Source organism: Malus sylvestris, chromosome 10, assembly GCF_916048215.2.
Source record: "Malus sylvestris chromosome 10, drMalSylv7.2, whole genome shotgun sequence".
NCBI classification, from domain to species: Eukaryota; Viridiplantae; Streptophyta; class Magnoliopsida; order Rosales; family Rosaceae; genus Malus; species Malus sylvestris.
In genome coordinates, this window is record NC_062269.1 from 28,206,029 (window position 1) to 28,278,117 (window position 72,089).

The 72,089-nt window shown below is 38.8% G+C and overlaps 4 protein-coding genes, 1 long non-coding RNA gene and 1 pseudogene across 7 annotated transcripts in view; 1 reads left to right on the forward strand and 5 right to left on the reverse strand.

Moving 5' to 3' along the window:
- Window positions 1-4,296: 4,296 nt before the first annotated feature.
- Window positions 4,297-6,333, reverse strand: LOC126585173 (F-box/kelch-repeat protein At3g24760-like; annotated as a pseudogene).
- Window positions 6,334-15,222: 8,889 nt separating this feature from the next.
- On the reverse strand, window positions 15,223-17,480 carry LOC126584409 (uncharacterized). The gene is made up of 5 exons (XM_050248803.1): window positions 17,475-17,480; window positions 17,236-17,320; window positions 16,501-16,994; window positions 15,810-16,068; window positions 15,223-15,693 (listed from the first exon to the last, which is right to left on the reverse strand). The coding sequence occupies exons 1-5, from the start codon at window positions 17,478-17,480 to the stop codon at window positions 15,674-15,676; spliced, it is 864 nt and encodes a 287-aa protein (XP_050104760.1). The 3' UTR covers window positions 15,223-15,673.
- A 3,117-nt stretch (window positions 17,481-20,597) lies between these two features.
- LOC126586250 (uncharacterized) lies at window positions 20,598-24,125 on the reverse strand. 3 transcript variants are annotated; one of them, XM_050251036.1, is made up of 4 exons: window positions 23,938-24,124; window positions 22,903-23,147; window positions 21,136-22,340; window positions 20,598-21,034 (listed from the first exon to the last, which is right to left on the reverse strand). In XM_050251036.1, exon 3 carries the CDS (start codon window positions 22,328-22,330, stop codon window positions 21,155-21,157), a length of 1,176 nt encoding a protein of 391 aa, XP_050106993.1. In that variant the 5' UTR covers window positions 22,331-22,340; window positions 22,903-23,147; window positions 23,938-24,124; the 3' UTR covers window positions 20,598-21,034; window positions 21,136-21,154. The 3 variants fall into 3 exon arrangements, with proteins under 3 accessions (XP_050106993.1, XP_050106992.1, XP_050106991.1); XM_050251035.1 differs by having other exon boundaries at window positions 20,598-21,025; window positions 21,136-23,147; window positions 23,938-24,125; XM_050251034.1 differs by having other exon boundaries at window positions 21,136-23,147.
- A 43,417-nt stretch (window positions 24,126-67,542) lies between these two features.
- LOC126584410 (uncharacterized protein At1g65760-like) lies at window positions 67,543-68,013 on the reverse strand. Its single transcript, XM_050248804.1, has one exon. It carries the CDS (start codon window positions 68,011-68,013, stop codon window positions 67,543-67,545), a length of 471 nt encoding a protein of 156 aa, XP_050104761.1.
- A 1,115-nt stretch (window positions 68,014-69,128) lies between these two features.
- Window positions 69,129-69,777, forward strand: LOC126586886 (uncharacterized). Its single transcript, XR_007610923.1, has 2 exons — window positions 69,129-69,182; window positions 69,301-69,777. It is a non-coding gene; the product is annotated as an uncharacterized LOC126586886 (long non-coding RNA).
- Window positions 69,778-70,320: 543 nt separating this feature from the next.
- Window positions 70,321-72,089, reverse strand: part of LOC126584411 (uncharacterized) — a 2,161-nt gene continuing 392 nt past the window's right edge. The window contains exons 2-6 of the mRNA XM_050248805.1: window positions 72,075-72,089; window positions 71,725-71,780; window positions 71,121-71,219; window positions 70,953-71,033; window positions 70,321-70,851 (exon numbers count right to left, since the gene is read on the reverse strand). The exon at window positions 72,075-72,089 is cut by the window's right edge and continues 81 nt beyond it. Of these exons, the coding sequence (XP_050104762.1) occupies window positions 70,423-70,851; window positions 70,953-71,033; window positions 71,121-71,219; window positions 71,725-71,780; window positions 72,075-72,089 (680 nt within the window). The 3' untranslated portion in view covers window positions 70,321-70,422. The remainder of the gene's footprint in view (window positions 70,852-70,952; window positions 71,034-71,120; window positions 71,220-71,724; window positions 71,781-72,074) is intronic.

A 72,089-nucleotide genomic window follows, 5' to 3' on the forward strand; every position in this document is an offset into this window, starting at 1 on the left:
TGGTTGGCTATAGGTCGCAATCGAACCAATGATGCAGCATGTAAGATGGCATGTCCCTATGCATAAACTGGCAATTTTGTTTTCATAAGCAGAGTACGAGCTATTAACTAAAGTCGCTTGATCAATGTTTCTGCTAAATCATTTTGAGTATGGACATGAGGAACAAGGTGTTTAACATCAATGCCCAATGTCATGCAGTAATCATCAAAGGTTTGAGATATAAATTCACCAGCGTTATCCAGTCAAATTGACTTAATGGGGTAATTTAGGAACTGTGCTTGTAACTTAATTATTTGAGCAAGAAGTCTTGCAAAAGCTATATTTCGAGTAGATAAGAGACAAACACGTGATCATCTGGTAGATGAATCAACCTAAACTATAAAATATCGAAATGGTCCACAAGATGGTTGAATAGGTCCACAAATATCCCCTTGAATTCGTTGAAAAAATGATGAGGATTCAACATCAACCTTTAGTTGTGATGGTCTAATTACCAACTTCCATTGAGAACAAGCCTTGCAAGGGTTATCATTTGAGATAGCAATGTCTCTGCTCAATAATGGATGTCCATTAGAGTTGGTAATGGTCATACGCATTATGGTGGATCCTGGATGACCTAAACGGTCATGCCAAAACATGTAAACTTTTGAATCAATGATCTTCTGGTTCATGACAGTATGTGATTCAATTGTCCTTATGTATGTATAGTACAATCCACTCTACAAACAGCGCAACTTCTCCAATATACGCTTATGGGTATCTTTGGAGGTAATGCATAGATACTCCACATTTTCTGCACTTTTCGTTTCAATGTGGTATCCATTTAAACGTATGTCTTTAAAACTCAACAAATTTCGAGTAGATCAAGTAAGATACAATGCATTTTGTATGGACAATATTGTTCCATTTGGTAACATAATATGGGCTTTCCCTGAGCCTTCAATTACATCTAATTAGCCTGATATTGTTGTTATCTTTACTCTTGTAAGCATCAAGCTTGAGAAATACTTTCGATCACGAAGTATTGTATATGTGGTTGCACTGTCTGAAAGACAAATATCTCCGCAATTTCTCATGTTTTGAGAATAGCCATAGTTTTTATCCATCATTTCTGAGTAAAGGGGATCACGGTTAAAAACAACTTATAACAGAAAATTTAAATGCCACTTTTATTTAATTGAAATGCTGGTTTTAAACTACAAGTTCAAAATAATAAAAGTACATCAAACATAAATGATTCATTCGGACCGATACACTTCATTTCCCCTTTCCACAATGAAGTTCGAGACATATAGGTGGGTTGTGTCCAACTGTCCTGATAAGTCGCACACTAGATCAGGTATATCCATTAGTCTAACTTGGTCGAGGAAATTAGTCTCGACACCCTTCTCCTTGAGGGAGGCTTGATATAGATCCACAAAATGTTTTGGGGTGCGACAAGTATGCGCCTAGTGCCCATCGCCACCACACATATGGTAGGCTCTATCAGAGTTTCTAGGAGCATTGTTCATACGAGCTTTGCCTTTGTGGAGATTTCCATTTTTAAAGCTCAGGCTTGAATTTTACCTTGAAACTTGGTTGTGAGACTAACTACCATGGTTCTTGCCTTTTCTGTTCCACCGACCTCGCTTGTGGCCACGTCCTCATTTATGATTATCGCTACCAGAGAATGTGGCGTTCATTTCAAAGGAAGTAGCATTCACTTCTGGGAATGGTGCAGATTAAGTAAGTTAGGACTTATGATTTTTCATTAGGAGCTCATTGTTTTGTTCAGCTACCAAGAGCACAAATATCAGCTAGTTGTATTCAGTGAAGCCTCGCGCTCTATACTGCTGCTGTAGAAGCATGTTAGAGGCATGAAATGTGCTGAAAGTCTTTTCCAGCATATCTTCCTCAGTAATGCTATCATCACAGAGCTTCATTTGAGAGGTAATTCTGAACAACGCAGAATTGTACTCAGCCACTGACTTGAAATCCTGGATCCTTAGGTGAGTCCACTCATAGCGAGCTCTTGGAAGAATCAACATTGTCTGGTGATTATATCTGTTTCTCAAGGCCTTCCATAGAGCTAACAGATCTTCAACCGTTAAGTATTTACTCTTTAGTCCCTCATCATGATGACGACGAATAAAGATCATGACTTTCACCCGATCTTGAGAGGATGAGCTATTCTCTTCCCTAATGGTATCTCTAAGATTCCGTACTTCCAGATGGATCTTGGCATCCAGTACCTAGGTAAGGTAATTTTTCCCAGTAATGTCTAGGGCAGCAAAATCAAGCTTTGCCAAGTTCGCCATTTTCTTTTCTGAAAGAAAATGAGATGTGTAAGAACTTGCAATAATATGTATTCCTAGAGGAACATTGTGTTAGAACTTCTGGTCCTTACAAATTTTTCATTTTGATCTTCAGGCCAAAAATGATAAGCACTCAAAACTTCAGGCTCGAGATTTTCATGATTAATGAAAAGGGCGATTGCACCGCACCATTCTCATCGAAACAAACATAGGATGGACAATTTTTCCGCACCACTTAAATAGCAGGAAAATTTAAATATGTAAAGCAGGGTGGGCGATTATAGCGCACCACTTAAAATTGCAATGAAATTAAACAGCAGGCAAATTTAAATATGCAAGGTAGGGTGAACGATTATACCGCTCCACCTAAAATTTGCAGTAAAATTAAATCTGTAGCTCAAGATGGGCGATTGTACCGCACCATCTTTGATCGCAGTGAAAATTAAATTTGCAGTTCAAGATGGGCAATTGTACCGCACCATCTTTGATTACAGTAAAATTAACATAAATAAACACTGGGTTAGAAACCAGGAATTGTACCAAACAAGAAATCAAAGATATAAGTAACTATTAAATTTAGAACGAGAAGCATGCATGGTGCTAGCAGTTCATCACGAGGATGCATCACGTAGATGAAGCAGAAGAAGAAGAAAAATAGGAAAACCCTTAAAGGAAGCATTTTTTTTTCTTTCGGTGTAGGGAGATGTGAACTATTTAAGGTTACAGAGTCGTGCTGATAACGTGTTATAAATAGGCAAAAGTTAGAGAGATAACCTTTCTAAGGACAAGAGCGAAGCAGGTGCAAAATATCACACTATAACTTTAGTAGCTATAGCACAAAAAGGATGGCAGATAAAGAGAGGGATACTGATATTATTTCTCTTACTTTCTTTCGCAATGTGTTTGATAACAGACGGAATGCTCTATTTATAGAGTGACTCGTAACTACAACCATCAAAATATAATGATGATACTTTTGAAAGTATCAAACACTATTACTCACTATTACTAAATCTTTACAACTTTGAGTGGGCATTTATTATTCATCTACTAATTCTATAACATGACTTATTTATCAAAGTACCTCCCGAACAGTATTTATCAAAGTACCTCCCGAACAATATTTTAAGTATCACATTATTTTTACTTTTGCTACCGAGTCAGATTGGTGTTCCACGTTGCCTAAGTTTGTCAATTATGTCACTGTATAACTTTTGACTATAGGATATAATTTTAATCATCATATCTCATATTACTGATATCACGTCGATATTATAGAATAATAATTAATATTTAATGGATAAAGTTAATCAATACAAAATGAAAAATTTAGACGACAAATTGATACAATTGTAAATTTAGAAATGCAAAGGATAAAAAGTTACTTTCGTAGAACATTTTTTATGATAAAACAATCATATCTAGTTATTTGGTTAAAATGAATTTTCTATAAGAGTAACTCCACTACTTCCAATTGCAAGGGCAATTGGGTGATTCAATCCCCTTACTCCAACAAAACAGCTTTAGCTCACCCAAATCATATGTTGACATCATGATGACAAAAAAATTTGCAGGTGATGGTGCATCAGCAGGAGACGATGATCAAGGGAGGAGTCTGGCTTCTCTACCGTCGAGAAATCTAGCTTAGAAGACGAAGTGGCTATGCGTTTCGAGAGGGAGAGGGAGAGACAAATGGAGTGAGGGAGGGAGGGACGGACAGAGAGAGAGGAAGAAAATGAGGGAGAGGGAAGATAAAGGAATTAGGATGGAGGAAACGAGAAAGAGAAAATAATAATATTTTTCATTTTTTTCTTCGATATTCAATTCAAGAACTCCTAAAATTTCCCAAATCGCCTTAACAATATTATTAATAGTCAAACTAGGACGTCTGATATGCGTTTCTTTTTTCATTAGTACTACAGTTGAGTGATATTCATCTTTAGTAGGAAGTCTTATGTTCGATTCTCGTAAAAAACAAATTCAACTTGTTATGGCTAGTCTATTGTGAAGTTTAAACAATTTCATCGAAACCAAAACCACCAATTACAAAATGTTTACCAAATACTAGGGTCACATGAGATATTACTACACACAACTACATCAAATTGAAGATCAATACAATAACACGTCGATAACAGTACATATTTTACAAATTCTGAAAAACTACACCGAAGAATACAAGGAACTATGATGTCAATAACCGCACGAGTTGGTAGATAACGCAGAGGACGTTGACAATGCTCCTCCGATTCAATTCCTCCATCTCTTGTATGGAGGTTTCCTGACCAAGTGTTTGATCTTGCATCTTTCTCATGTGCATTGCTGTCAAAACAGATTGCAGACATGAGTAGAAGAAGCAGTAATTGCATATCAAGAACATGTCCAACATGTAATGTCCTGCTATCATCAAAAGTAGCTTCAATTTTTCAGCCAAAAAAGTTGCAACCGGAACTGTGAACGATCCATATCAAGGAGCAGTGTTTTCCGCTTAAAACGGGTAATTAACACTAATCGGTCATGCCTGAACTAGTCACATAAGCTACTGATCTACACTTAATTTGGCATAAAACCCATTGTTAATTCAATCAAGAAACATCACAGTGAATGAAATCGAATCCTACATAACAAAATCAAACCCATCGAAACAACAATTGCAAAATCAAACAATCTTAAGATGATATGAATGAAGAACAAATTAAGAAAATTGATGAATTCATACCATTAAACCGAGGAGGGCAACATTATTCCAACATATGCTGCAAATCGCCAACACCGTCCCCTTCGTCGTGAAGGATATTATGGAGCAAAATCGTCGAAGAAAAGCTGATAACTTTATAAAATTTATTAACAGGGGAAGGCAATTAGGGCATTCTCCTCCAGCTACACTTCCTCGAAGGTTCACCGATGTCATCGGAACCAATCTCGCAAACACAAGCCGGATACTTCTTATGATACTCCTCATTGAACACGTATATAAGATTTCCCAATCCCACACACTTCAAGCTAGCAAACTTGTCTTCCTCATCGTCGTCAAACAATCCATACAACAAGTCCTGCGGCATGATGGCGATCTCACTGAACTCCATTATGGTTTCCTCCATCTTCCACAGGTTGAAGGAGGGCCCGAGAGGGCCGTTGCATATTCCGGCGAGGACGAGGTGGTCGGTGGAGGAAATCAGGAAGGAGAAGACGACACCGGGCGGGTAGAGGGTCTGGACTTCGCTTCACGCACGAGTGCGGAGATAAAAAAAGGCAATGAAGCAGGAGTAGATTCCGAAGACGTAGAACCGGAGCTTGAAGAGGGTGAAGGAGAGCGACTGGGACGAGTTTCCGGAGCGGAAATCGGAGAGGAGAGGAGGGCATAGGAGCCAGGAATCGAAATCGAGGTTGTAAATCTCGACATCCAAACGGTTCTCGATGTCGACCAAATTGCCGATGAATTAGACGCCACCGACGACGACGAAGCTAGGGATGGGGGAGGAGGAGGAGGAGGGGGGAGAATCGACGCCGACGAGAGGGTTGATGCGGGAAAATCGGAAAGGGGAGGTAGAGAGCCAGCGGCACTTGAGAATAGGGGAGAAGGTGAAAATGGGGCCGATGATGAGGAAGAAGTCATCGGTGTCGAATGAGGAGGACTGGGAGGGGAAGGTGGGCGAGGGTAGGCGGAACCAGAGGTTGGAGAGGGGGTCGAAGGCGAACGACTGGTTGAAGTTGGATGATGTATTATGGATGCCGTAGAGGAAGAACCAGGGGTATTTATGGGAGTGTGGGGAGGAGAAGGTGGATGAAGAGATGAAAGAATGCCAGTGCTTGTAGATGGCGGAGGCGCGGATGAGGGTGGGGATGAGGAGGTAGGAGAGGATGAGCTTCATCACGTCAGAGCTGAGGCTGCTGATTTCCGTCATTTGTTGGGTGGATTGGACCAAGTCAAAAAGAATTGAGAGAGGAGGTTGGAGGAGAAAGGAGATGAGGGGACCGAGGGGTAGGTAGTTGCTTGATGGAGTTGAAGTTTAACTTTATCGGAAGATTAACTCACAGATTCTCCGTCTTCCCTTTTTCCCTCCATATTTCTCATCAGCGTCCATTAATACTATTTACTCGTAAAAACAATACAGTAGACTGTAGAGACTTATGACGTCATGCGATGTTTTGTCTTTTTATATTTTTTTGAGGTCAAAATGCGATGTTTCTAGTTTGGTAATGCACTTGTCTGTTTATATTGACTTTAAGTTTCTAATACATTAGTTTTGTATTCAAATATATTATAACACTTACATTTATTCTAACAAAATTCAACAATATATAAGTCATACTTGAGTCATGATCTCTTGATCTAATGCCATGGATCATTAATATTGCAAAAGAGAAATGCTAATGATACTTTCATAAAAATAGGACTCTCCATAGACTCATTGACATGTCATATTTTTTTCACAATGTTTTATAGCGTGGGAACAAAAACTAACATTAAACTGTGAGGTGAAAGAGAATCTATGAAAAAATTTCATTTTAACACACTCTTCTTAGCATTTCTTATTGCAAAAAACTATTCTTGTTTTTAAAGTCTTCCCGAAAATTAAAGAAACATTTTTAGTTTGGGAACCGAACATAACCCGACCCGTTTCAAATGGGCCGATTTGGGACAGGTCCACGTGTCTAATTACTTTTTTTTTTTTTTTGGGTTTTGGAATGGTACTGATCTACTGAGCAGAAGCAGAAGCAAAACCAACCATTTTAAACACTCATTTGCACTACTCAGGACACAGAAAAACAAATCCTACAAACATTTCTGCACTGCATGTGTTTAAACACAACCAAATCAATGTATATACTCCGCATATGTTAACGATTCTTCTATCCCGAAATAAGCAAACCATGAGACCCCAGATCCATAGTTTCTAACAGAACCCATTACTCTTACACACAAAACTACATCAAATCAATCTCACAAATAACCAAATCGACAAATCAAATAAGTTAAATGGTACACTTAGTTGAACCCAACCCTAAAAATTACACGTAAATTAAAGAAAATGGAAAAGGAATTACCTGAATCAACCGGTTTTTTAGGCCTGGCCATGCTTGTTACTTTCACCGATCCTCGAAATACTTATAAAGTCTTCCTATGTGAAAACAGCATCGTTAGATGCCAAGAGCACAGGGCCTTGCCACGATGCTAAGGTCGTCGAAAGAAAGGAGTCGGTGCTTGGACTCGCTCATCCTCCAGATCTAAGGCTTCGACGACGTGGTGGCAGGGCTAAGCAATAATATCAATGAGTTGAGGTGAGTGAGCACTGTGAGGAGGATAAGACGATTGAGAATTGAGTTAAAGGCGATGGAGTCGAGGGACTGAGCGAAAGGGTCTGAGAGTCTGATTCTGGAACTCGGGAGGAATTCACTAGGGTTGAAACCAACGGTTGAGATTGGATGATAAGTTATCATTCAATCTCGGCCGTTCATTATAATTAGAAACGGGGTCGGTCCGGGTACTCGTTTTTCTAAGTATCTAGACTCGGCTCACCCCATAAATGAAAAGGGCCTGGCCCAGCCGCCTCGTTTGTTCTCTAAAATATTAGGAACTGGCCCGTACCCATCCCGAATTGTTATTACCCGCCCCAACCCGCGATTCCTCTACATGTTTGCCCAGTCCTAGTCTCGAGCCTCGATTATTTACCATGTTGTCGAAAAACACGTGGCCTGCTTGAGTTTCAATCCCAACGATCGAGGGATAAGATTCGTTACTAGGCTAAGTGTTTTAGACTCGTGAGGACGAGATGTAACTATTGGTGGCTTTAAATTGGACGGTATTGGTCGGGACGACTATGCACCATGTGTGCACAGTGAGAATGGGAGATAGTGTGTGAGGGAGAAAGTGAAAGAGAGAGAGAGAGAGAGAGTAGAGAGAGAAAATAAGAAAATCGGAGGAAATACCCATTTATATACAAAGACAATTAAGTCATTTCAAGGTGTAGGTAAATCCTATTTCTTTTCGATTGTTGTGCATGACGTGTGCATATTTGAAATATCATATTTCTATCCAAAATTAAGAAATTGTCCTATTTCTAGGTATTTTCCTAAATTAAATACCTTATACTACTAAAATGTGGTAGTTTGTACAGCTTGTTTCATACTTACTCTTTTGGTTTGGATTAGATTGTTTGCGTGAAATTAATTAGTGAATCTAAAAGTTATAACCTACTTAGATGCACGAAATGGAACGTAATTGTTGTTTGAAAAATGGGAAAACCAACTTTTGTTCTTTTGTTTTTGTTTGTTCATGGAAATTGGGAAGGAGACGAAATCTTAGCTATTCCTAGCCTACAGATTTTAGTATTGCACTCAAGAAATCACAAGTACGTGGGACTAAATTACTAAATGAGTAATGGGTCCAATTTTGGTGGTTTGAAAAGCAGATTCGCCTAATTCTTGAGAGATTTTTCATTGTGTTCAAAATATATGATAGTGGGTAGTACATTATATGTTATTATACAATTGAAATAATACTTGAAAAATGAAAATTTTCTTCACTTGTATAATGAGTACTACTCCTCACATTGAAAAACCGGTTATAAAAATGCTTTTACGTAATAAAAAGCACTTTTAATGCTTTTCTAGAAAGCACCTTCATGTTAGTTGTTAGAAAACACTTGAATTTTTAATAAATTTCTTATTGTTGCTTTTAATAAAAACACTTCTACTACGTAAGTATTCTCAAGTATGCTCTAAAATAGATTCAACCGAAGCTCAATTGAAACTCAAGCGAAGTTCAAAGTTAAGTCATTGAGGTTAGTTTAAGTAATCACAATAATTAGAGAACTGAATTAGAATTAAATTGGGTCAAACGTTTGAGATGTTTTCCACAATTTTTTTAGAGAGATAGCGTTAATGAGTTTAATAATTAGTTATTAGAAGGTTGGAGAATATGTGATAAACAAACTAGGGCTAGAGTCCCTAAATATAATTGTTTTCCGTGGATACACTAAAGCGTCATAGGCTATTTTCCACCGACTTAACAAAGAAAAGTGACACATCATTTTCAGGACTTTGAAGCAAGAAAAGTGACATCATATTCAAGACTTTGAAGCAAAGAAAAGTGATAAATTATTTCCCAAAAGTTTGAAGCATACTTGGTTGGTCATTATCCCCATTGGCCCGGGTTTTTTTCTAGAAGCTTGAACTGGTCCAGCAGCAGGAAAATATACACCTAAAAATCTGGAATTTGTTTATAATACACATATTTATTTACAATGTGAGCTCGTTTGAAAATATTTTTAAAATGATCTAAAAAATTTTAAGTTAAATAATTTTTTTAAATTATTTTAACCATTGGATTTAAATTTGGATTGTTAGATTTTTTTTTACCGTTAAATTTGATTATATTCGATCTCAACCGTTGAATTCAATACATATATAAATATAAAACTAAAAAAAGATTTGAATGTGGACCATTAGATCAACCAACGGTCCAATTGATTGTGGCTGCACGATCAGAAAAAGAGCCGTTAGGCTCATAATTCCCAGCAGACAAGTGGGAGATAGCCCCACATAGATGGGCCAGGAAGCCTGAGTAGGCCTAACGTGTGCGGGCCGTAATTCCTAGCAGACAAGTCGGAGACAGCCCTACATAGATGGGCTAGGAAGCATGAGTAGGCCTAGCGTGTGTGGGCCGTGTGCGCGTCTAGGTTGACGAGTCCAATTCATTCATTTGTTCCACTATCACATGTGGGCTCCACAATTAATTTTGGGCTAAATCTTGGCCCCTGTGTGGGTTTTTATTTATTATATATATATATATATATATATTTTTTTTTTTTTGAGTTCTAACATAACCCAATTTTAGCACAAGGGTTGGAAAGAAATTGTTTCCGGAGGGGGGGGGGATAGAAGGAAAATTTTAGGACTTACTCCAAGGGTTGAAGTTAGTCTTACACATTTTTTTTTTTTTTTTAAATTTTTGCTCCTTGTTTAAGTTTGTTTTGTTGAATATGATAATCAGAAATAAAATGTTAAAAATAAATAAGGGTGTGGTAATTGTGGTTATTATTCAATAGCCCAATTACTTAAGCGTTGGCCTAAACCAAAACTCTCGACTACGAGCCCATGGCCTAATATCCAACAATCACACTACTCGGATAAACTCTTTGTTTCAAGTTCATCAAGGTCTAGCCATTTCGTACTACGGTCTATCAGTATTCTTCTTCACTTGTAAGTGAGAAGTCTTAGGTTCAATTCTCGCCAAAGACGAATTTGAACCATATTATTGCTAGCTCATTATGAGACTAAGCTCACCAATTTTCCCTTAGAGCAGCTCCAGCGTGTGCTAGAGCCCTAGGGACAGGCCTGCGAACAGTGGCAGGTAGCCCGAGCAAGCAAGCCCAGCATGTGCTGGCGAGGGAAAGGCCCGACACGAGTTGCCAGCCCGAGAGCCCGAAGGCTACGTGATGCAAGACATGTTTTATATATTTTTTGCGTTAGGCGCGTGCGCTTCAAGAGCGCGTGGGAGCGCATCGTCCGACATAATTTCAGATGTGGGGTTCGCGGTGCACTTCGGCAAAGTTACCGTTGGGGAGGCCACGTGGCTTCCCCACGTCCGTTGGATTTTAACGACTACAATTTGTGGACCGTTGGATTTCCAACGGTAAAAAAATTTAAAAAGTTAATTCAATATCATCCTTTGGATCTGAGATCAACTGTCCATGTTATTCGCCTTTATAAATTAAAAAACAAACAGTTTAAAAATTAGAAATCTTACTATTGTGCCATGTTGCACAATTTGGAGTGTTGGAATTCAATTTTTTTTTAAATCTAATGGCAGAGATTAATTAGGGGAATACAAATTTAAAAAAATGTAAAAAATTAATAAAAATCAGAAAAAAAATTGAAAAATTAAAAAAAAAAATGATTTTACTTTTCTATAAATACCTTCTCTTTATCTTCTACCTTACAGCACAATTTCATTCTCAACTACTTTCAACCACATTCCTATCTTTCTCTCAAAGTTTCAATCCAATTTTTTTTCCAACAAAATGACTACTGATGCATGTACGAGTTAGACGCTTATTGAAGATATTGCGTTGTGTACTAGCTAGGTTGAAGTTACTCATGATCCAATTACAGGTAATGAGATGGAGTTGCGAGAAATGTGGAATCTTATCCATACCAATTTTCTTGAGAAAAATGGTGGGAAAAGATCCAAAGAATCAATGTCCAGTCGTTGGAAATTACTTAGCCAATCATTTAGTACGTGGAGAGACGCCTTGGCACAAGCTAGTGCTAATCTTCGAAGTGGGGAAATTTTAGTGGATCAGGTAACAATATATTATTTATTTGTTTGTACTATACCCAAATTTACACTATAATTATTTTTTTGTATTATTTATTTGTGTTATTTATTTGTTACCTACTTTCATTATAATTATTTGTTTGTCTTATTTATTTGTTAGCTACTTTCATTATAATTATTTGTTTGTATTATTTATTTGTTACCTACTTTCATTATAATTATTTCTTCTCCCGCTTGGTATAATGCCAAAACCAAAAGGAAAAACAAATCATTCACCCAGTGGGAATGTTGGAATATTGTCAAAGATTGTCCTAAATTCAGAGTTGTGCCTGTCGGTCCAGAAGTTGCCATGAACAACACCTCTCTACACTCTACACCCGATCATTCAACCGGTGGGCATGTTCATGAAGATGACGTAGAAGACGTGCCCAAAATGCCCCCCCCCCCAAAACAAGCATCGGGGTCGACCCGTTATCCAATTAGGCCTCAAGGTAAGAAGACTTCAAATAGAAAAGGGAGTGCTTCCAAGAAGGATTATGCAAAGTATTTGGAAGAACTTTCTCGCCAAGGTGAATTGATTTTGGCGAGGGAAATGGCAAAATTTGAGGCTGATAAGGCTAGAGATGAGGCAAAGGCTGCAGCTGTTGAGAGAGCATTTCAAGCTAATGAGAGATAAAGAAAGCTACTTAGGCAAGAAATGGAATAGGTTAGAGAAGAAAGAATGGCTCAATGAGATCATGACATTATGAACACGCCTTTAGTGGAAGTCGGAGAAAGCGGACGTGATGCGAATGAGGCGTTCAAAAGAAGTGAGAGTAAGAGGAGAGGGTCCTAGCACGACAACAGAAGATGATCCTAGAACCACAAATTGGTAAAGTGATGATGAATAGAGTACTTTAGGTTGTAATTTATTATTTATTGAATAGAGTACTTTATGTTGTTTCCAATTTATTGAATTTAGTACTTTATTTAAAGTGAGAGTAAATTTATTTAATTTGGTAATTTATTTATACGAAGAGAATCTTTATTCAAATGACCTAAACACACCAAATAAAATTACATAAATATACCAAATAATAAAAAACTCACTAAATGAACTAAAAAAATACACACCAAATAAAATTAAATAAACACACCAAATAAAAACAAACATAGTAAATGAACTTAAGTATCTTAAGCTTGTTTCAATTCCCACCGGTCCTTTATCAAGTCAATTTGCTGGGCATTGTGCATATATGGCCTTTGAAGTGTAGTATATCGTTGAATGAGCCTTTCATTGTAACATTCATCACTTTCTAATGGCTCGTGTTGCACGGGTTCTTCAATGGCATCATGAGCACAATATATTTGTGTTTTGGAATTGTTCATTGTGTATGGCTCATATTCATCAACGACATCATAATCGTACTCATCTTTCAGAATCATGTTATGAAGAATGATGCACGTCATCATGATGGATCAAAGCGACTCTACATCAAACATTCTGGCAGAACCTCTGACAATCGCCTATCGAGCTTGGAGGATACCAAAACAACGCTCCACATCCTTCCTGCACCCTTCTTGACAACTTGCAAAGTGTTTTTCCTGTACACTTCGCGGACGTGGCACTGTTTAGACAAATGTTGACCACCTTGGGTAAATGTTGTCCGTTAAGTAGTATGGCCCGTTGTACTTACGTCCGTTGACCCAGTATGTGACTTTTGTGCATTTCCTTGCAGGACATCGTTGAACACTGGGGATTGGCCAAGGACATTGAGTTTATTTTGAGCTCCCGGAACCCCGAAAATGCATGCCAAATCCATGTATCAAAAGATGCCACTGCCTCTAAAATGATACTTTTTGCTCATTTTCTATCCCTATAAGTGCCTTGCCATGCACTTGGAAAAATTTTCCAGGTCCAGTGCTTACAGTCAATGTTTCCAATCATCCCAGGAAAACCTCGCATCTCGCCCTTCTTCATAAGCCTTTGCAAGTCCATGTCAGTAGGTTTCCGGAGGTACTCTGTGGTGTATATAGATTCCATTGCTCCGCAAAACCTCATCAGGGACTCAAGGATAGTTAATTTCCCCATCCTCGCTATCTCATCCACTTAGTCTGTAGATGCTCTATATGCAAGCATCCGAAAGGCAACATTAATTTTTTGCTCAGGAAAGAGACCCATAGCATCAAAAGCATCTTTCTTTTGCATAAAGTAAGAATCATGGTTGCAAACAGTAATCATGATTTTGTTGAACAAATGTCATTCCATTCTAAAACGATGTCTAAAGTACATATCAGGGAATGCACTATTACAGACAAAATAATCGTCCAAGAGATCTGTACCTCGTCGTTGCCTGCTTTTATCAAGGTTTGCGGAACGGATGGGCCTGCAGATCTGACCCACAACTTGGATAACTAGATGGGAATGTGAGGCTCTGCCCATTCTTGCTTCGTCATCTCTCCTTCTATACTCCTCAGCATCTTCCATCTCATTTTGGGCCACCTGGAGATTGAACATTCCTTCTGATTGGTTAAACAATTCTCCATTTTGCTGATCGATTTCCCACATCATCCTTAAAGAAGAAGACATTGTAAGAAGGAAGCAGAAACTATGAATAATGATACAGATTTTGATTTTGGTGAAGAATGAAGCGAAAACTATGACTAATGATAGAGATCTTGAGAAAATTGGTGTGAGATTTTCTGAGGATGGATGGTGGATTATATGGAGGATTTAGAAAGAATTAGGTTGTAGGGCATGCCACGTGGCATGCCGTCATTTGTTAAAAATCTGACCGAAATCTATCCTCAAAGATTGTAATCAAATTGTGACATGTGGCGCAACGTGATTGGTTAATAATCTTATCGGAAATCCATCACCAATAATTGTCTTTTCGGATAATGACATGTGGCGCAATGAGAACAATTAAAAATCTTATTGGAAATCCATTACCAATAATTGTCTTTTCGGATAATGACACGTGGCGCAAGGAGAACGATTAAAAATCTTATATGAAATTACAAATAAAATTATCTTGTATTATTTTATAAATAAAAAAAAATAGTTTATTACTAATTGCTAGGGCTATTAAGTGTAGGGGTGGAGATGCAAAAGACGAATACTGTTCATTAAGGGTAGTTACTGTTCACTAGGTGGATAGCATACTGGATAGCCCTAGGGGGCCTCCACCACGCTGGAACTGCTCTTAGTGTAGATATATCGTTTGGTCAAAAAAAAAAAAAAAGTTCTTCAATGTCTTTTTTAGGACAAATTCTTCCGTGGGAGCTAAGCGAGACTCCCACACTCTTGTGAGTGGGAATGTGGGAGTGCGGGGTAATCCCATTCTTTGTGAGTGTGTTTCCGGTTACAACAGCATGATAGAATTTCTCCCGATTTGGATTAGAAATGAAATCTTTGCGTAATCTTGGTATTAGGTAATCTCTATCATCTTCCAAATCGTAATGTTAAGCTGGAGTATGCGCTAAATCTGAAGAAATAATAATGTAGTTTATCTTAAGATGTCTTAACCAACCAATTATTTTGTACGAGATTATGTTTTAACGTTAAGTTAGGGACATCCTTCTATGTACTGATCAACTGTAACAATATCATTTGTATTTTCTCGATTTGTACAAAACATACGAATATAATAAAGAATTATTAAATGGGACAAAACTTAAGAATATATCAATGGCGAATTATTTCTAAAAATGTTATGAAAATGTTTGTGGAAACTTTTAATTGATATTGGGCAACACTTCAAATCAAGTAAGTTTATGGAGAAATAAGCTTCCTCAATCTCATGTGGGGAAGAGTTTGCAAGACCAACATAATTGAGGCCACACAATTGTGCAATTTAAAATCTCGCTTTCACCGAAATTTGATGTCTGCACACGTGACAAAGACTTTGGGGCGTGACAGAAAAAAATGATCGAGGTCCAATTGTATATGCTGAATTAGTATTTACATGGAAGACTAAGCAGTTGGTCCTTTTCCTTGCCTTGATTTGTCTTTTCAATCCTTAATCTCTCACAAAATTTAATCAATAATTATGATACAATCACCAAGCAGTTGATCGATTCGGTCGTGGATGAATATGATTCTTGGATTTGATTTTCATAGCTCTAGCACTACAACTGTTGAACCAAAAACATAATTCCAGGGTTAATTAGTTGAATATATAGAGTACTAGCAATTTAAATTTAAAATTTAAGTAATTAACAAAAAATAAATGATTAAGCAGAAACTACACATTCTGAGTCTGAGGTGATCCAGTTCTCTTTCTTGAGCTCCAAGTCAACCAGGTGTTGAAATTTTGTCGAATTCAAAGATGGAAGGCTTATGATCTGATCATTCTTGAGTGAAGATGCTGTTGAAAGTGCTGTATAGGCAGAGGATGTGGTGGAGCAGCTCTCCAAATCCCATCTGAAGCTGATCTTCGGCAAATCGTTGCTTAGTCGATCATCATATGCTACCGCTTTCAGAGTTGCCCGGTTTCGAAATTGCATAATCTGGATGGACAACATAACTCAAGTCTCAACCATAAACGATACCAATCATAGATGGGTTGATGTTACTTTTAAGACTCCGCGGGCACGTTATGAGAAACATAGAGTTAAGTAATGCCATATCTGCATAATTTAGGACCAGTTAAAGTATGTAACTTCGATTTCCACCCGGAGGTAACAAACATTCACAGTTACAGTTTTACTAGATTCTCTTGTTGCTATGTGTGGTAGTAAGTTTGAACATTAATGGCGAGAGAAGGTCGCAAGAACAACATATGGCTGCAGAATTAGTACTGTTGTGGACCTGCTTCTCTCAGAATATAAATCAATACGTCCACGTCCACCCAATAAAAAATATCGGAAAAACAAAAAACGAAAACTAAAAACAAAATGGTTATCAATGAAGTTTAACCAAACAAAAAAATAAAATTGTACCTTTCGAGCAAAGTATTTTCCACCCTTTTCTGATTTTGCAGCAGCAGCCCATCTCAGAAGCTCCTTCATTCTTGACAGGGTTTTGGTTCTGTCCCCTTTAAGCGTTTCTTTCTTCTCTGACGTGCCACATTGTTCATTTGTGCTCGTTGAGGTTGATAACGTTGAATCAGTCACCGGTAAAACCTTGTTGCCTACATTCGCCGAATCCGCCTTGGTGCTACTAATTCCTAGACCTCCTGCAATATCGTCTTTCTTCATGATCTTCATAGATTGAATCCAGTGCTGCCTTGCCTGCCTTCTGTTTATGCTACTAAGTCTCTTCAGCTGAAGAGTGCTATAAAAGCAAGCAGTTGTCACATCTTTTCGACATAGAAATGTAAATGTCTTGAACTTCTTGCTACCCAATTTGCTTTCTTCAACTCCTTTTGATTTTCGATAAACACCAACGCTGCCGCGCCTAAAGACGATTACATAATTTGGTTTAACTTCTTGATCTGAAAATCAAGATAGAAAGTTCATAAATTAATAAATTGGTTAGTAAAAACCATGTACTGATGTTAATGGTCAAAACTCGGTTTCACAGCCAAAAAACACTTAAAACACCGTTTTGAAGGGAAAATAAAACATGAACCCAGCTGTTATTGCAATCGACTATTATCTTAAAGTGTTTCTTGTTAACATTAACAATTATCAAAGAAACTGCCCTGATTAAGTAAAGCGAGTTTGATATCTTACCATTAGTTGTTGCTTTCTTGTTGGTAGAACTAGAAATCTCCTCCCCTTCTTGTCCAACTTTGACTCTAAATAGCCATTGAAGAAGCTGCTTTGTTTACAAGAGAGATCAGTTTTGATCCAAAAATGATACTATATACAAATATTTACACACTTTTTGAAGAAGCTGCTTTGTTTACAAGAGAGATCAGTTTTGATCCAAAAATGCTACTATATACAAATATTTACACACTTTTTTTTACCTGCATGATTATTGCTTGTATTTGGATCCTCCTTTATATAATGCTTGTGAGTTGTGGGGAGTGAGAAGCTGATGGAGGAGTGAGAAAGTTTGATGACTGTATTTTGGTCAAATGGACAGCACAGAGAGATCTAAGTATGCTGTCTGCATGCTCACGATTCCTGTCTAGGGTTTTGGGCCTTTTGGAGAAGACGACAAATGAAATTAGAAGTGAATCTAAAGAAAAAATAATAATAGTGAGACAACTAAGCAATGAGATTGGATCAATGGCTTGGGATTCTTTTGTAACATGGGAGGAGTATACAGAACATTACATGATAATCTGGTTGGTGTTAAGTAAAAGATTTGATTTAATTAAGAACCCTAATGTGTTTAGCTTTGGTGGCTTTTGTTTTAGCCATACACTTGTTTGTCCATGGTTCGTCACTCTTATTGGTCCCCTTTGTACGTATAGCTTTTTAGCTAAAATTGTTTCTGAGAATGACATAACTCTTTACTTTGGTCTCTCACATTAAAAATTAATAGAAGTGATCATTGAGTTTGTCCATCGCCAATCATTTTGATATTTCCGGAAAAATCTTCGTTAAATGGAAAAACAAGTAGGGGATTGATTGGTAAAAATATCCTCAACTTAATAGAAGTTTTTTAACAGAATGACCAAAATGATTGATATTTGACAAACTAAGATCCATTTCTATCGATTTTTAATAGGGACACTTTGGATGCGGTTCCTAACTATCAATATTCTTTGATTGAAACCTTGTTAGTTTTTAGTTTTTGATTGAGGTTCCTAACATTAATGTAATAATGTAAGTTACTATATTTTTTAAATTAAAAATTAAAAATTGAAATTTGTAATTGTTTATATTAATGAGATTTTAAATAAAACCCATAATTTATGGGATTAAAAATAATAAAATATAAATTATACTCTCTATTATATTTTGTGTGTGTGTGTGTACATATATGTATGGGTACATTAACCAATATTAACAAAAAAAGTTATTGTACCAAAACATGGATACATTCTCAAATCAACGAAAAAGAATGTACCCATATAAGTTTAAACATGGATTAAAAAATTTGAATGGATTTTATATTAAAAAAGGGTACATTTTACATATAACAAATTGATATATTTGAGAATGGGTACATTTAAGATTAAAAATTAAGAATATTTTTATATATAAAAAAAAACTAATAGGTACAAACTTAATTTAATTTAATTTTTTATTATTTTGGAAATGTTTGAATTGAAAATTAATTAGAAGTTTAATAGAGGTGTGAGTATTAAACCTTAAATTAATTACTAATTTTTATATTAAAAAATTATATAATAAACATGTAAATTCATTATCACATTAATGCTAGGGACTTGAATCAAAATTTGATAACTAATAAGGTCTTAGTTAATAAACAGTAAGAACTAGGGACCGGATACTAATTTTTCCTTTTTAATATCAGGGATCAAACTGAGTAGTTATGCCAATCTTAGAAATTGTTTTGGCTAAAAAGCCTATTAGTTTACTAGTCGAAGATTTACCTCTGTAAATATTAATTTAACCTAGTAAACTGAGTTTAAGTGGGGGTAAAAATTAAGCTCGTTGTCATGTAAGATGAATTATTGCAAGGTTAATTAAGATAATAATTTGTGAGCTAGAATACAGGACCTTGCAACTTGACTTGCAAACAAGAGGACACAAAAATGGATTATATATTCACATTAATATTAAAGATTAAAATTAGATCAACAAAAGAAAGAAGGGGTGGAGGATTGAAAGAACCACGTTCCCTAACACATTAGAAATGCATATTAAATTTTTTTTTTTACGAATTAAGGAAGAAAAGGGTCATCCTGTCTTCCAGATTCCATAACATTTACAATATTTTGGCCAGTTGGGCATGACTGCATTTCCTGGCAGCTCTCTATCTATTTCCACACATACACATACATCTACGTTTCGAGGTAACAAAAGGTCACGGTTTTCGATTTTGACGAATGTCTTTGTGAAATAAAGTTTGGATACTAGAATTACATAGTGGAAGTCAATGAAAATGAATGAATAGCGTCGTGCTAACTTACTAACTTATTAGAGCTACATAATTAATAAGGCTACTACTATTATCTATGTTCATATACACACACATAATATGTTCGTATGCGTAAAATTAAGTTAATATTGAATTTACATGTTGCTTGAGTTGAGCTGTGGGAAGGAGATATTTTAGGGCTGTGTCAGTTATGCTTGGTGCTTGCAAGAACTTCTTGTGTTTCACGTGGGGCATGAGTAGAGAACATATGGAGATATGCTCTCATAACTATATTTTAATTACTTCGTTTGAAACTAAACTCCGGGATTCTTCTGTGTGATCGGTTGTATATTTCTCTTCCTCTATTTCTCACATCAAGTGAATAGTTACGTAATGTGAAAGATGAGGGGAGCAGAATATACAACCGGTTATAGTCCATATTTTACCCTAAACTAGAGGCCTAGAGGTCTTGTTTTGTGGAGCTTTTGTCTGTGTCTGAGCTTCTCTGCCCTTTCATTTTCATTGGGGTTTGATGTAATATGTTAGCTCCCCTGAACTTGTGGCAGCACCTGCATCTGCAACTCACAACAATCTCCACCATTGAAGCAGATAAAATCAAGGGCTGAGGTTGTGGGAACTACATAGTACACTACATTGTTGATGAAGGCCAAGGAAGAGTGACGTGGCTCATGCTCTTTTATATCTTAATATTTGGTTCCCCAGAAATGCTCACTGTTGGGAAGGAATAAGTTGCTCTCACTAATCCTGTCACTGTTTTATCATTCATGTCAAATTATGGTTCCCTCTCTTGGTTGTAATACCATCCACGCTCTCTCACAAGCTGTCACAATGTGCTCAGCAACACGAAAGAAGTTTTCGCGTGTGATGGTTTTGACGGGGGTCATTCTTCGTCTTGGACGACATTTCGTAGAATTAGCCGCTCTTGGGTGATTGCGTTCCCCGTCGGACAATCTTTGAATGAGAATTAAAAGATTAACATTTTCCGTACAATACAAAGTCGAAACGAATAACCATGAAGTTGGGCAAGTTTCAAACTTCTGCCAACACGAACACATGAACACACACACTCGGCTTGCTTGAAAATTTCAATCTTTTATTCAACCTGAAATTTGATTGATGCATAAACTATTTACATTCTAATACAGACAAAGTCTAATGTTATTTATAAACAAGCATAGAGTAGAACTGATATCGACTTCATAACCATATCATACAAGTACGGAATAGCATTTGGCTCGTGTCGGCCAGAAAGTGAAAGAGTTATGGCTCAATTTCTGTTGGCACCCTCTGCCTACTTGAAATAGAGGATTCGGGCTGCTAGACGTGAACCACAGGCTCATTCCTCCCACAGGTAAAGAGAACACGGGCTTAAGAGAATCCCCTTCAAATTAGCACCGCCATTGCCCCACAACGATCAGCTTGATCTTTTTCAACACTCTTCTAAGTTCCAACAAGCTGATGCGGTTCTTGGAGCAGGCGGTCTCATCTGACTGGGATTTTCTGCAGTTACTGGAACAATTGACAAAGACACCAATGGAGTCAACCAAAGGCAATTTGATATACAAATCCAGTATATATCAATTTTTGGTCAAGGAACTGTAAATTTTTACCAGATCAAATGGACACTTCTCATGGTCGATCCTCATCGGACCTCAAGCGTGTTAAACGCCGACGCCTTCTGGGGATTGGAGACAAATCTCTGTGATTAATCATAGGCATGTTATCATCATCATTGTCCTCATCATCGTCGTCATCGTCATCATCCTGAAGACCTAACAAATTCTCACCCCAAAGAAACCGGCGTTCATTTAAAGCACCTGCTGACCGTCGATGTCTTGTCCAAGCCCTCGATCGAGCCCTTGGTTCCCCAGCACGGTCAGCTGAGCCAATCATCTGAAACAAAAACAGAGTTGTCCACCAAGGTCCATTAGCTTCAACTACACCACTTTCCCCTCCACCCGCTAGCCTATCTCCATTTTCAATAACATAGTCCCCAACCACAACAGCACCTGGCATGGCTGAATGAATAGCACTTGCAACATCACCAAATTCTCTCTGGTGCTCAAGGTGTCGCCAGGCTCGTTCTCTAGACGGGTCAATGTCAGAGGGTCTAGTGGTTGGGTGAACTCTCCTGGCATGCCGGCGCAACTCCTGGTAGTTTCCAGAAAATGAGCATGATTCCCGAGAACAGCTTCGCTTCTTCAGGTTAAGATATTTTCTGGCATCTTCTACAACCTCCCATCCAAGAATGGCTCCACGGCACATAGGGCATTTCAAGCTCAATTGTGACTCCGGTGAAATTTCCCCATCCAAATCATCATGTTCAGCCCTTTCCTGAAATGACTCAGAATCAACCACTTCCATAAAACCTTCTGGTTGTGCTTCAAAAGGCCTATTTAAATCTTGAATAACATTTTGTTGTCGCAGTCCAGGTAAATTAACAGATAATACAGAATTGCTTTCAATCAGGTTGTGACTTTCATTAGCTTCATTTGAGTCTATTCTCAGAGGGATGTTCAGATCAGAAGTAATGCTAGGACCATAACGGTTTATAGGTAAAGGACTGGGTAGAGTTGGACTGTTCCTAGTATTTTCCCTCAACTTTTTAAAACGGTCCAGGCAATTTGAATGCCTGTAACTTGTATCACATATATATGATCTGCAACCTTTATCATGCGAGCTACAAAGCAGGAGAACGGCATTATGTGGATGGTCCATGCAGATGGGGCACGAAACGGCATCCAGTTCTTTGTTAAGAGCACGAATATCTGAATCAGTATCTAATCTTCGTTTCACACCAGCCATCTTGTATACACTGTTTGATTTTGCTAAGCAAGTTGAAGTTATTATGACAAAAGTACCATCATGCATAATCAACGTTCATCAATTAGATAAGCAGGAATACACTACTGTCATGTTGTATACAGAAGTAATTTATTCTCTTATCATAAAATAAACAATAGAAGCATCTAAGTGGATTGCGCAGGGTACAAATGTTCTCTGGTAAATATTTCTGTATAATGTTTCACCTTATCCCTTCCCCATCCAATTCACATAACAATATGTCTTCAAATCGAGAGTACTAACAAAATTTTGAACAACTGTCAAATTCAATTTGACTAGCAGGAAGATAAGAACCTACGCAAAATCTGGAGTTTCTAAAAGAATGTAGTCAGTCTAATACAAAAGAAATATAGTCATGCACTATGAAGGGTTTATCAAATTATTACTGCCAGGACTGTAATTCCTTTGTTCCAAAGAAATTAACATTATGTGCAATCAGAATAATTATCCATCCAGAAGAACATCCCTAATATAAAACACATGATTTGAAATATATCAGATCTATAAGGAACCATTGAACTACATACACTTACCAGAAGGCAAAGTTCTAAATAAATTCCCTACTTGGGCTTCTGATCTCTACTGCTTTACCAACTGAAAAATACCGAATCTGTACTTGACTCTAACAGAAATCACAATGCAACCACTCTTACAAATGCTCCAAAACGTGAGATAAAGAATGCAGCGAATGGAGAACAGTACAGAGTGAAGGAATTGAATTCTTGATTTGTTATAACGACTACGTCTTAGGCCGCAATGTCACAAATGAGGCTGAGACCTGCAGTTATATGACAAGACATAAGCGATGGCAATAGTTCAATCATGGCATTTTTCAGTAATATATAGAAGCAATATTAATAGAAACATCATCATGTATACATGTATCCAGACCAGATGAATTTTGAACTGAAATTTTAAACCTTAAGCACCATCGTATGATCATCAACATCGACCGAAAACACTATATCATGCACCCCATTTACTTCAGACCATGATTACAACACAAACAATCGGATCATGCCACTTCACCACCTAAGTATTTTGCACCAATTCTATAGCTATTCTTAGATTCTAAAAGCGTTCACCCCTTCTGTATAGAGATTCTAAAAGTTCTTATATCCACCCGCCCCATTTCACATGAACAAAATTAGTGAAAATTCAAAGTTTAAGCAACCATAATCCTCTTAATTACCAAAATTAAGAGGAAATAAGCAAAATTAAACAAAATTGAGCATTATAACGGGTAGGGATCAATATGATCATTAAATCATTACAAAAATCCGATCTTTACCCGATCAAAAATTCAGTATCTAAACCCCACGGATAAACCCAAAATCGCTTCCAAACCCTAATCCTAAATCTAGCACACTTCAGATTCCAAATCATCATGGGATCAGAAAACCAAACAAAAAGGTATCAAATTCAGGTTTTAGAAATCACAAAAATCCATTAAAAACCAGATTCGTAAAGATCAAACTAGATCAAACCCACAAAAATGACCAGATCAACACAAATTAAATTACTGGAAATTCCAAAATTGAGGACACGCAAAGAAATCGAAGATTTACAAAGAGCAATTATTTGATTTCGTCCTTGAATTTGGTGGCGGTTGAGAGATAGAGAGATTGCGTGAAGAAGTCGCTGAGATTTTCGATCGAAATTTCAGAAATTTAGGAAATTTTGTGAGGAAACGCGTGTAGATGAGATTAGGGATTTTATAATGCGTTTGGGAAAATGGAGGGTAACCACAAACCAGCGGCTCTTGCAACCGCCATCATGGATGGAGCGGTCGAGACTACCTCCCCCTTCTGTTGATGACACGCGGCGGTAATCAGGTGGATGTGGGGCCCATTGGCAGGTCCATTTGATCTTGCGTTTTGATCCTGCATCTCATAGAAACGTTTTTGCATCCATGATATCGTTGATTACACGTTTAATTCTCGTGATTATAGCCTTCTATGCATTAATGAAATTCGATTAATCCGCTCAGATGAACGTTGGCGGTAATGCTCAACACATGCAATGTCGGAGGTGTTTGCAGTGGCGGACAGGTGAGTAACGCATAAGAACATGTCATTGGGAAATTACTGGCATGACTATCAAAATTGTGAGCATCAGCGTGTATTCATTGTTACAATAGAAGCGGAAGTGTTGTGGATTATTAAAAAATCGAAGTCGATTTGCTTTATAAAAAGAAGATATTAATGAATTTTTATGAAATGGTTTTGCAAGATTCAATCAATTGTCTTGATCGTAAAAGATCATTGAGACTCCCACTCATGTTGTTTTTCATTCTGTTTCTTAGAAAATAGCTGCTCAGCTTTAGCCATTCGAATTTTTTATTTTCTTTTTTATTTCTCATCAAAAGTATGACATCTTCTTCTGGAAATCATAATTATTATTAGTTTGATATTGAGGAATCTCATTACTAGCACTCAAACAAACATGAAACATATGCTAACGTATTCATTCACAAGAATGATTTGTGTAATTTAGTCCATGCCAGCAACTTAAATTGTGAAAATTGACCAAAAACAATGGAACCTAGATTACCATATACTTATATTTTGAAGCATGCAGACATTTTGAAATTTCATTTTTTAAACGATAATTCATATCTATAAAATGTGAAAATAGTCCAAACATAAATAATAACATCGCTAAACAGTATGCACCCTACGCATGTGACATCATGATTTGCTTGTTTGAGATATTTGCACATGCACACAGAAACCTTAATGCTTTCACCATGTCTCACACCTTCTATAAGTTCTAACTAAGTTGGCTATACAATTCCAATAAGTTATAAATAACTTTGTTATTAGGGAGTTGTTTATGATATTTCCTTCATCTTTAACTAGGTTTGTTTATTTCTTTGGGACATTGTCTAATTCTAATTGTTTAACATAATTAACGTGAGACATATATTGGTTTAAGTACGAAAATACTAAAGCACAAATGTAGTGATTTCACTATGACATGTAACCAGTCACCTTTTAATTCTTTGGCCAAATTTTCAAAGAATGACAAATATATCAATCACATATTGGATGAAGAAAAACAAATTTCCTCTTAGATAAAATTAAACAACAACTAGGTTGTTTTCTTTATTTAATTACCAAATACTAATCGTTTAGAAAGCATAAAAACCAAAGCATCCCTAACCCACCCCCTTTATAAAATTGTAAGAGTCATATGATTCATGCTTCCTCCACCATCATTTTTCACATTTTGTACACTATTATTTGTTTGTTCACCCAATATATAGGTTTAATATTATTATTGTTATAAACATTGTATTTAAGTGTGATTCTGTAAATGATACTAGTTATTCTTCCCTATTAGGACTTGTATTCCTTGGAGGAAAATGATTCTTCCCTCCCTTATTACTATAAATAAGGGCAATGCGTATGGAGAATAACACATCCTCTACACAACCCTACAAACGCACATCTCTCTACTTTCTCTCTCTGTCATGCCCACTTTCTCCCTTGTCATATTAAAATAAGCCACAACACGTTATCAGTATGGTCATACCACTGCGCTTAGGAATTGACGTGGAAGTTTTATGCATTAAACCAGTTCATCAATATCATCACGCAATCAGGTTCTTCCAAAGCAACAATTTTTATCTCGATATTTTTGCAACCTTAATAGCATGAACATAAACCATAATGCATAACCCAACATTACGTTTTTCGAATTTTAGATTCTACATAAATTGTGTATGTATTATATCCATAATTGTTGAATTATGTGAATTGCTATTGCCATGAATTGCATCAAATATCTATCCATGCATTGAATTATATGATGAATATGCATTGAATTATAATATGAAAATTTGAAAAAAAAAAAAAATTAAAGCTAGGGTTTTTCAAGAAACCACATCTCGTCACCGCCATATCGTGAGCCGTTGGCTTCTAAGACGTGTCGTGTCGAGCCACCAACACCAGGCCTACAACCTATGTGGTTGAGCCGAGCTGCGAGACCACAAGTCAGAGCCATGGGCTCCTGGTTTGAAACCTAGCAAAACTCGATACCTTTAATGGCGTCTATACCATTGCAGGTGGGCCTGCAGCCTAACCTTGACCTTGGGTCATTCTCCCGATGTTTTGATGAATGTCCCCCACAAGTTTTGCAGGAGATTCCTTCGAATCTCATCAGATTTTTTTGAAATTCCGATTTGACTTTTTAGGGTTTTGGTTGAAACATTGAGATTTTCCTATCTCTGTTCATATTCGTGATCCCCATTGATTCACGAAATTGACCTGAGAATTTTTGTTCCATGACATGGCCGCTTGAAACGGCAGCTCCAATCTTCTTCCTCTCAGCCCAAAGCTAAAACCAATTATTGTTTTAGGCTTGTAGATTGCAGCCCACACTTGAACCATGTCACACCAGCCCATAGGGCTGTGGTGTCTCCGTGCACAAAACTGCATGAGATCCCAGCTTCTAGCTGGTGAGTTGGTGCACCTGCATCGTGACACACCTGATCACAATATTATGATGTTCCCATGTGTTGTGACGCACTGGATTGCATCCCCGGGAGCACTTGCATTGTGAAGCAGCATATCTGTGCTTTTTACGGGCCTTCTTGGATCTAGCCTAGAAATTTGGGCCTGCTTCTTCAACCTATCCTCTGGTCTTGGGCCTGTAGTCTAGCCGAGCCTAACCCTGCCAAATGTTTGGGCCTAGGTCGTACAATCTTAGTTTGCTCAACCCACCCGTGGGTTTTGGCCTATTATTTTGGGCCCTAAGCTTAATTGTTTATTTTTTAGATAATTTGGGTTTTATAATATTTTCACCCACACTTTAATATTGGCTAGAAGTCCAAATAATTAATTCAATTATAATTCTAGACCTGATTATCTATTTGCATATTTTCTTGTTGCATATTTCTGTATATATATTTGTGTTTGTTTGCAGGAAGATATGAACCTGAAGTTCATAATTCTTTCGAAACCTGAAGGTTCTAGAAACATGCCTTGTTTTAAAAAAACTTGAAGTTTTTCCTTAAAAACATCACCCATGAAAGCCTGAAGTTTTTTCATGTAAATTCAAACTGATCAATGTCTATTAGAACCTGAATGTTTTACTCCTATGTGAATCGATTGATTTTTCTTTATTACACTAACCACATTCTTGTCCATTTATTTTGTGATAGAGACATGTCGAATTTGAACAAACTCAACTTCATTGCTTTAGAGGTCTTTGGAAGAAACTACCTCAAGTAGGTCTAAGATGTGAAGCTCCACCTCATCACAAAGAATTTGCATCCCACCATTGAAGATGAGACGGACAATCCAGTTGTTGAAGCTGAGAAAGCCACTGCCATGATCTTCATCCGAAGACACATTCATGATGCACTGCAAACTGAGTACCTTGCTGAGGAAGATCCACAAGCATTTTGGGTCGCTTGGGCTGATCGTTTCGATCACCAAAAGGGCATATTCTTGCCTAAAGCAAGACATGACTGGCAGCATCTGCGCTTCCAAGACTTTAAGTCTGTGAATGAATATAATTATGAAGTTTGTCGAGTTCGATCATTTCTCAAGTTCTGTAATGAGAACTTGACTGAAGAGGATCTCATAGAGAATACCTATTCGACCTTCTCTGCGACCAATATTGTCTAATATAGGGCTCAGAAGTTCTTAAAGTTTTCGGATTTGCTCTGTTTTACTTCTCGCTAAAAAACATAATCAACTGTTGATGAAGAATCATTAAGCTCGATCTACTGGGGCAACTGATATGCTTGATGTGGATGCAAATTTCTTCTTCCTTGTTCATGGACAAAATTGCACCTACAAAATAAACAACACCTTAGGTCAAGGCCAAGAGCCTTACGCGCCCATGATGAATTGGGGGGGGGGGCTTTGGCCGAAGAACCTTTGATGCAAAAGTTAGAATTTTGAGGGAAAAATGTTTGGAGAATGAGAATTTAGTAAGAGTGTAGAACTTAGATTTTGGAGAGAATGAAAGTGTTTATATAGAGGTGTGGCTGGCCCATTTGGGAAGAGATGGACCAGCCACTTGGATGGTTTTTTTTGGGTAATTAGTAAATTAATTGAATAATAAATCAATTAATTAGCTAATTAATGTAATTAAAAAGGAATGATTTGGGGGCTACCTTGTGGAGAATATTTGATGAGGATGGATGAAATAGGTTTTGAATAAATACATATTTTGGGCACTTTTGACTTGATTGAGGGATGGTTGTTCATTGCTCGTGCGTAAGAGTTCTAGTGTTTCTCGAGGGTAGTTTTGTCATGTTTTACCCTAGAATCCACGTGTCACCTCTATATTCTTCTTGATTATTTTTGGCACCACAAATGCCCTACACCTGTTGAACTGTTCGTAGGAAATGGCAGCAGGTGTAGAGATCTTCTTGCTTTAGGAAACGTGGATTGTTTCCTATTTTGATGTAGATTCCATTTTTAATTGGAAATTAGATCCTTCTAGGAAAAGGAAATAAATTTCTCTCAAAGCCTATTTAAGTCCACCTTAAGTGGATTATTAAATCAACTTTAGAGAGTGTTTTATTCTACCCTGCAAGAGAGAAAGAGCTTAGAAGATATTTGTTCCCCCTCCTCTAGCAATCTTCTACATCTTTCCCATGAAAAGGATCGTCTTTCGTTGCTTGCTTTGTCTTCACTACGCCGTACCAAGGTAAGAAAATTTTAACTTTTCCTTGTCTTCTTCTTAGAAAGTGCTGTCGCGAGGCATTTGTTGGGGTAATGCGGCATGTCAGCTGGCAGGGGCCAGGAGTCGACTTGGCATGGGCCGATGAGGTGTTATGGTAGGGACCACTGCTAGGGTTGCTCGACTTGGCTAGAACCAAAGGTAGCTTGTGCCGTTGGGGCCGCAGATTGAGGCGCTGAGGCACAGTGCTAGGCGAGCCGTATGGCTCATGTCCTTTGGATTCTTAGACCTGATGCGGGCTAGGCCGGTGATTGAGAGAAATGAGGAGGTCGCGGACCTCATTGCTACTGGAATGCAGGTCATGCAGACCTCTTGCCTACTAGTCCGAGAGAAAAAATAAGGGGAAAGTTAGTATGGGTTGAGCTCCCCTACTGAGTACCATGAATGAAGTTAACTGTTTAGTCATCTTTGCTAGGAGAAAGGTGGGATGCTCCCGAGAGAGGATGTAAAGAGGATCAAGGTGGATGCATTGGCTCATTTGATCGCTGTCATGGAGCCTACTATGAATGAAAGTGGAAATAAGAGATCTTCCCCGCTTGCTTAAGAGATGCCGGTTAAGAAAAAATTGAAGATTTTTTCCGTTACTTGTGAAGGTCCGCCTGTTGCCGAGATGCCTGTGATTGACATGACTTCTTCCAATGGGAAGAAAAATGAGGCTGCTAGATTTAAGCCTGTGGCACCTGCCATGTCGAGAATGGCTAATACGATTGCTAATATGATTGCTCAGTGTAGAGGTCTTGTCGTGCTCCTAGTGTTGAAGTCTGTACCAAGATGTTTGTTAGGAGCTAAGTCCAGTTCACCTTTGGAGAGGCTTGCTATTATGAAGATCGATAAGGTGGACTCTGTTGCTAAAGTAGCACTTATGCCCACTCCCCCTAATGTTGAGACTGATTCACCTGCAGGGAAGAAGGAGACTGTTCGCATGGGCAGCTCTGAGAAATCCATTGAGTCTGCTTCTAGGGACGCTACCAAGATCTACGCCATTTTAAAACCAAATCTGTTTGAAAACATGGACGTTTGTGCCAAATTTGTTGATAGCACTAGAGGGGTTGCTTGCCCAAGTTCCTTTGCGAAGCATACGATCGAGTATAGGAAGACTGCCATACTTGCCATAATGCAGAAGATGACTATTCTGGCAGCTGAGTCTATGCTTCTTAACCAAAAGGATACCAAGGTTACCAAGGAGGTGGCAATGGCTATGGCAGTCGAAGCTTATTCTTCTGCTGAGAAGATCAAGAGGTTAGAATATGAGTTTGTCGCTTTGAAGAGGTCTAATATTTATGCCCCCACTTCTTTGTAGCTTAAGATCGCTCACCAAGAGATCGTTGACTTGAAGACTAGGCTTGACGCGATCTAACTTAAGTATGAAAGTGCATAGAAGGAGATTCAATGTCACATACCTCATATTCAAGATCTTGAGCGTGCCATTTCTAAGCTTCGTTCTGCTGCTTATGCAAATGATAAAGAGTTGATTGCTACTTATAACCAAGTAATCCATTTCAAGAAGATTGTTAATAAGCTTGAACCCCAAATGTTAGAACTTCAAGGTGCATTAAAGATTAACGAAAGTTTGAAGAAAGAAATGGATGAGCTACAGCGCATCCGTGTTAGTCTACTTGAGGGGATCGGGCAGCTGAAAGGTGAGAATACTGGGCTCGATGCTCTGCTTGTTTAGAGTCAGGCCGATTTCTACAAGTTGGGTTATGTCATCTCTTTGGTAGGCCGTCTGACTTCGAGTTTGCTGGGAGAGACTTCAAAACCTTCTTTATTTCTCTGAAAGACTTGCTTGCCTTTACTTTCGAGGCTTCTATTGGTGAAGTAGTCGGAGATGTTGGTGCTTAGGTTGGAATAGCCGGGGGTGAAGAGCCAGATGGTGTCGCTGCTGTGAATGTCGCGACTGTTGAAGGCGCGGTGACTGAGTAGTTGTGGAGTGTCCAAGCTGTTGAAGAGTAGTTTTCTAGATAATCTTTAGGATTTTCTTTGTTTCCCTCATTGCTTTTTGCTTTGCTTGAACTCATTCGGTCTTTGTTAATTGTTTATAAATTTTGCTAGAAAATTTAATAGACTTGCTTTCTTCGCTTTTCTCCATCTTCGCTTCTTTTGTTTATGCCCTAACCTTTAGACTTTATAAACCAGTGGCAGGCGTGCTACTTTTCTATAAGTAGACAGGCCGCGTAGCTGATGCAGCCGTATGTGTTGGTGTGGAACTTTGCAAAGTTTGTTAGCCATAGGGTCGGCAGCCAGACTTCTTACTTACAGAAGCAGACAAGTTCGCGTGATCACTAGGCTGTTAACCTTGGCTTTCTCCAATTCCGTAGGTTGAGTAGTAAGTATCACAACACTTTAGGACTTGGTGTAGGTTATTCCGCACTTGGCAGAGGTGAAGCTTATTGACTACGTAGCATGTCAGCAGTGAATAAAGCTTCCTATATGCACGTTAGCTTGTTTAACATTTCATAAGAATGTGCGGTTGTATAAGTCTAGCGTGGCTTTATTGCTCGAAGGGCAAGCCAAAGGCAGTCTTCTGGAAATCGTAAGCTACCTTAGTGCACTCGATAGCGGCTTTAAGTTCCAGGGTAGCTGTCTGTAGGGCATACTGTGTAATGTGCCCCATTCGTCTCTAGGGCCTGAATCATCGCAGATTAGGCCAAGAAACCCAAAATTCTTCAGCTAGATAAGCCTTGAAAAAAGCCATTGTGGCTACTTTTAGGAATCCTAGTGCAAGTTATCGTGCACCTAGTTATACTAGGGCAACCCAGCTCATCCACGTCTGAATATTTGAAGTGTAAGTTTATCCTCCCATCTTGGAGAGCAGACCCATATGGGTGTCGGGGATATTAATTTACCCTCTCGCATTGGAGAACAATTAGTTTACCTTCTTGCACTGGAGAGCATGGTTGGTCTCTCGAGGGGGGAGAATGCGCAATTCTTGCAATGAGTCCCTAAGAAGGGCGCGATCTTCTTTTGAAGTGCAGTAGTGATTAGTTGTTGTAAGCATGCAACCAAGGTAAGTTGTAGTTACTTCTGAATTCCTCATTGAAAAAAGAGTGAAACGAACGAAAACTTAGCCGTAAGGTAGAAACTGCATAACAACTGGATAGTTCTCTGCTTGTGAGGTGGTGTCCGTCAAGCTACTTGAGTCTTTGGGCTTTGATGTAGTGGTAGGCCACACATGGCACTTCCTTAGATTGTAGGCGTTCCACTGTTTTTCAATCTCTTTGTCGTTCAGGGTGGCGAATGTGTGATTACCCTTGCCGCCCACTATGCTGATCTTGTACGGACCTTCCCAGATGGGGTCCATCTTTTTGGAGCCTTCTCTGTGGGCAGTGTGATGAAGGCTTTTCTTAGAACTATATCTCTGGGCTGGAATGATTGGATTTTACCTCTTTTGTTATAGTTGGGGATGAGCTGCTGCTGGTAGGCTGTGATGTGAGTGATGGGCTGCACACGCTTCTCCTCTACCAGATCTATGTTTATGGCCATCTCTTTACTGTTATGCTTAATGCTTGGCAGTAGAGTGATAATACTTGGCACAATAACATCGAGAGGAATGATTGCTTCTGAACTAAATGCAAAGAGAAATGAGTCACACCGATTGCTCGTCTTTTAGTGGTGCGATATGCCCATAGACATCCGGGGAGTTCGTCTAGCCATTTTCCCTTCTTGTCGGAGAAGGATTTCTTGAGGTAGTTGAAGATCGTCTTGTTGGATGCTTTGACCTGCCCATTGCCTTGATGATACTTGGCGTGGATATGTGCTGCTTAATGCCATACTTTTGGAAGAACTTCACCAGATATTTGCCCAAGAACTGTGGGCCGTTGTCGGTGACGATGGATTTAGGGATGCCAAATCGACCGATGATGTTCCTCCATATGAAGCGCTCTATGTCCATCTGAGTCGTGGTCGTCATGGGCTTTACTTCTACTCATTTGGTGAAGTAATCGGTTGCCACGATCATCATGCATCTGCCCCCAGTAGCAGGTGGCATAGGTCCTACCAGGTCGATTGCCCACTGCATGAACAACCAATGACTCATCTACGGGTGTAGTTTTTTAGCAGGCAGTACTGGTACCGGCTTGTAATGTTGGCAATTGTTGCACTTTTGTACTAACTCTTTAGCATCTTAATGCATAGTAGGCCAATAGTAGCTTGCGTTAAGAGCCTTTTGTGCTTAGGATCGGCCTCCAGAGTGATTTCCATAAACGCCTTCGTGAATTGAGCTTAGAACCTTCAAGTCATCGGGAGGTGCTAGGCAGCGGAGATGTGGTCCGGTGTAAGATCTTCGGATGAGAATATTGTTCCACATGTAGTAGCATGTTGCCTTTATTTGGAGCTTTTTAGACTCCAACATTTCCGTGGGAAGTGTGCCGTTGACTATGTAGTCTATAATAGAACTTTGCCAATTAAGAGTTGTATTAGTATGTGACACCTCGGTTTCTGGCTCTGCCTCTATGCTTGGCTTGTCTAGATACTCCACCAGAATAGAGCGTTTGAGTTGGTGGTCGAGGGTGGAGCCTAGGTTGGCTAACGCATCCGCTGGATGTTGTCTGCCCGCGGAACTTGAGTGAGAGTGTAAGTCTGAAATGCCTCAAGTTGCTTACGTACATTCTCTTAAGTATTACGTCATCCTTAGATTTTTTTCTGTGTACTCCCTAGTAGTTTGGATGATGATTAGCTAGGAATCGGAATGAATTGCGAACTTCTTCACCACCAAGTCTTTTGCCATTCGAAGACCTGCTAGTAGAGCATCGTCTCTACTTCATTGTTGGATGCTTTGAAGCCAAGAGTGATCGCCTGCACAAGCATTGAACTGTCTGGGGTGACAAAGACCACGCTTGCTCCCGAGTCTTTGTAGTTAGATGTTCCATCGACATGCAAATGGCAAAAGTCTTCGTTGGGGGGAGGAGGTGTGGCTAAAGTGTGCTCGGCTGCCTTCGGAAGGTGTCATTGGGTCGCTATGTTGTGTCACCTAGGCTAGGCATGAAGGTGTGGTAGGGAGTTGTGGTGTTGGGGCCATGTTACACGTAGTAGGAAATGCTCAACTGCCGGTATTGGACCACTCTAGAGTTGAATTATGAAGCAAAGGTTGATTGGGGCCATGTGACGCGCAGCAGAAGGTGGTGCTCAACTGCCAATACATGTTGCTTCTATGTAGAATCTTTTGGGGTGACGAGGAGAAAACTTGCTTTCGAGTGTGTCTTTCTTGTGTTCATCTGCCTTTGGCATGCCTTTATCGTTGCGCTTCTGGATTGGGCAGAATAATGAATCATGAGGATAACTGCATGCGTCTGAAGGTAAAACTTGAGCTTCCGAGGTGCAACAACTATCACCAAAGTTAGCTTTTGAATTTTTGGCAGCTGGTTTCCGCATTGAGGAGAGCTTTTGAACTGTGGAATACAGGTAGTTGGGCCCTCAACTCTTCTCATACAAGGGTTGAGCTTATTACTGCTTCAGATGCGGTTGCTTGTCTAGTCAGACCTTAAATTTCCTTCAAAGTAATGAGGGACTTCATATTTAAGATCGCTCGAATTTGCCTTGAATATGCATCGGCGAACCTCGTTGCAAAGTGCATGTTTCTCTACCAGAGTGAAAGAGTCTGCCAGAGTTAGATCTTCTTTCATGATTAACTCTCCAAACAGCGGGTGGTTTGCTGGGAGTCTTTTTTGGAAGGCTGCTTTAGCTATCGAGTCATTGCATCTGACTATCTTTGCTTTCTCTAATTTGAACCTTGTCACATAGTTACGAAGTGACTCATTTGGGTTATTCTTGATGTTGAACAAGTGGTAAGACGTTTCCTTAATCAATGATAGGATGAATATTCTTTGGTGAAAACCAAAGAAAATTCGTCGAAACTCCGGATGGATTGTGGCGGCAGGGTGTAGAACTAATCTTGTGCCTCACCTTATAGAGTGGTGGCGAATATCTTGCACATGAGATCGTCGTCATTCCGTTAAAGGACCATCGTGCTTCGGTAATGCTTCAAATGCCTCTCTGGATCTCTATCTCATTTGAAAGATGTGAAATGTGGCATGCTAAACTTGTGTGGAAACTTTGCCCGCTCAATCTCGTTTGTGAAGGGTGACCTGCTCATGTTGGTCATGTCCCGTCGAAGTGCTTCATCAACTACTTTATTGTGTTGGAAATCACGTAATTGCTCATTTTTTAGTCTCTCTACCTCTTCCTGAATTTGCCTTTGTTGGGGTAGTGGAGCTCTCGGCTACCCCCAGTCTTGACCTGCTGGTCTAGGCTGCTCTTTTACGTGCTCAGCTTGTCTATGTCGTTGAAGCAGTGCATGTGGTTTATTTCTGGCAAGCAAGGGAATTCTTCACAGGTTACCGATTGAACTTGAGCCGGATTGAGTGACTGATTCTCTCTGTCTGTCGTACTGCCTACTCTGATATGTGGTGGATGATACTTCTTGCGGGCTTAGTCGTGGCTGGTCTGCTGCTTGTTGGGACGCTGCTGGAAAGGTTCTTCGTTTGCACTTGTTCTACTTCGGGACACCTTGTGTGGGACATGTTGCATCTCAGTTTGCTGTAAGAGCTGATTCACCAATGCCGTCTATTGTGCGAGGATGCTCGTCAACTCTATGACATGTCGAGACAAGTGTTGTTCTCTATTTGGGTTGGAAGAGCTTGGACGAAATACGTCTCATTGAGTAGTGGAAGTGTTGTAGACTCTGGGCATGAGATTTGAATTGGGAAATGTCAAATCTGCAGAGAAAAGTGGTGAAAATACCCTTGGTTCAATCTTAAGCCTAGAAATTTGAAACCGGGATGGTTAAACTAATATTGGATAGATTTTGGCTGCTTGGAAGGCCACGGGAGCATGCTGGGCTGCGGGGAGCAGACTGGGCCGTGGGAACAGGCTGGGTTGCAGGAGTAGGCTGGGCCATGGAAGTGGGTTGCTCAGCGTGTGGTGCACGTGGGTGCGAGGCTAGGCCTCGGCTTGGCAATGTGTTAGGTTTGCGTTAGGCTTGGGCCCTCAAAGGTTGAAGTGGCACGGCTTGGGCCATGGCCTTGGCATCATGGGTTTTACTGAGGGTGGCCACCATGGTGCCTCGTTGGGGTGGTGCTGCTTCATTCATTGTTGTGTTAAGCTTTGTAGATCGTCGAGGTCCTAATTCTTGAACGTTGGAATTTCCGTTCGTTGAGGTTTTCGAATCTCTTGCCATTTTACTTTTCTTTTACATTTTATCGAAGAATTTTTAGAAATAAAAATTCCAAGAATAAGAACGTACGAAAAATCTACAAATGAACAAGAAAACGAAAAACCTTGGATGCGGGAGTCTTCTACAAGTGTGTGACTCAACTCTCAATGAAAGCACCAATTTGTGGATGCAAATTTCTTCCTCCTTGTTCTTGGACAAAATTGCACCTACAAAACAAGCAACACCTTAGGTCAAGGCTAGGAGCCTCACGCGCCCACGATGAATGAGAGGGGGGGGCTTTGGCCGAAGAACCTCCGATGCCAAAGTTAGAATTTTAAGGGAAAAGTGTTTGGAGAATTTAGAGAATTTAGTAGAAGTGTAGAACTTAGGTTTTGGAGAGAATGAAGATGTTTATATAGGGGTGTGGCTAGCCCCTTTTGGAGGAGATGGACAAGCCACTATGATGGTTTTTTGGGTGAGATTTATGATTTGTAGCTAATTAGTAAATTAATTGAATAATATATCAATTAATTAGTTAATTAAAATAATTAAAAATGAATGATTTGGGGGTTACCTTGTGGTGAATATTTGATAGGGATGGATGAAATAGGTTTTGAATAAATACCTATTTTGGGTACTTTTGACTTGATTGAGGGATAGTTGTCCACTGCTCTCGCGTAGGAGTTCCGGTATTTCTCAAGGGTAGTTTTGTTCTTTTTACCCTAGAATCCACGTGTCACCTCTATATTCTTCTTGATTATTTTTGGCTCCACACCTGAAGCACACTATAGCACAAACTAGAGCCCAAAATGCCAATATAGGCGTGGTAGGGGCAGCCATAAGCCACCTTGTCAAGGTCAATAGAGCCAAGGCCCATCTAAGGGAGGAAACTGAGTCCAGAAGCGCCCAACCCTCGCTCCAAAGGCCCTAAACTTCAAGAATAAGGGGAAAGCACCTGACACCATGGATGCGGACATGTGTTATCGCTGTGGTTCAAAGGATCATTGGTCTTGTGTTTACCGTGCTCCCTAGAAGGTTGTAGTTGAATATCATTCTTATCGTAAGAAGTTTGAATCCAACTTTATGCAAGTGGATGAACCAGAGAGTACTAAGATGGATGTTTCTGATTTTCAGGAGGCTATTACCCCTATGGAAGATTAGAATCTTAGACATGAACTATTTTTAGTTGCATTTTTAGAACAATGAGGCCGAATTCCACCTAGTGGCCGAACCCTCATCTTTGTTTTTGGTTTAAGTTTGAACATTTTTTCTTTATGTTTGGATTATTTGTTGGTGATTTATTTTTGGATATGAAGTTTAATTTTTAATTTTTTTTAATTACCATCCTTGAATACTTAAATTATTTTGAATGGATATTTGTTTTTAGAATTTTTATTCATGTGACCGATTCAAATTAATTTTATTCTAGGTATGACTAGTGGAAAAGTTAGTTGTCTGGCAGATCGTGCAAGCACACACACCATTTTGCATGAACGTATATATTTCACTAACTTCGTACCTAAGAATGCACTTCTAACAACCTTCTCAGGCCCATCTAACCTGATCGAAGGATACGGTAAGGCATGTATAATGTTGTCTAATGATACAAGCTTGACCATTGAATAAGCACTTTATTCTCCACGTTCCGGAAGAATGTTGTTGAGTTTCAAGGACATTAGAAATAATAATTACCGCGTTGAAACCTATGTAGAAAATGGAGTTCAATTTCTGCGCATCACTTCCTACGAATATGGACAAAAGCATATTCTAGAGAAAATGTAGCGTATCCCATGTGGTCTGTATACTACAACCATATGCCCTATAGAAAGCCATTATGTGGCCAGCCCTACCTTAAGGACCACGCATGAAATTACATTTTGGCATGATCGTTTGGGACACCCTGGATGAATAGCGATGTATCGTATCCTCAAATCTTCACACAGGCATCCACTAACTCAAAGATTAGGTTCGATTCAAGGAATTGCATGTCAAACCTGCTCCATAGGAAAGCTTTTTATTAAGCCTTCTTATGACAAGATTCATTCGAATCCTCCTGTTTCTCTACAAAGGATTCAGAGGGTATATTTGTGGACTGATTCACCCTCCTTGCAGACCATTTAGATATTTTACGGTTTTGGTTGACACTTTCACATGTTGGTCACATGTTTGCTTGTTGTCCATAAGGAACGCTGCATTCTTTAAACTGTTGGCTCAGGTTATCAAGCTTAGGGCTCACCACCCTGATTATCCGATCAAATCTATTCGATTGGATAATGATGGAGAATTCACATCTAAAGCGTGGCAGGTCCAAGTACATTAGCAGCTACCCAATCCTCTATCCCTACACAAAAGCGTGGCAGACTACTTGGTTCAAATGATTCACACCCCTAGAAGAGAAAACCCGCGGCACATACCCCTAAGCCTACCATGAATCCAGCTATCGCCTACTCATTTTATCCAACTCATAAGGAAATTCTAGATTACAAAAGTGTCCTTGAAAAGATGAATCCACCTTCCAAGAATTGAGAGATTTCAGTCCATTATGCTAGCTTTGATGATGTTTGGTGTAGAAATGAGATGATCATTGACGATGCATTAACATATACAGTAACTACTGAGATCATGTTGAGTGATGACATTGAACCATGGTTCCGTTGATGAATGTCGATGTAGAATTAATTGGTCAAACTGGAAACAAGCAATCCAAGTCTCATGTTGAGCGATGACATTGAACCCTGGTTCTGTTAATGTAAAACTAATTGGTCAAATTGAAAACAAGCAATCCAAGTCGAACTCAATTCACTTGCGAAACGTAAGGTGTTTGGACTTGTAGCTCCTACTTCTCCACATGTGAAGCCCGTTGGTTATAAGTAGGTTTTCGTTCAGAAACATAATGAGAATAACAAAATTGTGTGTTACAAAGCTCATCTTGTTGTGCAAGGCTTCTTATAATGCCCCGGGATTGACTATGATAAAACTTATTCACCCATTATGGATGTGAATACTTTTTGCTACCTTATGAGTTTGGTAGTTTTCGAAAAATTGTGTATGCTGCTGATGGACGTAGAAATTGCATATCTCTATAAGGATCTTGATAAAGAAATTTATATGAAAGTTCCTGAATGACTTAAATTGACTGGATCAAATATTTCCAAACCTCAGAACACGTTCTCAATTCGACTAAGACATCCACTATACGGTTTGAAGAAATCCAGAAGAATGTGGTATATCTGTCTGAGTGAGTATTTGACTAGGCAGGGATATGTGAACAATGAACTATACCCTTACGTGTTCATTAAGAAGTCACATTCTGGTTTTGCGATTGTTGCAGTTTATGTTGATGACATGAACCTCATTGGAACTCCTGAAGAGCTCGAGAGAACTACCGCACACCTGAAGTCAGAATTTGAGATGAAATATATAAAAAAGACTCGATACTATCTCGGTTTCGAGATAGAGCACCGTTCAGATGAAATCTTAGTACATCAATCGAATTACACCCAGAAGGTGTTGCGCCGCTTTAACGAGGATAAAGTGAAGCATTCGACTACTCCTATAGTTGTTCGATTACTAGATGCAAAACGAGGTCCCTTTTGTCTGAATGAGGATGATAAAGAGATTTTGGAGCCCGAAGTTCCTTATGTAAGTGCGATAAGCGCTTTATTGTACTTAGCTAAATGCATTAGACCTGACATCTCCTTTGTTGTTAATCTTTTGGTAAGATACAGTAATGCATCGACATGTAGACATTAGACTGGTATTAAAGACATATTCCGTTGCCTTAAGGGTACTACGGATCTGGGCCTATTCAAAGTCTATGGATCCTCAAGTGATGCCGCACCCCTTAACTCGAGTTGATTCCCGCCTTGTTGGTTTTGCTGACGCATGTTACTTATCTAACCCGCACAAAACGTGTTCTCAAACGGGTTATGTCTTTACCGTTGGAGGCACCGCAATATCTTGGAGGTCAACTAAACAGACCTTAGTTGCCACTTCGTTTAACTATGCAAAAATTCATGCCTTACACGAAGCAACTTAGGAATGCTTTTGGCTGAGAGCAGTTGTGGGCCATATTTGGAGCTCCTGCGATCTTTACCTCGTCGTTGATGTTCTGACAACGATCTTTGAAGACAACGTAACATGCATCGAACAACACATTGCTTCGAAGTTCTTCTTCTCACATCAACAGCAAGAGCATCAGAATATTGAAGTCACGCAAATTCGTTCATAAGATAATCTGGCCAACCTCTTCACCAAATCACTACCGAAGGCGACATTTCAGAAGCTTGTTCAAGGAATAAGTATGCGTAAACTTTCTGAGTTGTAACATTGTTAGTTATCTTTGGAATTATGTCAAACTTAAAGGGAGTATTCTGAAGTATGCTTGTTTGATCTTAATGTACTTTTTTTCCTACGATTAGGAGAATTTTTTTCCTTTGGGTTTTTGCTACCTAACGAGGTTTTGACGAGGCACCCACCTTGGGTTGATCATATTATTGATGACGCCCCGTAGAAGTTTCATATAACTTTGCATTTTCTCACGCATTTTTCCTCAGACTATGGGTTTTGTCATTGCTCGGATTTTATCATAGTTGTTGGGGTTTTTTTTTTTTTGAAACTTAGTTCCACATGCAAGTTCCTACTTTACTTTAAGACTAGCGTGTTCCCATAATCAGTGCCAACGAGTCGACTTCCTCAACTCTACATGAGGCCGAATCTACTTGAGTATTTACACACTCAAGGGGGATTGTTATAAACATTGTATTTAAGTGTGATTGTGTAAATCCTAGATTAGATTTGATACTAGTTATTCTTCCCTATTAGGACTTGTATTCCTTGCAGGAGAAAAATTATTTCCCCCTTATTACTATAAATAAAGGCACTGCGTAGGGGGAATAACACATCCTCAACACAACCCTACAAACACATCTCTCTCTACTCTTTCTCTCTCTGCCATGCCCCCTCTCTCCCTTGTCAGATTAAAATAAGCCACAATAATTATATGTTGAGATATGGAATCATTTTAGGGCTCGTTTAAAAATGTTTTCAAATGACTAGCTTTTAGTGAAATTGATTTTGGGTTTCAAAAGCACTTTAAGTAATTTTTTAGGATTTACTTGGATTTTTAATAAGGATTAGTTTCAAAAATATTTTCTCCAAAAACGATTGCAGCTATTTTTAAGGCACTTCCAAATGAGCCCTTATTTTAATATGAAACATAATTAAAGGACAAGAGCACGAAGTTTGTGGTTGAGTAAGGAAAATTTTAGCAATAATAATACACTCTTATTTTCTTCTAATTTCACCCTTCGACTTTTAAGGGGGTGTATTCAATTGGGATTTTGAGGGATTTTAATTCTTTTAATGAATCTAGGCGTATTCAATCAGGATTTTAAGTGATTCTCTGAATTCAATGTGTATTCAATTAGGATTTTAAGATAGTTTATTAAAATCCTTAGAAATCCGGGTGTATTTAATAAGAATTTTAAAGAAGTTTATAACATTTCAGGTGTATTCAATTAGAATTTAAATTTAAAGAATTTGGAAATTTTGAGGAATTAGAGGGAATTGGAGAGATTTGGTAGTGTATTTTAAGCATCCACAAATCTCACCTCTCCCCACGAGATTTTGAGGGAATTGAATCAAAATTTTACATGGAATCTCTACAGATCAGTTAAACTCCATAAAAATCCATGGATTTATCAATCCATTAAAATCTCTCAAATTCCCAAATTGAATACATCCCTCTTAGTTTGTTTTGAGCTCTGAAAATTGTAAACACGGGAATTCCTGCGATGAATGAGACAAGAACACGTGTACAAAATAATATTTTGTATTAATGATTTTGGGGTTACAATCTCTCTCAAATTTGATCATCTGATTCGATCTCCGTAAGGTGTTGATTTGTGGATGTGCGATTGATCCAAGGGCCGTCGAGGCTTGATCTTGAAGGTTGATGGATGAACGGATCTTCAAGGCTTTTGGGCTTGATCTTAAAGAACTATTGATGAACGGATCTTCAAGGGCCTTTGGGGCTTGATCTTGATGAACAGTTGATGAATGGATCTTCAAGGGCTTTTGGGCTTTATCTTGAAGAATGGTTGGATGTGTGGATTTGTTGATGTTGTTGATCCAAAGGGTTGTTGGGGCTTGATCTTAGGATGAACGATGAACAGTTTTTTCAAGGACCGTCGGGACTTGATCTTGAATTGGTGGAAGTTCTTCAAGGGCCATCAGGGCTTGGTCTTAAAGGAGGATTTGACGAAGAATGAAGATGGCTTTCTTGATCCTTCAGGATTTCTTGGGAATTTAGGAGGTTGGATGCTTGAAAGCTTTAGAACTTCAAAGCTTCAAGGATTTAGGGAATTCTCTTCCAATTTGGGAGTAGAGAAATGTATATGTGAATTCCTCTTCAATTCCCCCTAAAATGAATTAAATGGCTTCTATTTATAGAATTTTCCAAGGCCTAATTTTGAATATAATATTTAGATGAAATAAATTGTTTCTGCCAAGTGTTGACACGTGTCCCGTTTGATGATTTTTCCGATTTATTTTGATTTTTCGTTTAGTCACACGCTATGTGTAAAATTTATGTGACACGTGAGCGTTGAAATTGTAACTATTTGTTAACATTTATTTCACCGAAATTTCGATGTCTACAAGAATATTTAAATCGTTTGAACTATTAAGTTTATCGTATTTTAAGTTAATTTGTCTCACTTAGGTGTAAGAAACTTACCCTCAATATAACGGAAAAATTCACCAACTTTGACAATCGGTTCAGAAAAAAAATGGAGAAGCTTGCAACATCTTTAAATATTAGCCTCGAGAGATTCTTTCATATATTCATGACATAAATTAGTACAATACTTGTTATAATCTCTACTAATTAATAAAATCTTCTTTGTCAACTAAAAGAGGGTGAAAAGACAAATTAGTCTTCTATCACACAAAAAAAATGATGGGCAATAATGTAATTTCACAAGTCCAAATTTTACTGTCTTTTATTGAAGCCTCACCTACATGTGGTGTTAAAATACCTCTAATATTTATAAAAAAAATAAAAAATAAAAAATAAAAAACCAAAACCAAAAACCTCGCACTTCCCCACATTCTCTCTCCCTTTCTCCTTCTCATTCTTTAAAAAAATATGTTTATACACATAAAGTGTGTAAGCAAATGCTAGTATAAATAAAAAAATAAAAAATAAATAAAAAATAGTGTGGGGGAGAATCGTGTCACTTCACTGCGTATTGTACTAACTCATGTCTTGAATACATTATCCCAACATTGAAAAGGCGTCAAGGGTGATAACTAGGCCTAGCAAACGGGTCGTGTTTGTCGTGCTCATGTCGTTTTCGTGTAACACCTATTATCTTAACGGGTCGTGTCGTGTCACACCCATTATCTTAACGGGTCCTTAAAAGGTCGGGTCACTTTACCTAATGGGTAAAGTGACCCGACCCGTTATGATCCGCTATGACCCGTTAAGAAAAATATTTTTTTTCCTTAAATTTGCACATACCACACATTTCCACATAAATATTACTTCAAAATATTAAAACACATTTGTCGTTTAAGTACTACATCTACACTGAAAATAAGAGTCTAATAAACAAACATTCATACACTACTAGTCTATTACAAAATATTAAATGTGCAAGGATATGCAAAATGAAAGAGTTTTTCTTTTCAAGCTTGTGAAGCCTTTCTCAAAATTTTAAACCTTGACAATGGAACTCAAAGCTTGCATGTTATTCCTTTTACAAAATCCTCAATTTTCATCGATCATCATGACATAAGATTTTGCGGTATCCACTAGTGTAAATATTTTAAATTGAAGATCGAATTCATTCATTGTATTCATATAGGATCAAGGTGTGTAGCTGTAAAAAAATCATCAAAATCGGAGTTAAAATAACCGTTAAATCGTGATTTTTCGTTGATAATCGTCGAAAAGTTTTGTCCCGTTACTTGATCTTTGAATGTTTATTTTTTGCGATTTTTGGCGTATGCGATCTTGAAGCGTATACAAACATGTTTGATGGTTGGATCATTCAAATTAGTTTCGTAGAATGCGTATCCTATCAAAACGATGGATTCACTAACAATTAAGAGTTTATTCATACTTTCATTAAGTATAACATAAGATTTTGTGGTATACACTAGTATAAATATTTTAAATTGAAGATCGAATTCATTCATTGTATTCATATAGAGTCAAGGAGTATAGTTGTTAAAAATCATCAAAATCGGATTTAAAATAACCATTAAATCGTGATTTTTCGTTGATAACCGTCGAAAAGTTTTGTCCCGTTACTTGAGCTATGAATGCTTGTTTTTTTGCAATTTTTGGCGTATGCGATCTTGAAGTATATACAAACATGTTTGACGGTTGGATCGTTGAAACTAGTTTCATAGAATGCGTATCTCATCAAAACTATAAATTCACTAACACTTAAGAGTTTATTCATATTTTCAGTAAGTATAACATAAGATTTTGTGGTATCCACTAGTGTAAATATTTTAAATTGAAGATCGAATTCATTCCTTGTATTCATATAAGGTCAAGGAGTATAGTTGTTAAAGATTATCAAAATCGGAGTTAAAATAACCATTAAATCGTGATTTTTCGTTGATAATCGTTGAAAAGTTTTGTCCTATTACTTGAGCTCTGAATGCTTGTTTTTTTCAATTTTTGGCGTATGCGATCTCGAAGTATATACAAACATGTTTGACGGTTGGATTGTTGAAACTAGTTTCATAGAATGCGTATTGTTGATGCACAAAATCAGTGAGGACTGTGGTACAACAGAAAATGTTAAGTTTGTGACCTTCGCTAGATTGCTTCGGTCACTAGTGTGAATAAGTGTGTAAATGGATAGGGACAGGGAAGCAAACACAAGATGTACGTGGTTCACCCAGATTGGCTACGTCCACGGAGTAGAGGAGTTCTCATTAATTGTGAAGGGTTTACACAAGTACATAGGTTCAAGCTCTCCTTTAGTGAGTACTAGTGAATGATTTAGTACAAATGACATTAGGAAATATTGTGAGAGAATGATCTCTATTTATAGAAGAGAGTTTCTAGTTTCATTCTGACATTGACACATGTCGTGTTGTGATTGGCTTCTGATGTTGACACGTGTCGTGCTATGATTGGCTTCTGATGTTGATACGTGTCACGCTGTGATTGTCCTCCTGGTTGGAGGGAAACTCTTCTGGTTCCTTGTCGGTATAATGTTGACCGGTGCTCAGTAGTTTCGCGATTAGTCAAGTATGGTACAAATAATGCTCCCCTAAGTTCCCGAGTGAGGGAAGCTCATCGGTTGGGGACTTGCAAGATCCAAGCCATTGAGTAATCACGAAACTTCTAAGTACGGAAGTGTGGTATCATACGTAGATGTGGCATCTTCTCTGGAAGTACTTTTTCTCTATCTAGGGGTGGTATCTTTAACCGATGAAGATGCACAAGGTAATGTATCAATTTCACTTGAAGCTTACTTGTAGTTTAAGGCTTGGTCAAGTGCGATACAAAACCCTATAATAGGAGTCCCCCAAGTCGCCGAGCTCGGAGATTTGCCGAAAGAGGTAACAGACAAGGTAAGCAATCAGACTTCCAAGCAAGCAACTTGGATCGGAGGTTCGACTTCGACTTTCGGTTGATTGTTCTCCTTCTCCTTGTGTCGTAAACAGCAACAAGGATAAGGAGAAGCAAATGGAGAAGAGATGATATGAGATACTTTTGCTTTTGAAGAAGTAACTTTCCACATGTTTGTTCTTGAACTAGGCTGGAGGGTTTTCTGGTTTCCTCTAGAGTATAAGGCCGACTCAAGAATTTGAGGGCCAAAACAAGTCCATCAAATCAAGCGTGCATTCGACCTTAATGATATGGGATGCTTTTGCTGTTGACGAAGTAGTGGATGAATCGGCACGTGTTCTGTTACGCTTATCTCCACATGCTTCCTTGTATCATTCTCACTTGCCCTATCTGTTCCTCAGGCAAATGTGGTATCTTTTCTGGAAGCATAAGATGTTGAAGATGAGTACTCGAGAGCAATGCCAGGTAAGTAGTCAGGCAAAGGGTTCCAGGCAGTCAGTTCCTGACTGGAAGCTTGATTCCAAGTGCTGACTGATTGTTCTCTTTCTCCTTGTCTTGCAGGTAAGAACAAGGCTAAAGGAAAAGACAGGGAAAAAAATGATATGGGATACTCTTGCTTTTAACCCTGATGATGTGAGATATTCTTGCTCTTGTATGGCTTGTTTGCAGAGGTACTATCGGGAGGAAAAGAAGCTGAGTATTTCAAGAGACTTTGTTGGGAGTGCCCTCTCAGATATGAGGAAGGGTTGAGCATTTTTGCAGGTCTGCCTGTCCACGGAGGATGGAAGTCGACATATATAGGAGCCTCCCTAACAACAAGTAGTAATGATATTCCTTTACCCTTCTTGGTTGTAGCAATGTAGTAAAAGCTGCAAGCTTCACGTGTTTTAACTTTGTCAGAGCACTTTAAAAAAGTGGTATGTGGTATCTGGAAAGCTGATGTTGCATGTGAAGATTGCAGATAAGCTTGATCCAAGGAAATCTGGCTTTTGAAGTTCGAAGAGCAATTCCTCTTCGGTTTTCGAACAAGTAATCTTGTTAGGGATCTGGCTCTCGAGATTCGGAGAGCGATGCCTCTTTAATTTTTAAGAAAGCAATCCTGTTGGGAGTCTGCTTTTGAGATTCGGAAAGCGGTGCCTCTTCGATTTTTGAGAAAGTAATCTTGTTGGGCGTCTGGCTCTTGAGATTCGGAGAGCGGTGCCTCTTCGATTTTTGAGAAAGTAATCCTGTTGGGAGTCTAGCTCTCGAGATTCGGAGGGCGGTGCTTCTTCGATTTTTGAGCAAGTAATAATGTTATTCATTTACCCTTCTTGGTCATAGCAATGTAGTGGGAGCTGCAAGCTTCACATGTTTTAACTTTGTCAGAGCACTTTGAAAAAGTGGTCTGTGGTATCTGGAAAGCTGATGTTGCGTGTGAAGATTGCAGACAAGCTTTATCCAAGGAAATCTGGTTCTCGAAGTTCGGAGAGCGGTGCCTCTTCGGTTTTCAAACAAGCAATCTTGTCAGGGATCTGGCTCTTGAGATTCAGAGAACGATGCCTCTTCAATTTTTGATAAAGCAATCTTGTTGGGAGTCTGACTCTTGAGATTCGAAGAGCAGTGTCTTTTCGATTTTTGAGAAAGTAATCATGTTGGGAGTCTGGCTCTCGAGATTTGGAGAGTGGTTCCTCTTCGATTTTTGAGCAAGCAATCTTGTTGGGAGTGTTTTCTCTAATGTGAGTAAAGGTTGGGCATTTTTTGCCAGACTGCCTTACCACAGAGAACGGAGGTTGACACACATTAGGACTTTCTAGTTATCAAGCAGTGGTGATGTTCCTTTACCCTTGTGGGTAATTGTAGGGTAGCTGGACCTTCAAAATTTATGTATCTAAACTTTGTCAGAGATCTTTGGCAAAGTTATATGTGGTACTTGAGGAGCTGATGTTGCGTGTGAAAAGTGGTGCCTCTTCGGAATCCGGAGAGTGGTGCCTCTTCGATTTTTGAACCAACGGCCCTGTTGCCCTTTCTTTTATAAAGGCACCAATTGTGTGCAAAGAGTACATTCCGAGTTATTGTTTGTAGGAATTTCCCCCTTACTTCAGAGATTTATTGCACCTCATTTCCTTCATCATTTCTGAGAATGTTTGGCCCATCCGACCGTCGTTTTGACTTGAACTTTGGTGAAGAGGCAGCCATGCCTTCTCAAGACAACATATGGTGCCCATCATTCTTATCCCCTACTGGTCATCTTACCGTTAGGAACTCTGTGATGAAAAATGATATGACCACTACGGTGGTGGCCAGGAACCTTCTCACTTCCAAAGATAACAGACTACTTTCCAAACGGTCTAATGAATTGGCTGTTAAGGATTCTTTGGCTCTCAGTATTCAGTGTGCAGGTTCTGTGTCTAATATGGCCCAACGCCTATTTGCTCGAACCGGCCGAGTTGAATCATTGGTGGCTGAAGTGATAAGTCTCAAACAGGAGATCAGAGAGCTCAAGCATGAGAATAAACAGTTGCACAGGCTCGCACATGACTATGCTACAAACCTGAAGAGGAAACTCGACCAGCTGTAGGAATCTGATGGTCAGATTTTACTTGATCATCAGAAGTTTGTGGGTTTGTTCCAAAGGCATTTATTGCCTTCGTCTTCTAGGGCTGTACCGCGTAATGAAGCTCCAAATGATCAACTTTCGGTGCCTCCTCCTTCTAGGGTTCTGCCTAGTACTAAGGCTTCGAATAATCACCCTCTGGTGCCTCCTCTTTCTGGGGCTCTGCCGACTGTTGAGACTTCTCCTGAGCAACCTTTGTGAAGGCTCCCTCTTGTTTGTTTATTTTGATTCATGTATATGTACATATTTGTAACTTATCGGAGATATCAATAAACAAGCTTTGCTTCATTTCAACGTATTGTGTTAAATACACCAAGGCCTTCTTCACTAAGTTCTTTGAATTTTTCCTTTTGTTGAAGCTTGTATGTTGAAGCTTTGTGAGTGAAGCATGTAGGTTGAGGTGGTGCTCCCTTAATTTCCCTAGTGAGGAAAACTTCTCGTTTGGAGACTTGAAAAATCCAAGTCACTGAGTGGTCGTGAAACTTCCAAGTATCAATGTGCAGTAGCATATGGTAGGAGTCCCCCAAGTCTCCGGTCGAGGGAGTTGACGAATGAGGCATTTCCTTTCTAAGTGGTAGCCCAAAACTCCATCTTCATATATATTTGTTATGAAAGTTGTTAGACCCAAAGAAGATGAGGCCTAGGCAATTTTTTTTTCTTTTCGAATTTTCAAATTTTTGAATTTTTGAATTTTTGAATTTTCGAATTTTCGAATTTTCGAATTTTCAAAAAAAAAAAAAATATATATATATATATATATATATATATATATTAAAGTTTTGTAGGTGAAGCTTTGGTGTTGAAGCTTTGTAGGTGAAGCTTTGAGGTTGAAGCTTTGTTGGGCACCATGGATTGATTTTGCTTCACACTATCTTGATCAAGATAGTGTGAAGCTTTTGTAGGTGAAGCTTTTGTGTTGAAGTTTTGTAGGTGAAGCTTTTGTGGGTCAAGTTTTTGTGGGTCAAGTTTTTGTGGGTCAAGCTTTTGTGGGTCAAGCTTTTGTGGGTCAAGCTTTTATAGGTCAAGTTTTTGTGGGTCAAGCTTTTATTGGTGAAGCTTTTGTGGGTGAAGCTTTTATAGGTCAAGCTTTGTTGGGCACCATGAATTGATTTTGCTTCACACTATCTTGATCAAGATAGTGTGAAACTTTTGTAAGTGAAGCTTTTGTGTTGAAGTTTTGTAGGTGAAGCTTTTGTGGGTGAAGTTTTTGTGTTGAAGCTTTTATAGGTGAAGCTTTGGAGTTGAAGCTTTCGTTGGGTACCATGAATTGATTTTACTTCACACTATCTTGATCAAGATAGTGTGAAGCTTTTGAGAATTTGCAGTTGTCCTCCATTGATGAAGTTTTTGTTGGTGAAGCTTTTGTGTTGAAGCTTTTGTGGGTGAAGCTTTTGTGTTGAAGCTTTTGTAAGTGAAGCTTTGGAGTTGAAGCTTTCGTTGGGTACCATGAATTGATTTTGCTTCACACTATCTTGATCAAGATAGTGTGAAGCTTTTGAGAATTTGTAGTTGTCCTCCATTGATGAAGCTTTTTTCGGTGAAGCTTTTTTCAGTGAAGCTTTTGTGTTGAAGCTTTGTAGGTGAAGCTTGGGAGTTGAAGCTTTTGTGGGTGAAGCTTTTGTAGGTGAAGCTTTGGAGATGAAGCTTTTGTTGGTGAAGCTTTTGTTGGGTACCATGAATTGATTTTGTTTCACACTATCTTGATCAAGATAGTGTGAAGCTTTTGAGAATTGTGTTGAACTCCTTTGATGAAGCTCTTGTTGGCACTATAAATTGGTTTTGCTTCACACTGTCTTGATCAAGAGTGTGTGAAGCTTTTGAGAATTGTGGTTACCCTCCATTGATGAAGTTCTTGTTGGCACCATAAATTGGTTTTGCTTCACACTGTCTTGATCAAGAGTGTGTAAAACTTTTGAGAATTGTGGTTGAACTCCTTTGATGAAGCTCTTGTTAGCACCATAAATTGGTTTTGCTTCACACTGTCTTGATCAAGAGTGTGTGAAACTTTTGAGAATTGTGGTTGCCCTCTATTGATGAAGCTCTTGTTGGCACCATAAATTGGTTTTGCTTCACACTGTCTTGATCAAGAGTGTGTGAAGCTTTTGAGAATTGTGATTGAACTCTTTTGATGAAGCTCTTGTTGGCACCATAAATTGGTTTTGCTTCACACTGTCTTAATCAAGAGTGTGTGAAGCTTTTGAGAATTGTGGTTGCCCTCAATTGATGAAGCTCTTGTTAGCACCATAAATTGGTTTTGCTTCACACTGTCTTGATCAAGAGTGTGTGAAGCTTTCTACGAGTTGTAATGTTTGCATTGTTATAGAGGGGAAATGTTTGAAGCAGATGCAAGAGAACTGAATAGTTTGATCTTCGTATGCCATGCACTGAAGTTGTTGTTGGCTTGCAATAAGACTTTATTGGTGACTATAACTCTTGTTGGGCATAAGTACTCCCCTAGTTGAGTTGTCAAGCTTGAGGACTTTTTATTATTTGTGAATGCTAGGAGTTCACATGTACAAGTTGTACCACTCGTCTTCTGATAGGTGGAATGAATGGTGAGTTGCTTTCATCACTTGGTTGGTGGTACGAAGGTGAGTTCCTTCTTCCCCTGGTTGGTGGCATGAATGGTAAGTTGCCAAATGATATTAGAGTATGGGTTGTACATTTCATCACCTGGTTGGTGGCATGAAAGAGAGTACAGGTTGTACATTTCATCACCTGGTTGGTGGCATGAAAATGAGTTCCTTCTTCACCTGGTTAGTGGCATGAGTGGCAAGTTGCCAAATTATATTAGAGTACGGGTTGTACATTTCATCACCTGGTTGGTGGTATGAAGGAGAGTACGGGTTGTACATTTCAACAACTGGTTTGTGGCATGAATGAGAGTACGGGTTGTACATTTCATCACCTGGTTGGTGGCATGAAGATGAGTTCCTTCTTCACATTTCATCACCTGGTTGGTGAGAATAAGGGCAAGGTGTTTAGGCACATTGTAGCAAGTGTCGAATGACACAAAATATGTTAAACCCTTTCAAAGCACAGTTGGCTGATGTATGAATGTGTTAGAATGTATAATTGAACGAATATACTGTAAAGCTGTTCGTTTATTTGTATAGTCTTGTTGACATATACTTAGGCTTTGTTTCATGTTGGAAGCATTCATGTTGAAGCTTTGAACCCGAGTGTTTCATTGCTAGGAATGTAAGAGGATTAGGATCAAGTTGTCTAAATCACGTCTTTATTGAATTCATGCTAAATAGTCTTCGTTACATAGGATGCCGAACGACTGAAGCTTAACACTTGTACAATGTAAGTTTACTTGTAATAGTACTTTAAGTGATCAGCGTTCCATGGATGGCCAAGGGTCTTGCCATCGGAGCTTCTAAGCTTATAGGAGCCCTGGCGACTGATGCCAACAACTTCAAACGGTCCATCCCAGTTTAGACTAAGTGTTCCTTCACTCGGGACTCTGTCGCAGAGTAATCTTTTCTTCAATACCCAGTCCCCCACTTTGAAAGAACGAGGTTTGACCCTTAAGTCATAGTAGTTGGAGATGCGCTGCTTGTAGGCGACATTCCTTAAGTGGGCCTGGTTTCTATGTTCCTCGACTAGATCTAAGTTGAGGGTAAGTTGTTTGTCATTTTCGCTTTGCACGTAGTTCTGGACTCGGAACGTTGCTTGCTTAAGCTCAACTAGGACAACTGCCTCTGTACCAAAGGCAAGTGAGAATGGGGTTTCTCTTGTTGATGTTCGATATGAAGTGCGGTATGACTAAAGAACTTGGGGTACAAAATCTGGCCAACAACCTTTAGCCTTGTCCAAGCTGGTTTTCAAAGTTCTCTTGATTATTTTGTTGATGGTTTCAACTTGTCCATTAGACTGGGGATGAGCTGGGGAAGCAAAACATAAGTTGATGTTGAACTTAGAGTAGAACATCCTGAACTTATTGTTGTCGAACTGTCGTCCGTTGTCAGTGACTATCGCATTGGGAATGCCGAATCTGCAAAGAATGTTCTTCTATACGAAGTCTTCTATTTTTGCCTCAGTAATGGTTGCCAAGGGTTCTACTTTAACCTACTTTGTGAAGTAGTCAACTACAACGATTGCATAGCGAACATTGCCCTTCCCTGCAGGCATTGGGCTGATCAAATTAAGTCCCTATTAGGCGAAGGGCCAAAGGCTGATCATAGGAGTGAACGGCTCGGGAGGGGAGTGAGGAATAGTTACGTAGCGTTGACACTTATCACATAAGCGATATTCTGATGGCACCTTGGTGGAGAGTTGGCCAGTAATATCCTTGGCGAAAAGCCTTTTGTGCTAGGGATCGAGATCCAGCATGATCTCCGTAAACGCCTTCATATATTTCTCGAATGACAGTTTCCGCCTCTGCGAGCTTAAGGCATCTTAGGTATGGTAGGTTAAAACCCCGTTTGTAGAGTTGGTCTTTAATGATCAAGTAACGGGTAGCCTTGTATCGAATCTGCTTAGCTTGGACTTTGTCATTTGGAAGGGTGCCATGAGCAAGGAATCTATAAATCGGGGTAACCCAACTATCCCCCTGTTGTAAGTTGCACACTTCTGCAGCCATAGTGCTTGGTGCTGCCAACAATTCGACTTGAATTTTTCTCCCAATCTTGTTTTCCACCGCTGAGGCGAGGCGAGCCAAAGCATCTGCATTACTGTTTGTCGCTCGAGGAATTTGGGTGATCTGGTAGTGGAAGTGCTTGAGCAACAATTATGTTTATGTCAAATATGCTGCCATGGAGCTATCCTTAGCATCAAAATTGTTGGTGACTTGGTTAACCACCAATTAGGAGTCACTGAAGATATCAATTCATTTAACCCCAAGGTGTTTGGCTAAACATAAGCAAGCCTGCTAGGAGGGCATCATATTCGGCCTCATTGTTCGACGCCTTGAATTTGAAACAAAGAGCATACTCCATTGCCACTTTGTCAGAGGTCGTAAGGACTAGTCCTGCTCTACAACCCTGTTGGTTGGACGAGCCGTAAACAATGTCAATAGGATATGTGAAGTCGGCGATGAAGTCTGCCACTGGTTGGCCTTTCTCAGCTGGCTTTGGTTGGTAGGAGATGTCAAACTCGCCCAATGTTATCGCCCATTTGATCATTTGCTCGGAAGTGTCAGGACTTTGAAGTATTTGTTGAAGATGATGATTAGTAAGCACAATGATGGAGTGTGCTTGGAAGTAAGGGCGAAGTTTTCGAGCAGACATGACCAATGTTAGAGCCAATTTCTCAATGTTGGAGTATCGTGTCTCCGCATCTTGTAAGGCCTTGCTAGCGTAGTAGACAGACTGTTCGACATTACCATCATTTCGAATGAGAATGGAACTTACTGCTGAAGCCAATGCCGATAGATAGATAATGAGAGTGTCACCAACCTCAGGTTTGGAGAGCAAAGGGGCTTTACTCATGTAGTCTTTGAGGTTTTTGAATGCCTCAGCACATTCATCAGTCTATGTAATGTACTTCTTACTTCCCTTAAGTGCTTTGAAAAAAGGAGCACATCTGTCGGTAGCCTTAGAGATGAACCTAGTTAAGGCTGCCACCTTGCCAGTATGGCTCTGGATGTCTTTTGAAGTTACCGGTTCCTTCATGTCGAGGATTGGTTTGATCTTCTCGGGATTAGCCTCAATGCCTCGTTGGCTTATCATGAATCCTAAGAATTTGCCAGAGCCTATGCCGAAGGCATATTTGTTGGGGTTCAACCTCATTCGATACCTCTTCAGAATGGTGAAAGTTTCAGATAGGTTGGTGATGTGTTGGTCAGCATGTTTGCTCTTGACTAGCATATCATCAACGTAAACTTCCATGCTCTTCCTAATCTGTTCTGCGAACATTGAATTGATCAGTCTATGATAAGTCGTTCCTGCATTCTTTAGGCCGAAGGGCATGACTTTATAGCAATATAGTCCCTTGTCAGTAGTGAAGGTTGTGTGTTCTTAGTCCGAAAGGTTCATGAGGATTTGGTTGTATCCTGAGTAAGCATCCATGAAGCCCAAGAGTTCACATCCTGCTGTAGAGTCTATAAGTCTGTCTATGAGAGGAAGAGGAAAGCTATCATTCAGGCATCCTTTGTTTAGTTCGGTGTAATCGACACACATTCTCCATAAGACCTTTTAGAGTAGGAAACTTTCCTTGGTCGGATTCTTCTTAACAAGGACAACATTTGCTACCCACGTTGGATAATTGACTTTGTGGACGAAGCCTATGCCTTTGAGTTTTTCAACTTCTGCCTTCATTGCCTCGTACCGTTCAGCATCATAAGATCTTCGCTTCTGTCTTACTAGCTTGGTCTTGGGGTCAATACTTAAGCGATGACAGATTATATCAGGAGAGATGCCTGGCATGTCCTCGTATGACTAAGCAAAGACCTCAGTTTTCTCTTGCAAAAAAGAGATCAATGCCAACCGAATGAGTGGTGACAAGGTAGTGTCAATCTTCATCATGCGATTCGGATAATCTTTTGAGATAGAGACCTTCTCAAACTCTTCAGCGGGTTGTGCTTGCTGGGTAAAAGAGTCATATCGAGGATCGTCGAGTTGACTGTTGCCACCATGAAGATCCAAGTTGGCTTCATTTGGGCTGGTCTTTATGACTTGGTCGCGTATAGAAAGGGTTTCCTTGGGCACAGGCAGGTGCTGTTGCTTAACCGAAGTGTTGTAACATGATCGTGCACTAAGTTGATCTCCTCTGATGTAACCATTGCCATAAGGGGTTGGAAATTTCATCAACAACATATGTGTGGATACCATGGCCTTGAGATCATTGATGCCTGTGCGTTCGAAGATGACATTGTATACCGTTAGGCAATCAACCACCAGGAAATTAGTGGTAATGGTAGCTGTGTAAGAGCATGTACCAATGGTGAAAGGTAAGTGTATGCTCCCCAAAGGTTGCACGATATCACCGGAGAAGCTTATCAGAAGGGAAATCGAGCGATCGAGCAAGTGTTCAGCTACATTAAGTGCCCTGAAAGCTTCAGCAAACAAGATATTGACCGAAGCCCCTGTGTCTACCAGGATTCGTTGTACTTCAAAGTTGGCTATGTGAGCTTCCACGATCAGTAGGTCGTTATGAGGGTAGATGATACCTCATTCTTCCTCAGAGTATAAACATATTGGATCCCAGTTAGGTTTTTGATACTTACCTCCCCTGATGTCTTCCACGTCAAACACTTGGTGGCCAAACCTTAAAGGTCGTTCATTATTTTTCATGGCCCTATTGGAAGATTTAGATATGGGTGTGCCACCACTTATGGAATATATCACATTTACCTGGCGTTGGTTACGATTACCCCTTAGAGGGTGAATGAGGAATTGATCAATTTTTCCTTTACGTGCCAAAGCTTCAAAATGATCACGAAGGGTGATACACTTTTCGCCTTCATGGTCGTTATGCTCGTGGTAGCAGCAAAACGTGCCCGTGTTCTTCGTGGGCTTGTAATCCGGGTGCCTCGGTTTTGGCTTTGGTATCAAGTGTGCTATGCTGGGGTAAATGGCCACGCATATGGCGTTCAAAGGTGTGTATGTCTCATACCTCGGGGTAGGGGCTGTCCTGACACGTGCTTGACCCACTGTGTTGACTGCTTGCGGTCGAGGATTATCATGGCGATACCTTTGGTTATCGCGGTGGTGTCCCTTACTCCTTTTACTAAAATGATACTGGTAAGGATGGAAATCTTTCCTTTTGCCCTGAGATTGATATGTCTATTGACTTGGCAAAGTATTAAGTAAGGCAGGGGGAGGCACCGCTGCCGTTTAGAAGGTCGAGGTCTTCTCATTTGGTTGGATCTGGCTTCCATTCCCTACTTGCTGATAAGGGGTGGTTATGGGGGGTTTCCCTTGATATGTCCTTACCTCGGCGGAGGCATGGTTGTAAGCCTGTGTCATCACCTCAGAGTAAGTCTTCCAAGTGTTGGCATTGATCATGTACTTGAAGAAACAATCATGTGAGCCTTGAGGGCGGTCTTATCATCTGCCTCAGCGCAGCGAGAATACTCATGGCTGAAACGACCAGCATACTCTCGTAGTGACTCGTCCGACGTCTGGTAAATAGTGTACAAGTCATCTGCAGAATGAAGCGATCGGTCTGGAAGATGTGTTAAAAGACAAACAGTTTCCTCAGTTCCTCAAATGAGTCTACTATCTCAGGTGGAAGACGGCAATACTAGTTTAGAGCTCCGCCAGAGTGGGTGGAGGGGAAGAGAAGACATCGCTCTTCGTCGGTGTGCATCCGATATGCCATGGTGGACTCAAAGAGGTTAAGGTGTTCAATTGGGTCCTCCCTTCCAGTATAGAGTTGTAAACCAAGCTTTTGTTTTGTCTTCTCTTGAAGGGGGTGTCGAGGATCCTTTTTGTAAGAGGGCCAGGCCTGGGTTGGTTCCAGTCAGGTATCTCCGCCTGACGTTCGACCTTCAACTTGTTTACTTCCTCAAAGAGCTATAGGACAAATGGGTCTTAAGTGGAGTCATGTACCACTGAGATTTTCTTTCGTAAGTCTCCATCGCCTCTTGGAAGTAGGAAAGTTTGAGCAAGGGCGTGTGATTTTTCCTTAGACTCATCATACTGACTTCTAGGGCGAGTCTGTCGGAATACCTCAGAGTCCCCTGTACCTTCATGTTCCTTTATGACATGTTGTTCCTTCCCTAGATTGGCTGCTGGCCTGGGTCGTGGGAGGGGACCGAGTCTTTCAGAGACTCTTGGGTCATTGATCTTTGAGCATATGTGGAGGAGATTCTCTCGACGTTGCTTTAGGAAGTCTCGGCAGTCACGATAAACGACTTTCGATCCTTCCAACCCTTCTGCAAGGAGGTGTCTTCCTTCACTTCTCCTGCTTCGGGTCGAAGCAGCTGGGTTGAGAGAAGTCTCATGTTGATCAATGTTTTGATGATTAGCTTGCTCCTCATCAGAGATACCCATGTCGAAGGAAGGTGACCTTCCGTGTTGGGGGGCACCCAAATGATGGTTGATGTCCACAAGGGCAACAAGCTCATGTGTTTGAGTACGCATAGTTTCATGGAGCATCTCAAAGAGCTTCCCATACTGCTCTTGGAGGACCTCATTCTTCATTGCTATCTTGTTGTTTTGAGCTTCTAGCTCATCGACTTTAGCTTGAAAAGCAACCTTCTTTCCTTCCTTCTGTCGTTGCTTCGCACTAGGTGCAAGAGGGGTGTCATTCTGTATGTTGTGGCTTCCTTCGCTCCCCATGTTGGAGAGGGATGCCTGGTCAAAAGAGAGTGTACGAATGGTGGAAACCAGCTTGATAAAGCTGAATAGAGTGGGAATAAGTGTCGTTCCCACAAACGGCGCCAAATGTTGATGCGCAAAATCAGTGAGGACTTTGGTACAACAGAAAATGTTAAGTTTGTGACCTTCGCTAGATTTCTTCGGTCACTAGTGTGAATAAGTATGTAAATGGATAGGGACAGGGAAGCAAACACAAGATGTATGTGGTTCACCCAGATTGGCTATGTCCACAGAGTAGAGGAGTTCTCATTAATTTTGAAGGGTTTACACAAGTACATAGGTTCAAGCTCTCCTTTAGTGAGTACTAGTGAATGATTTAGTACAAATGACATTGGGAAATATTGTGAGAGAATGATCTCTATTTATAGAAGAGAATTTCTAGTTTCATTCTGACATTGACACGTGTCGTGTTGTGATTGGCTTCTGATGTTGACACGTGTCGCGTTATGATTGGCTTCTGATGTCGCTACGTGTCGCGCTGTGATTGGCCTCCTGGTTAGAGGGAAACTCTTCTGGTTCCTTGTCGGTATAATGTTGACTGGTGCTCAGTAGTTTCGCGATTAGTCAAGTATGGTACAAACACGTATCTCATCAAAACTATAAATTCACTAACACTTAAAAGTTCATTCATATTTTCATTAAGTATAACATAAGATTTTATGGTATCCACTAGTGTAAATACTTTAAATTGAAGATCGAATTCATTCATTGTATTCATATAGGGTCAAGGAGTGTAACTATAAAAAATCATCAAAATCGAAGTTAAAATAACCGTTAAATCATGATTTTTCGTTGATAACCGTCGAAAAGTTTTGTTCCGTTACTTGATCTCTGGATGTTTATTTTTTACAATTTTTGGCGTATGCGATCTTGAAGCATATACAAACAAGTTTGACGGTTGGATCATTGAAATTAATTTTGTAGAAGTATCCCATCAAAACGATAGATTCACTAACACTTAGAGTTTATTTATACTTTCATTAAGTATAACCCACTAGTGTAAATATTTTAAATTGAAGATCGAATTCATTCATTGTATTCATATAGGTTCAAGGAGTGTAGCTGTAAAAAAAATCATCAAAATCGGAGTTAAAATAACCGTTAAATCATGATTTTTCATTAATAACTGTCGAAAAGTTTTGTCCTGTTACTTAATCTCTAAATGTTTGTTTTTTGTGATTTTGAAGCATATACAAATAAGTTTGACGGTTGGATCGTTGAAATTAGTTTCGTAAAATTCGTATCCCATCAAGTTTAATGGTATATATATTTATTAAGTAGATTTAAATTTATTTATTTTGTACGTATAACACTTAAGAAATTGAATGGTATATATATTTATACCGATCCAATGGTCACCAATTTTTAATATTTAATTTAATATATATATATTTATATATACAATTATTATAATTTTTTGGGGTATAAAATTGTTAAATTAATATATATATATATATATATATATATAATTATAGTATTTTTTTAGGGTTATAAAATTATAAAATTAATATTTTGCTTATCGTGTTACCTACGTGTATACCCGAACCAACCTGTTATCTTAACAGGTACTTATCGGGTTACCTGATAAGCACCCGATTCATTATTGTGTCGACCCGAACACCTGATAATTTCGTGTCGTGTCGTGTCCGGTTATCGGGTCGTGTCAAGAATTGCCAGGTCTAGGTACAAGACGTGAATCTCCACTTGACTATCAAGTAGCTGAGAAACCATGGAAGCCAACAATGGCATGAAAGAGCTGAATAAGCCTCCGCCATGATCTTCATTCGAAGACTTATGCTCAAAGAATTACAAATGGAAATACCTCCCGATCAAGGATTCCATGGCTTTTTGGCTCGCTCCTACGGACTATCTAATCAGGAAAGACATTGCCTGAAGCACACCATGGTTACGTCCATGAATGAGTACAATTATGAAGTTTATAAATCCGATTGATTTTTTATTGGAGAATACTTTCTCGTCCTTCCATGTTTCTAACTAACCCCTGAAGCAGTATTGTAGAAAACAGAAGTTACCAAATTCTAGGATCTGATTACTACCACAAACATATGGTAGAATCAGGGCCTACCAAGGTGTGGCATCATGCCTGAAGTGTGATCCTTGGCACCTAAGACCTAAAACTTCAAGAATAAGGGAAAATATTCCCGAACCTCAACCCTGCAGAATCTATTTTTGTCTCGATATAATAGATCATTGGTTATGCACCTGTTCGTGCCCCTACCAATGTTGTTGAGAAGTATCATTCTAATAGTCAATATGTGAGACTAATTTTGCTCCACCAAAAACCGTTGGAAGAGCAAAATTTTGACATGGATGGCCTTGTTGGTTGAATCCCCTTAGTAAACCATTTACTTTGTGAACATTTTTCCATGTTCTTGGATTCATGTTTGGTGTATGTTTTACTTATGGATAATCTTATTGATATTGTCTTCGAATATAAGTTAATTGAATTATGTTTCTTAATACATGTGACTGATTCAATTAAACACGTGACTAGGTAGGAATGTGGGAAAGTTAGTTATCTAGATGAATGCGTACTACGCACACTAACTTTACACCTAAATCACATCTCTAGCAATGACTTCAAATCTATCCAACCTGATTAAAAGCATTGGCACGCTCCTCGTTGTATGAATGGTACTAAATCACCATTTAAGGGACCTTAAATTCTCCTTGACGTTGAGTTTTTAAGGATATTCGAGATGACAATGATCATAAATGAAACAACTGAAGAAAATAGAGTGAAATATCTTTGCACCACCTTCAAAAATGAGCTTGCAACTTTGATTTGAGGCCAATGGGTTGTTTCCCAACTAGGAACATGCCACATGTGGCCGGCCTAGAGCTGGGTGATTGAGCAGTTTACTTGCTTTGGCACGACCATTTGGGACACTTAGGTCGAATAATGATGCTACGACGCATTTCCATACCCGAAGTAAGGATTTTGTGCTTACAAGCACACTTTGCCAAAGCCCACTCATTTGGGAAATTGATTTCTACATCATTCCTTGCAAAGATACGACACGACTCCTTTTTCACAGTGGATTCAAGGGAATATATGTGGACTAATCCAACCAAAATGCGGACCATATAAATACTTATGGTTTTGGTTGATGAATCAACAAACTGGTCACATGTTTGTCCACAAACATTACTGCTAAACCTTATGGCCGATTAAGGGTTCACCACCCTACTTATCCCTTAAGGTCTGAGAGACTGGATAATGTCGGAGAGTTTATATTGACAATTTTCGATAAAGTATTGCATGTATTTTGGGTTTATAATTGAACATCGAATTCCCATGTTCACCCCAAATAGCCTCGCCTAGCGATCATAAAGCGCAATTTAAATGATTGCCCGAATTTTGGTAAACGTACCAAGTTTTTGGTTTATGCCTAGGGCTATGCTATCCTTGTACGCAGTTATATTGGTCTGCCTTAAGGCCCATTACCACCCAACCTATATAACGTTACAGTTGGTTACTGGGTACAAACCTGACGATTTTCGTATTTACGCATTTGGGAGTGCATTCCATGTGCCAAGTTGCGCCTCCACAACGTACCACCATAGGTCCTCAAAAGAAGGATGTGTATCTTTTGTCGATCATGATTCTCCTTCACACTAGCTCTCTTCGAGCCCTTACATGCGATCTCTTTACCGCTCATTTACGGGTTGTCACTTTAATGAGATAGTCTTCCCGCCGTTAGGGGAAGATAAGAACGTCAACATTCTTGTAGAAGAACGTGAATTTGCGTGGACGTTGCCCACTATGTCTCATCTCAATCCCCATACTGCACAAGTATAATAAGTAAGTGCAATGAATTCTAGATTTCAGAATGTTGCTCCAGACGCATTCCTCTTATCTAGCTAAAGTGACGAGATCATATACCAACTACAAACATGCCTGCAAGGATATACGTACTTAACGGACGTCGAGTAAACATCCTTGGAAGGTGTGTCGCCCCTGTTAGACGGTTTAAACTCCCATGTTGAATGGTTCGGTACACCGACGTATAGCCAATCAATCTATCTTGGCCTCGAGCACGACAGATCACTCGATTCGTAGGATTCACTTCCCTAGAAGAGGAAGGCACTTCACAAAATGAATCTAAACTTGATCGCCGTCTCAAATCATTTCCATCTCATGAGATTAATCCGAATTTCTCCCGAGACTTAAAGTTTTTGGTCCAGTATACTAGTTTGGATGAGCTAAATGGAATTGAAATGAGATTATCATCAACGATGTTTTCACTTATATGGTAGCTACTGACATAAATGAATAACGACGATATCAGACCATGTTTCGTTGATTAAGTGATAACATAGAACTGATTGGACAACTAAAGTTACAATCCAGGTCAAATTCCTTACCAAAGTGTGTATTGGACCTGTCATTCCTACACTGCCCAAGGTAACCCTGTTGTGTTACAAGTGGGAAAGGAAACATTATGAGATGAATGAAATAGTGCAATATAATGCACGCCTTAGGGCGTAAGGTTTCTCTCAAACGTCCTGTGATTGATAACAGCATTATGAAATGTGGTTAGTGTTTTCTCCATGGGGATATAGATACGGAGATCTACATGTAAGTTCTCGAAGAATTACATGGACTGTTTCAAATAGTTCCAAAACCACGAAACACCCTCTTAACTCCTTTTGAGGCGTTCACTTATGGATTGAAAAATCCGACGGATGTGGTATACCCGTCTAAGTAATTATTTGATCAGTCAGGGACAAATTATGCCCTTGTGTGTTAAACTATAAAGTCTTATTCCAAATTGCTAGAGTTACAGTTTATGTCGTTGACACGAATCTCACTAAGACTCCGGAAGAGCTTGAGAAAACTGTCTCGCACCTGAAGATGGAATTTGAGATGAAGGATCTTGGGAAAACTCGTTTATGCCTTGACCTGAAGTTGAAGCATTGTTCTGACGATATTTTGGTCTACCAATCGAACTACACCCTGAATGGGTTACCCTTGAGTATACCTATGATCGTTCATAAGTTATATGCAAATGAGACCCTTGAAGAGGTTATGGAATCCGAAATTCCATATCTAAGTTCAATTTTGCGCTTCGTTGTACTTAGGTCATTGTATTTAGACAGGACATCTCCTTCGCTATTGATCTTGGTAAAGATGCAACACCGCGCCTACACGCAACCACTGAATTGGTATTAAAGACGTACCCTGAAGGTATTACATAGGCAAATCCCAATGCATCTTAGCGGATCCAACCCCCTGATCCTCGAAATGATGCTTGTCTTGTTTGTTATGCTGACGCAGGTTACTTATCAAACCCACACAAGGCAAAATTCCCAAATGGTTATGTCTTTACCGTTAGGGATATCCTAATATCTTGGAGGTCTACGATATGAACTTAGTTGCGAAATCTTCGAATCGTTCCAAAACCCACCTTACTTCACTACCCCACAAGTGAGACATGGTTAGGAGTTCTTGTTGAGCATATTCAAAGTACTTGTTGTGTTTTCATCCATCGTTGAGTCTCGACAACGATCCGTGAAGATTATGCCGCATGTATCAACCCAACCAAGCCATAATACATCAACGAAGTCAACACCAAGACATATTGCGTCTACATCTACATCAGCAAAACATCAGGAGATTGAAGTCATGCAAGCCGATCTCAGACAACCTTGCCGACCTCTACACGATGTCACTGCCGAAGTCAACCTTCCATAAGCTTGTCCGAGGAATTGGTATGCCTAACTATCATACGCAATGCTTGTAGTTCTCATATGGAAGTTATGTCAAACTTAGGGGGAGTATCCAGAAGTATACTCACTTGATCTTAATGTACTCTTTTTCCCTACGATTATAAGCATTTTTCCCATTGGGTTTTTGCTACCTAACTAGGTTTTAACGAGGAACTCATCCTGGGCTGATCATACTCTTATGAGCTCTTCTACTTGCATCCAAAAGACGTATAGTTTTGACTTGATGTAACTTCTCACTTTTCTCCTTAGTCTATGAGTTTTTCTCCCACCTTGGGTTTTACCATAGCAAGGTTTTGTGAGTTTTATTTTTTATGCATTCTTCCATTGATTTGAGACTTGCATTCGCTCATTGTGGCGACGACTTCATCAACTATACTTGCTTCATCACTAAAGACTTGATGCGCTATTTACTTGAGTATTTACACACTTAAGGGGGAGTGTTGCAATCCTATTAGATTAGGAATGTGATTGTGCAAATCCTAGTATATCTTGGAATATCTCTTATATTCCTATTAGGAGGTGATTACCTATTAAATGTTGTAATCCTAAAGGGAAAAGTTTTTACCTATCCTACTACTATAAATAAAGACACAATGGGGTGAAATAGAACACACCCACAATTACACATCTCTCTCTTCTTCTCTCTATGCCACACCTTCTTCTTTCTGGTCTCCATAATTGTTTAGTAAATTATGCCTACAATAGGTATCAATTTATTGTGGATTGCCGACTACCTAATTATCGTCCTGAATGAAAGTTCAAATACCCAGCCCTTGTATATATAATTTGAACTCGAACTAATTTGAAGCAGTAGTAAAACTCCACACCAAAGACCATTCTTCAATGGTGCCAAAATTATTAACCCATTGGCGATTGGTCATGTTCTACAATATTTATGGCTTTTGAAACATGTCGGGTCACGTCTGTCTGCCCCGATATTCTTACAATAGTGAATTGATGAGGCATGCCATTAAAGCCTAATGAATTGCCTATCATAAAAGTTGCAAGGAACGTGCGAGGAAAGCTACAAAACAACCTTACATGTTGAATTCTTTGCAAAGATTTTCTGCCTTTAATTTGTGTGGGAACCAAGGGGCGTAAGCACTGAGAAGGACCGGTCTGCACCATATATACGTCATACAGGGTTTGGAATATTGCCATTATCGAGGAGGACCGGTCTACACCATCCACCATTCGGCAGTGGTGATATGAACCGTGACGAACATATGCAAGATTCCAAAATGATTAATGTGAGAAAATGACTGACCATCCACCATCCACCATCCACCATTCTTTTTATCATGCACGATTCATTAAATCTAATCTTCCAATTCTTTTATTGTTCTAATAATGTGAGAGGGCAGAGCTAAAAGTGTTAGTTAGATAACTAGTTTTAAAAAAGCTGTGGGCAAGAGATGTAGCTAAACTGGCTCCTTGAAGAGTCTTGGGCTATTTTACTATGCGCTAGCTAATATGTCCCGTTAAAAGTTTGATATTTTTTTTCTTAATTTTAATGCTAAATGACACTAGCCTAGGTTAATTTGCATACATTATGCATGCTCTCATATGATTCAATCTTTATTATATAATAATTAGCAATCTCACCTATTATGTATGTTGGAGAAAAATATGAAAGAGAAATAATTAAGCAGGAGAAAAGTGTAGAAGAATGTTAAACCTAGAGAGCGTCGCTTGAGGAACATTATTATTATTACTATTAATATTATTGTTGTTGTTGTTATTATCTAAAGTATATATTAATAAAACACTATCTGTCAACTAGAAACTAATAAAATTTACTTATATACCCTTTTAATACAAAACTAAAAGAAGATAATAAAAAAGAAAACAATGTGGCTATTAAAGTAATTTTGTACAAACAAGTTTTTCTGCTTTTTTTCTAAAACTTAAAGCTATGCTACTTTATCAATACCCTCACAACTCATTCTCTCTCCCTCCTAACTGCCAACCCTTATTTTTTTGGGATGTCTGCCAACATGTTAAAAACAAATAACTCCTCCCATAAAAAAAATACAAATATTTTAAAAAAATATAAAAAAAATATGGATAATACTAGGGAGACCAAATTTGGACACTAAATTTGCAAATTAAATGATGTGCACCAATAAGAATAAGCACGTTTATCAACGTGTAAATAATAAATTAATCATCAACTTGCATGTCCTTTAGTTTTCAAAATTTTATCTGTAAATTTAGTCTCTCTAACATTACTTAAAATATATATATCTCACCACACATAGTGTGTGACTTTTGCTAGTTATTATTATTATTATTATTGTTGGGTAACAATATTAAGGAACACAAGTTGCTGAATTGATATACTTTCTGCTACATTTTAAACTACCATACAAATAATGAAAACAAGGGAACAAGGGAATTTGAATCCATTTAAGGGGGTGCACCACCTTGTTCATTCTTTACAAATAACGTATTAGTACACCACCATACAAATTTCATAACTAGAACTATTTATTTTCTTAACCATTACTTAAAGATTATCTTTTAAAAATATCAATCAAATTAGAGAACGTTCAATCATCTATAAATGTATCTAATAAATGAACGGTTCACCATGAATATGTTACTTGATACCGACACCATTTATTTATTCGACACATATATGTGGCTAAAGAATTGTTTTGATTATTTTTGTATAGACGATCTCTAAACAATAATTAAAAAAATAAACAAAAATACTAAAATTTGTATGATAAAAATACAATAATCATAAGCACTGGCGGATCCATTAAGGGGCAAGGGGTCAGCTGACCCCCCGAACTTCGATGAACGTCCATAGACACCTTAAGTGCTGACCCTCCGAATTTCGGTGAATGTCCATGGATACCTTGAGCGTTGCCCTTTTAAAGATTAGAGCTGGCTTCATACTTGCCCTCCAACCGACTTCAAGCCTACCAAAACTTGATGAATGTCCATGAATACCTTGGGTGCTGCCCCTTGCTTACATTAACATGTCTGTAGTATGCATTTTCAAATGACTTCAGGCCTACCAAGACTCGATGAAATGATAATATGCATGCTATTTCTAGTATAAAAAAATTTTCGCACTGCGCGCGCTATTTTTACTAATCCACCTAATAGTATTTCCTGGATCCGCCATTGATCATAAGGGGTGATAAGGTGACGCACACATTTGAATCGATCAAATCTATGGGGCAAACCACTTGTAGCATGCTGTTAAATGACAGATTAGCCGTGTTTTACACTCTTTTGAGGAAAAACAAATAGAAAACGTGTTTTATATGGCAAAGAGGAAGCTTTCAAGTCCATTTAAAGAGGAAGCTTCCACCCGAGTACTTATTACTCATGGGGTCGTAATTATATTCGTATTATGCGTATTGAGTCATGCTTCTCAGCATAAATATGTGTATTATACCAACAAATTGAATTCTTAACAAAATACTATGCGTATTATAAAAATGGATGGTGCATGGAAGTTGCAAAACCTACGTATTGAATTCTTGGCAGACCTTTTCTGTCATAGGAATGTAATTTTTTTTGGGTCGTTGGAACTATAATACTTGTCATGTGGTGTATTCTTATAAATATTGATACGTCGTACTTTTGGAATATATTGATAAAATGCATATACATTTAGTATAATTAATTTAGGTGAATTATAACACCATTTGATGATCATCTGAACAGTGAATTCGCTTGCAAATGTTTTTAAATTAATGAAAGTGTTTTTGTAACAAAATTTTAGCTAAAACATTCTAAAACTTATTCTAGAAGCTCTTTACTCTAAGTGAAATTTTATTTAAACTCATGTAACCACTTTTTACACCAAACTTGATTTAAATTGTTAATTGTCTATTTTACCCTATTGCATAATTATTATTAAGTACAAAATGAAATTAATAATAAAACTCAAATTTATCAATAAACCCATTAAACCCTACCATCACTTTTTGTTTATCCTACTACCATCCCTTTTATTGTTTTTATCTGCCGGTGTCTGTTTGCATCCCCAAAACACCATTTGTGCTCATGTATCATTATATAAATGAAGGAAAATTAATTTTTTATTATGCTCACGTGTCATTATATGGAAATTTTTATTTTTTAAGTTAATTTCTTAATACAAGTAGGTTCTGAAGTTGATATGGAATCTTCCCCATGATTGTGTTTGAAAGAGTATGGCTTGTTTGCAGGCCAAGTCCAAGTTGGGGGTGGGCAAAACATGTTCTCGGAACTCGGAAGATCTGCTAGCCGCAAGATGCTGCTGCTGCCAGAATCTAAGCTGAACACTCCAAATCGGGGTAGCATTCTTGCTAGCTCATGCTTATACGACTTCTCATACCAAGGCTCGTTGAAATAAATGCTTTTCCCCTTGCATCCAGGGAAATCCCGACTAGACACGAAGTAGCAGCCGTCATCCCCCAGCACCAATATTCGATCATCCAAAACTCCCGCCCCAAGCTCAACCCATTTCTTCTCATTTGCCTCCAACTTGAAGATCCAGAATCTGTGGCCAGCAGTTTTACATATGTGGTTGTAATCCGAATATCTATCAACTAAGAGTAGGTCTCCCATCGACTCCTAATGCTTCTTATGACCGTTGTACGAGTGGTTAGCTAGCTGAGATGCAATCAGTTTCCAGGTACGTTATTGCATAAGAAAATATTTTAGCCTGGAAAGATTAAATTTTTAATGAATTTGTGGTTTTTTATTTTTGAATGGGTGTAAATATAAATTTATATATTGAATTGGGTTCGTGAGGGTAGTAGTTTAGGTAATAAATTTGGGTTTAAAGAGATATTTTTAGTTTAGTAAAAAATAATATGGGTGTAGAGAGTAAGTTGGGTATAGAAAAAGGTCATTTGAGTTCAAATAAAATTCCCCTTACTCTAATCATGCTCTCTACTTTAGAGAGTTATAATGACTATGACTCAATAATTAGCCGATAGAAGTTAATTATTTATCTAAAATAATATTAAAACAGTTAATTTTAATTATAGAGAACCACTATGAGCTCCTAAGGCCATCTCCAACTGAAGGGTCTAGAGGGCCAGAGGGCCGAAAATAGCCCGAAAACCGTCTCCAACCGAGGGCTAGGCCAGAGGGCTGAGTATTCCTGTCAGATATAACCGACAGTATTGTTAATTATTCATGTCGGTTATATCCGACAGTAATGCTAGGCCGAATTTCAAATACAATGGCTAGCTGACATCAGCTAGCTGTTATTTTTGAAATTTTTTTTTTACAGTTTTTTTTTACAAAATTTTTTAAACGTGTGTTTTTTTTTAATTCTATTTTTTTCCTATAACTTCCTAAGCCATTATACAACATTAAATTAATTAAAGTAACATGAAACAACATTAAATAACATTAAATTTAAATAATAAATTATGTTTGGCCCTCAGTTGAAGACGATTTTTTGCGATATGGCTAAAACGAGCCCTATGGTATTTTGGCCATCGGTTGGAAATGGAAGCAAATATGGCCCTGTACTGTTTATTAAAATATTAATTTCTTGGAGGGCTAGATGACTAAAACGAGCCATCTAACCATCCTTCGGTTGGAGATAGCCTAAATGAATCCCTATCTTGAATAGGGAGCATGATTGGAATTGATTTTTTAAATTCTACCTAAATATTATATATATGCTCATTTAAGGAGCTCATTGGAGATTCTCTAAGTCCATTGATGTGATTTATTTCACCTTATGCCGACATTGATAGGGATATGATGGCACGAAACTAGTTAGTCGTTTTGATAGCTCAGTTTATCTGCATTTTCCTTTCTAGTTGTTTACGATTCCTTCCCACAACTACAGTAACATTGTTTTTTCTATTTAAACCCATCCGGAATTATACTCAGAAATAAATTATCACGACACACTGTGAAGAGAGAGAGAGAGAGATGGAGATGGAAATGAAGATAAATTCAGCAGAAGGGAAGCCATTTTGCCTCAAACCAAAACCTGGGGGTGTGGTTCCAGCGAAGAGAAGATCAGTTAAAAGCTTGATTCTCGACAATATTCGCCAATGCTTCCGGTCTCTTCTTCCAGGCCCTACTAGTTCTACTGCAGCTTCCCCTTCTGCCGGAGTCTTGGCAGACGATGGAGACAAGGCCAAAGCATCCAGCACCAATAAGATTATGATCATCAGCAACCACGTTTACCCTAGCCCACCATAGTTTCTCTTGCAGACGACAATAGTTAATCTAAGAGGAGTTGTGTTTCAGTTGTACGTACAGTTATAAACATGCAAAAGTGTATTTTGCTAAGAATTTTATATTTACTTCCTTGATTTGGTTATTTGACCTCAATGTATATAATTTAATGAATTTGGTGTATTTCTCTGCTTTATTGAATTTTGTAATTAGATTCATAGCAATTTTCATCAATCGGGAATTTCACAGTTAAGCCATTTTCACAATTTAAATCAAGACCATAACTGCAACATCCCACATCACTTAGGAGAGTGAATCCTGTAAGCTTTATATGTATATTCTCATTTTTACCTAGCACGAGATCTTTTGAGAGTTCACTGGCTTCGGATTCCATCGGAACTCCGAAGTTAAGCGAGTTCGCGCGAGAGCATTCTCAGGATGGGTGACTCACTGGGAAGGTCTCGTGTGAGTTCCCAGAAACAAAACCATGAGGGCATGGTCAGGGTTCAAAGCGGATAATATCGTGTTACTGCGGACGCGCAAGAACCGTCGCGCAAAGGCAGTGAAGGAAGGGTTTGCGCGACGTAGGACCTGCGTTGCTCAAAGTAGCTTTGCGCGACATAGGTAGGCACTGCGTCGCGCAAACCTTTTTTTTTTTTTTGTCATTTATATTTTTTTTATTTAATTTTTAATAAATATTATAATTAAATTCTAAACAATAATTAATAAACCAAGAAAAAGTAATTAATTATAGAATATATGAAAATGTACGTTTGTCCGAACAAAAAAAATAAAAAACTGCAAGTCTTCTAAGTTTAATACATCATGCTACTCGGTATCGTTTGGGTGAAATGGCTGGGAAGTCGAAGGTGGAGCAACATTAGGTGCTAGCATCGTCGGGATTTGGAGGCCGGACATCGCTAAGGCCTGAACAATCATATTCATCCTCTCGTCCTGGGCCCTAATATGGTCGTCCTGGGCCGCAACCTGACCTCTTAGGGTTGTCACTTCCTCCTTCAAGGAATTGACCTCTCCTGTGGACAATCTGGAAGAAAAGGCACCCGTTTCACGAACCCCCGCCTTCCCCGTATACCGAACAACCTTACCATGACGACGACCGAACTTCTGATCCAGGACCTCAGTCACGATCTGAACATCTGCATCCTTGGGTACAATGACGTCCTCGATCGGGGTCTCTGGGGGAAGCTGCGATGTTGCTTCTTGGAGAATAGCAATGCTCTTTTCCACCATATCACCCTGTAATAATAAAGAAAAAACATATAATGTTTAATAACAAAATATAAATAATATTTGAACGATTCATAAAAATAAGAAAAATAACAATTACATATACTTACATAAAGCTGGTCACTGTTCTCATTGTTGGGATGAACGTAAACATGCTTGAACAGGTCAATCTGTGGGAACTTAGAACCCTCCTAAAGAAAAAAAAAACATTAAGAAAATTTTATTAATCAATAATAAAAAATAAATTGTATAAAATTTCAAAATTAATATACTTTTACCTCACGTCGTGCCTCAACCCTATACGAAAAGGGCTTCGAACCGGAATGGTGGAGAAGTGTCTTTGAGTCCCGAGCTTTCTTGCCAGCAATAGATTTCTTCTGTTAAACATACAATATATAGGTTAGTGCGACTATTTGAAAGAAATTATTAAAAAAAGCTTAAATAAAATAACAAAAACAATAAATTATTATTTAAATGGTCGGGTCCTGCACTGCTTAAGTCTTTTTGAGTAAAATTCTCATCTAAGGTAATACCGTAATAGCTCGAGGCAGTGGGTTAAGCAGTCAGGCATATCATATATAAGTATGTGCATCAAATGTTTTCTAGTTTCAATCCCCTGTGAAAAGTTAACACTTCCTACAAATCTGGAAAAGCCATATGCAGGGCTCATTCTTCAGAACAAGAATACAGGTTTTTCACAACAACTATCTAAAAGAACAAGATTTTCCAGAATACATCTAACATGCATGAATACTATATGTAAGTCAATGCCAATTAAATAAGCAAAAGGAAAATTTCTGTTATGCAGAATAAAAATTAACAACATAAAATAAGATATAATAAGGAAATCTTTTACGAGAATAAAATGTTACAAGTTCTTACGTTTTGCAATAAACTAGCCGAAGAACAAAGTGCGATATTATGTGCTTGTTGACGACCTCAGATGCCTGAGGATGCCTCATATTTGTCTTCCATAGTTCTATTGCCTGTAAAATGCCAAAATGTTAATTTTCTAAAAGGGTGCAATAACGGAAATGAAAAGAATTTCAACCTGGAACTACGGTTTTACCAAACTAACAATTATATGAATCAAACTAACAATTATATATACTTCCCAATATACCATTTCGAATAGCAAACTCCCCAGAGCAATCATTTTCATAGACTAAAAAGCCAAAACCAATTTCGAATACCAAACTCCCCAGAGCAATCAAACTAACAATTATATGTACAATCGTGGTACACAA

Coding starts and splice junctions, on each gene's coding strand:
- LOC126586250 (XM_050251035.1), bottom strand. CDS start 22,396: ATGCATGATGGTACTTTTGTCATAATAACTTCAACTTGCTTAGCAAAA.
- LOC126584409 (XM_050248803.1), bottom strand. Junction 16,995..17,235: donor CAAGAAAGCAACAACTAATG/GTAAGATATCAA, acceptor CTTGATTTTCAG/ATCAAGAAGTTAAACCAAAT. Junction 15,694..15,809: donor GATCACCTCAGACTCAGAAT/GTGTAGTTTCTG, acceptor TTGGTTCAACAG/TTGTAGTGCTAGAGCTATGA.
- LOC126584410 (XM_050248804.1), bottom strand. CDS start 68,013: ATGGGAGACCTACTCTTAGTTGATAGATATTCGGATTACAACCACATA.